Here is a 72,089-nt window from a genome sequence, read left to right as displayed (position 1 = left end):
AAAAATAATTACTGGTGTAAAAACATTCAAACGGTAAAACCAACGGTCTAATCTATATCAAAACGAAAACGAATAACACGCATGAACTACATACCGAGACAACAAGCACTGTACATCAGATCCCTGACTTAGGACAAGTGCAAACCTTTGCAGCGGGATGAAACGTTTTAATGGTACCAAACCTGCTCCCTTTTCTGAAACAATAGTATAACATCACAACATAGAAAAACACACTATAACATATCAATTGGAAGGCTTAACTCAATCAAAAAAAGAAAATTAGCACACAATGAACGAATAAATTTGATCTGTGATGCCTGAATGCAAATACATAGTTAGTAAAAATTAAAAGGGATAAATAATTAAGGTAAAAAGTAAAGTAGGTTCAAACAAAGATTAAGTATGACTAGAACACAATCGTGATATCGTGGGTCCGTGACTGAATTCAAGTGTGTTACTACAAATGTACTATGCGTAAGCCTTATTTTAGTATTGGTATTGCCATTTGATAGAGTCATGCCAATTATAAGATGCACAGTTTTCTCTGCTTTCAAAATCTTTCTGATTGAACCCATCGACCAGGAACTTATCAATTATTGGTTTTATCAATTTTTTGGAAAACAAAAGGGCCTCGAATGGAGTATTTTTTAATCAACAGCATTGTCCTATAATAGTTATAAATAAAGTTGAATTCTTTGATTCGCTGTTTTACGTCATGCCGGCTAACAAATTGAAAACTGTACCTATACGCCTTATCTTATGTCCAGTTTTTAAGTATTCGTATTTTCATTTAAAAAGTCATACAAATTAAAATACTACAATAGGGAACAAAGTGATTGAATTTGGTAGTGTCCACCCTGTGTTTATGACCCGTGTATATAGCAAAATCCTAAATACACCGTTTGGTGGTGCGCCTGTCAGATGCAGAACCTTCAGATAAGGTAATAGGTAACAGGTGAATATATTTTTGGTATCGGTATCGGATTCGACCCGGAACTTGTTAATCATTATAAATTATATGGAAAACAAAAGGGTCTGGAGTGGTGTAATTTTTAATCAACATCATTGTCCTATTGTAGCTATATATAAAGTTGAATTCTTTGATTTTTCGGTTTTTTTCCCATGACGACTGAAAAATTGGACCTCGTTATTTTAGTATTAAAGATTTTTTTGTGAAATGTTAAACCATTATTGGAAAATCATCAATTTTGAGAAAGAAAGAAAAACCTGTTCTGCCTGTACCAGGAATATGACACTTGTTATCCAATCGCTTGGTGTGTTTTTGCCATTTGATGAAGGACTTTCCTTTTTTTCATTTTCCTCGGAGTTCAGTATTTTTGTGATTTCACTTTTTTGACAAGGTGTAAATAACATTTGATCTGATAAAATGCTATATTTGCGCTTCTATAAGATTCATTCTAAAACAATCATTTCTAAAATTATACGGAAAGATGACAAAGCACTTGCAGATAAATGCATCAGTAAACTGATTTTTTTCCATTCTAACAAACGTCTCTAGATACTTAGTAAAAGATTATTTACTGTTATACCTTATCAATAAATAAAAGTAAGAGTATCATCCGGCTTCAGATTTTTTTTTAAATTTTTTTTTACAGGATTATGTTTGATTTAGTTACTTTAAGCGTTCAATTTTGGGGAAGAACTAAATATGCTTACTTTTGCTTAATCCTGTTGCCCCTTGGTGGAGCATAGGCCACTTACGATATTTCTCCACCTTGTTTTGTTCTTTGCTAGCCTCTCCAGATCGTGCCACTTGTACCCTTCTTTCTCCATCTCGGCTGCAACATTCCTTCTCTAGGTGTATCTTGGTCTGCCCCTGCTACGCTTTCCTTGTGGGTTCCACTGTAAGGCTTGCCTTGTAATGTTAGTTTTTGGCTTCCTCATTGACCCCATCATGTTAAATGCAGTTCTGGCTTTGCCAATTCTGATCTTTACATCTTTATCTGAGCCGCCAATATTATCCACTACGCTTCCAAGGTATGTAAAGGATTCCACTTCTTCTAATGCTTGGGTGTTAACCATCAGACTGGCTTGAGACTTTGTGTTTGACTTTAACACTTTGGTCTTGTTATGATTGATGGAAAGGCCCGTTTCTGCTGCTCTCTTTTCAACCTTCTCTGCTCTAGAACTAAATATACGGGTCAAGTCATGATCGTTGCATTTGAATATTAGTACCTGGATACATTTTCCACTATCATGTTGTTGTCAATAAAATTGTCCAAAATTGAATAATAAAATATGATAAGATTTTAAAAAAAAACACGTTTGTTGAATTTCTTAATTTCATATGTTTATTACAAAGTTTGTATATTCATAGAGCAAAATAAAATCGACTTTAATGCAATATAAAATAGGCCGAGATACGTTCAGATAGGTTTTCTATTTTTTTATTATTTGTCTGTTTGTCTTTTTCTTTTTTAGTCATGTTTTTTTTCGATCTATGAGTTCTGGTATCTTTTGCCTTTCCTTTGGTTCTGTTGAATAAAATCATTTCAGTTAAAATATGTAGTGTTTTTTTTCGTACAATTACGAAAAAGACATGTACTTGTTTTTCTAAAAGAAGGCCAGTTTACTTGATGCTTCAAGCTACGTATTTTCTAACTTTCATAAAAAATGTTGTAAAAAGACTAATATCAGTTTTGTTCTGACCTGATTATTTTTTCCAGTATTCCAAGATTTTCTTTGAAATTAAGATCAAAATCAGGTTTACTTTTTACCGTATTTGTGTAGCATTTACTTTGTTTGCACCGGTCCTAAGGCAGGAGCTTGTTGTTCAGTGGTTGTCGTTTGTTCGAGATGTTCATAAGTGTCACTAGCACTACAAAAGTATAAAAGTCTGAAAAGACCAGTTTTTGTCTTGATTTGCATGAACTTTTACTCGACATTCTCCAAAAGTTTGACTTGTGTCTTAATTTTTCTTGACAAATTCTCATTTATATCAAATTTGTATGAAAATTACTTGACATATTCTTGACATTCGGAATATGGTCTTAAAATTTCTTGACAAATTCTTGACATTTAAATACTGTCTTGAAATTTCTCAACATGTTCTCGACATTCTTATTTTTTCTCAGTATGGCTTGACATATTCTGAACATTTTGAATTGTGTCTTAAATTTACTTGACATATCTGAGTTTAAATCTAATGTTTAAAATAATTTAAATTTGGATGTGTTGATATAAAACAATTTAAAATTGAGTTTTTTAATAATTACAAATTTTGATTCCTAGATCGTATAAATTAAATGATTAAAACCAATCATGCTGTAGACATATGTTATTCTACATTCATAATATTAAATGTTTATATGGTAAAAAATTATTGTACCAAAATGTGGTTTATATATTAATAGCAAATTATGATGATATACAAATCATTCATTTAACAGAAGAAAAATTGTGTAATGTCATCTGTTGGAATATATATTAAGTATTACACATGGACAGGATGTTCCACATCAAATTAAGGTATTCCACACCCCCAGAGTACACGAAACTCTCAAATAGAAATTACTGCTTTACCTGTAATAAGCCATACAACTTATCAATTGACCGACCATGCCACTACAATTTAAAAAGTTTGTTCATAGACGAAAATGAAAATCCTCATTTTGATGAAAAAAATTAATTGAAAATTGAATATTTCCCAAAGATTAAAAGAAAAGTATTATCTACCCCAGGAATAATAAAATAAAATGTATTATCTACCCCAGGAATAATAAAAAAATGTATTTATAATGGGTCCATTTTCTATAGAAATCATTGGTCTTATGAAATGGATCCCAAACAGACATGCATAATATAGATCTTAACATTTTTTTTCTTTTCCGGAAGGTCCGTTATCAAAATTATTTATTTTTGTTAAAAATTTATAAAATTTAACACTCAAATTGGAAAAAAAATGTTTTTTTTGGTTGTCCTAAAACATGAACAAGGTTTTTGAATCAAGATGTGAACTCATTGTGCGACCTTCACGAAAGCCCATCCCTCTTATTTCAGCCACACAAACCCAAAAGAGACGCATGGTCACATTTTAAAACTACCTTATAGACACCTGTTTTAGTAAAGCAAATTTTACTGGCAATTTTGCGAATGGCAAAAATCTAAATGCTGTTTGTCAGCAACTTCAACTTATATTCCAAGTGAAAACAATCAATTAAACGTTTAATCAAAATCAAACTACATGGGAGATTATTCAGGGTATTCCAACTAAGTTGCACCAACAGGGTATCTTACTACACAAAATTAATCCTTGATTCTTCAAAGTTTAGTTTAGCCGTAATAAATATATAACAGCAAAAGAATGTCACAAACAGTGCAGAATAAGTCTGTTCACATTTTTAGGCGAAATTTATACTGTTGAGATAGTGTCAAGACATATTTAAGACTGTCAAGAATGTGTCGAGACATATTCAGACATTATTTAGAATGTCAAGAATATGTCAAGACATTTTCAGACATTATTAAGAATGTCAAGAATGTGTCAAGACAGATCGAGACATTATTAAGAATGTCAAGAATATGTCAAGACAGATCGAGACAAATTTAAGACAGTCAAGAATTGGTCGAGACTAATCCAGACTCTTATCAGATGATACAGGAAGTGTCGAGAAATTTTAGGACAATATTCATACTGTCAAGACACTTGTCAAGAAAAATCAAGAACCTTATGTGACAAATTCATACAATGTCAAGATTTTTTAAAAATTATTTAGACAAATCAAGAATGTCGAGTAAAAATTCATGCAAATTCAGACAAAAACTGGTCTCTTTTCAGACTTTTTGACTTTTGTAGTGTAGTGTCTCGTTTTATACATATTAAACTTTTGGTTTTCCTGTTTAAATTGTTTTACTATACTTTATTTGTGGCCCTTTTTAACTAGCTATTTGGTGTTATCATGGGCTCTTTGTTGAAGGTCGTACTTTGACCTATAATTGGTTACTTTTTATACACTGTGACTTGGATATAGATTTGAAGAGCATTAATTACCCAAAATTTGAAAACAAGTTGTGCAAAATACGGCTAAGGTAATATATGCCTGGGACAAGAAAATCATTACTAGTATTTCGAAAACCTTTGCAAACAGTAAAAGGATAAAAATTACCATATCATTGATATTCATGTCAACACCGAACTGCTAACTACTAAAACGATAGCCATCGTTTTGTGACTTCTATAATTATTCGTATATTCAAATATAACCCGCAGAACAAGATACTATTTTCTATAGTTAATAAATCTATAAAAATGAATGAAAGTTTTTTTTATTACATAAACTATGGACAACTTATAAACGTTCGAAAAATATCTACTTTTGAAAAATCATTACGAACATTTTTTATGTCGCCTTCATATCAAGTTATGTTTTAAATTAATACTAGGGACCGCCTAAATGACTGTGAGCCCACTTTACTCTTTTTAAAAATATGTAATGAAGTATGGATTACACGTATGCTAGGCATAAATTATGTTGATACTGAAACTAGTTGGGCTTATTTCCTAAATATAGTAACGCAGTTATATTTTGTGCAATGTAAATTTCCTCATGGATCACTTTTTTAACAATTAGAGGTTCATTATGGGATGAAAAAAAAGTTTGTGAAAAATTACCATATCATTGATTACCATGTAAACACCGACGTGCTATCTACTGGGCTGGAATTAATTTTACAATTTAAATAGCTATAAATGTATTAATTTAAGGACCAGTATAAAACAATAAAAGGTCAATGTCAGAAATTTATAAACTTTTTTTGTATTCGCCACAACACTGAAAACGGGCTCCTCTAAGTATGTAAATACTCAAAAAGATTACAAAATTCAACTACCTCACAAGAGAGTAAATGTTGATAAAATCAAAACCCTGACCCCATCCACACCTTCAATATATATACAAACAGACATCAAAATAAAATCTTCCTAAGATTTACATTGTAGTAGGAGGTAACTATATACCCACAATGGGACGGAATGACGGACAGACGGACGGACCGAAGCATAAACTAACAGACGGACAGGGATAAAGCCATATGTTCCCTAACTTTCAAATGCGGGGGCATAACAATGTGGTATACTTTTATATTCGGGGACAATTCACGATAGCATTCAAGGATTACCAATGATTTTCTACATCTCTTTTACAAATTTTACTCCTTTCAACTTTGACTATAATCATTTTGATATAATCGATTATTGAAATCTATCATCACAAATGAATTAAGATACTGTATTTCATTCACATATTGAATTGACTGCAATAACTAATAACGAACAACGAACTTGTCGCTTACTTCATATACACGATTATACACCTTTTATCACACCTTTATATTGTTTCGGGATGCGAAACTTTTTTTTTAAAGTGGCATAATAGCAATTTCTATGTTCTCATTTCAACAACTTAATATTGTATCCACAACAGGAAAAGTCGTTGATTTATGTGACGAAATCTGTGTTTTGTTTGGATAAATCATTCCTTTCCTTGTCTCTTTTATTGATAAAAACTAAATTTAAGTTGTCGATGAGTCGTTGCATTTTAAAGCCAAAATTTGTGTTTTATTGTCTTTATAGGGAAGTGTGGGCATTTTTACAAAAAAGAATATGTAGATAGATATAGAAATATGTCTCTTCTTTTCCTTTTTTTTTTAAATTATAGTTTATATCGGATTCTTTTCAAAGAACACATGCGGCTTTTCGTATAATTTATGTTTACATGCCATAAGTATCACATGTAATGGGCCTCGATCGAACATGATTTAAATTTGATTATCTCCCGTTTGCCAGGTTAAATTTTCAATAAACGTACTATGCATTCACAAACCGAATAAATAACATGTGTAGCACTTGTTGATATCTCTAAAAGGAAATTATTAAAATGTATATTAGTATATTTCTAATAGATTATTTAAATAAATTACACTAATTTTTAATAATAATTTTGCACATTATTTAATTATCAATACGCTTAGTAATTTATAGGAAATACATTCTCCACTTACATGATTCTTTCCATAAATCAATGTTAGTATTTGAAAATTAAAAGAACTTGCGACAGGGTTAGGATATATTTGCTAAGATCATCATCAGACAGATGAGAGGCGATGCCTGAGATATGTCCTAGGATAGTCGTAAGAGGATAATAAGACATGTCCTAAGATGGTCATAAGGGGGTCTTTAGACATGTCATAAGATACATCTTATGATAGGTATAAGGATAGCTTCGTGAAACCGGCCCCAGGTATCCTTCACACTTTGTGGTTCATTCAAAATTATATTAGTTTATAAATTTCATTTTTGGACTTTAACATTGCTTGTGATTATAGGTTATATTATTGTGGGCGGGGGAGTAGGGTTGATAGTAATTCAAGTAGACACTTCCTCAGAGTTCAGTATTTTTGTGATTTTACTTTTTTATTTTATGTTTTTAGTTGAACGCCTAGCACAACTCAACAGTGCATCTATATCTTATTTCTCCATTTAACTCTAACAAATGCCTGACGAAATGTGTTTTTTTCGACAACGATGACAGGTTTTCCTTAAACAGACTCTGTTTTCTCGATCGATATATCCGACATCTTAATATCATAATTTAGAGTTTCATTCCAATTTGCATTAAATAACTCCCTTAGAGACAGGTACATAAATCCAAATCTCATGGATTTTTTAAAATATGAATATCAAAAAATATATAAGTAACTATTTATACTTTCTTATTTACAGCAAGTTGAAAATTATGTAGATAAAAGTACAAATGTAAAGGCAGTTCGTAAATATACAACAAAAAGAAACATTTGACTGTTGATTGCCTTTTTTCAAAACGTGTCCTACAAATGTTTTTTTTAAGGTTCATGTGGACCCTTTGGCTTAAATGGCTGCATTTTCACATCTCACCACATGCATTGTATGTTTTAGAAAATTTAAAACCTAACCATGTTAACTGGATTTTTTCGTGCACTTCTTTTCGTTCTTTCAGAAGATGATCAAATAAACAAACAGTTGAATTTCACTTGATATGGTCCACTTAGGTACACAGTTTAAATCACCAATTATTGTCAGGTATCCATGATTGTCCATCTATTGTCCAGGTAAATCGAGACAGTTCACCTCAATTATTACCTGTGGGAAAGTTCTCAAACCTCTTACTCAAATCAACTTTTTTTTGCATTTTCTGGAGGAATAAAAAAGTACACTGTTAAATTGTGTAAAGTTTTTTTCTAAAACATAAAATATATTTGAATTTTATTTTTCTAGGGCAGCAATGCTATGCCTTAACTCTTCTCTAGATGCACGGGTTTGTCTGTTCTCAGAAAAAGATTTGGTTCAAGGGATTTCGAATTCGTTAATCCTGTATTAATCATGCAAGTGTCTCTGTCTCTGTGATATCTAAAATTGTCATAAAATAAGATTACTAGTCACAAAGTCAAGATTATCCACGCTGTACAACAGATTCAACTTTTCATACAAAAAGACGAAGTCTGAGAACCCCTGTAAAGTTTATATCAATAAACGGAAATTTACGTATCAATAACATATCCTTCTGAAAGGTAATTCGAAGGACAAAATTTCAAAATATGTTTGTTTTATATGGAAGTCCACAGCTGTCTTATATGGAACTCTGGTATTACTTTATGATGTTTTATTATTACTTAATGATGTTTTGTCTTTACCTAATATGGTTTTGACATTCCGTAATGATTTTTAATATAACTCAATATGGAATAGTCATTACTTAATGATATTTCGATATTACACGATATGGTTTCGTATTGACTTGATGTAGTTTTGGCATTACTCAATATGGTTTCACCATTATTTGATATGGTTGTGTCATTAGTCAATGTGGTTTTACCATTACTTGATGTGTATGTGACTTAACGTAATGAAGTTGTTTCATTACATGATGTGGTTTTGTTATTTCGTAATGATGGTTTGTCTATTCTTTATATGGTTTTAACATTTTGTAATGATGTTTAAAAATTTGACGATTCTACACTACTTGATGTGTTTATTTCATTATTTGATGTGGTCTTGTCATTCTTTGATGTGGACCTGTCATTCTTTGATGTTGTTATACCATTACTTGATGAAGTACAACCACGTGACCAATTCGAGAAAACCTGTTCTATTTTTAAAAAGATTTCCATGTTGTATGTGCCTTGAATGCGTGTTGCCATCCATCTAATTAGCGTTCAAATTTAAGTTCGGGTTACTGTTCGAGTTAAACTTTGAGTTAGTTTTCGAATTCAAGTCATGCTTAGAATTAAAGTTCTAGTTAGCATTGAGTTTTGAGTTTAAGTCACATTTAATGGCAGAGTTTGAGTTAGATTCGAATTGAAGTCTCATTTAGATTAATTAAGATTTCGAATTGAAATTCGAGCAATTTTGTATGTCTTTTTGAGTTCGTAATTAAATTTTCTATCGCGGAACAAGGGCTTTTGCTCGGTCTTCCGAAAAGAGGGCTCCGGGATATATGCGTACTAGATAAACAATGTTGCAGTATACAAAACGCAACATAGGAGTTGAAATAAAGTTAGATGTGGTGTGATTGCCAATGAGACAGCTATCCACCAGAGTTTAAATGCAGTGGATATAAGAAATCATATATAGGCAACCGTACAGCCTTCAAAACTCTGTATAGTCAGCTACAAAAGGCCACCATGCACTATGTGAAAAAAAAATCAAACGAAAAAAACAACGGTCTATCTTACAAAAAAACAAATATGACACATATGTATACAACAACAACAGTTGAACTTCATGCTCCTGACTTGGGACAGGTACATAAAGAAAGTGCACGTGGCGGAGTTTAACATGTATGTGAGCGATAAATCCTAACCTAACATCGGACTGCAACAGTAATGTAACAGCATAACACGAGAAAAAAATGTAAACTAGACAAAGTGATGCCCCCGCAATCCACTCATTTAAACGCTTATGCCCCAAATGGACAAAGTTCAATTTTTCTCCCAAAAGAGGAAAAATATTAAAAAGAAAAAACCCTGACCACATGCACACTTTTAATACATGTACAAACAGCTAGCAGAGTGATAAATTCCTAGCATTCAAACTAGGGATCTTTTATAGCTTACTATGGGGTATGGGTTTTGCGCATTGTTTAAAAACCATACAGTTTTGTTTTGAGTTAAATAAAACCGAATTAATCTGTTTTGACATGATAAATTTGTTACCTACATGAAGTGTTTTAAAACTTGTGTAGGAGTTTTTCCTCAATATCAAGAAAAAGCATCTACAGAAAAACCTTTTTTTTTTAATTTTTGACCGATGAATGTACAGCCGATCAACATTATACTTTTACACTGAAAGCAGCAATATCAGGCGAGACACAGCGTTCCGTGGAATATTTTACAAATTTATTATAACACTGCTTCTATTTGAGAACTTCGGATCAAATAACAGGACCAAGTGGTTTCGGGATATCCAAATTATGTCCGAAATACTGTAAAAATTTTAGGATCTTATTTTTTTATTATTGTCTGCCGATCCCCTTTTTCATACCAAATAACTCTGAACAACCACTCGAACTATAACTTGAACTTTATCTTTGACTTTACCCATCCAAAGCACATTAAACAAGGGACATATAAAAATCTGTAAAAAAAAAAAAAAAAATCACAAAGTGCATGGTGGCCTTTTGTAGCTGACTATACAGAGTGTTGAAAGCTGTACGGTTGCCTATATATGATTTCTTATATCCACTGCATTTAAACTCTGGTGGATAGCTGTCTCATTGGCAATCACACCACATCTAACTTTATTTCAACTCCTATGTTGCTTTTTGTATACTGCAACATTGTTTTTTTTCGAGCGCATATTCCGGAGCACTCTTTTCGGAAGCCCGAGCAAAAGCTCTTGTTCCGCGATAGAAAATTTAATTACGAACTCAATAAGACAAATAAAATAGCTCGAATTTTAACTCGAAATCTTAATTAATCTTAATGAGACTTAAATTCGAATCTAGTAACTCAAACTCTACCTCAAGAAGTGACTCAAATTTAAAGTTAACTAGAACTCTGCCTTTAAATGTGACTCAAACTCGAAGTCAAACTCGAAATTCAATGCTAACTAGAACTTTAATTCTAAGCATGACTTGAATTCGAAAAATAATTCAAAGTTTAACTCGAACAGTAACCCGAACTTAAATTTGAACACTAATTAGATGGGTGGCAACACGCATTCAAGGCACATACAACATGTAAATCTATCTAAAAATAGAACAGGTTTTCCCGAATTGGTCACGTGGTTTTACCTCATCAAGTAATGGGATAACCACATCAAAGAATGACAGGACCACATCAAAGAATGACAAGACCACATCAAACAAGAAATAATTGTAACAGGATGCTGTTACGAAGTCTCCCAGAATTCGTATGGTTGCCTGACATTGATCAAGGTCCAGTACAAATTGGTTTAGTCTAGTAAAGTGATATATATATATATATATATATCAGTCTAAAGATTTGCTGGTTGGTCGTTTTTACAGACTTTTATATATATATATATATATATATATGCACAAGTGACGCCTAAGATTCTTCATGGTTAGACTCAAAAACAAACTAAGCACGTTTGTCAATCAAACTAAACATGTTTGTACAAAGCATGTTTGTACAAAGCATGTTTGTACAAAGCATGTTTGTACAAAGCATGTTTGCCAACGAATAAAATAAAATTTTAAAATGGGGATCTCGACCGTTTACGAGTTTACAAACAGAAGGGGTGGGGTGAACCCCAGGGACTCCCCAAATAGTTCATTATATTTGTTTTATTGTCCCATACAAGAATAGATATGGTTTAGGGGTGGGGATCTCGACCGTTTACGAGTTTGCAAACAGAAGGGGGTGGGGGTGACCCCCAGGGACTCCCCCAAATAGTTCATTAGATTTGTTTCATTGTCCCATACAAGAATATATATGGTTTAGGGGTGGGGATCTCGACCGTTTACAAGTTTGCAAACAGAAGGGGTGGGGGTGACCCCAATGGACTCCCCAAATAGTTCATTAGATTTGTTTTATTGTCCCATACAAGAATATATATGGTTTAGGGGTGCGGATCTCGACCGTTTACAAGTTTGCAAACAGAAGGGGATGTTGGGGACCCCCAGGGACTCCCCCAAATAGTTCATTAGATTTGTTTCATTGTCCCATATAAGAATATATATGGTTTAGGGGTGGGGATCTCGACCGTTTACAAGTTTGCAAACAGAAGGGGGTGTGGGGGATCCACAGTGACTCCCCCAAATAGTTCATTGGATTTGTTTTATTGTCCCATACGAGAATATATATGGTTTAGGGGTGGGGATCTCGACCGTTTACAAGTTTGCAAACAGAAGGGGGTGGGTAGACCCCAGGGACTTCCCTTTAATTTCAATAGATTTGTTTTATTGTCCCATTCAAGAATATATATGGTTTAGGGGTGGGGATCTGGACTGTTAACAAGATAATAGCACATTCTGAATTTGAACGGGTGGGGGTGACCCCAGGGACTTCCCTTTAATTTCATTTGATTTGTTTTATCGTCCCATTCAAGAATATATATGGTTTAGGGGTGGGGATCTGGACCGTTTACAAGATAATAGCATATTCTCAAATTGAAGGGTGGAGATGAACCCCCCCCCCCCCCAGGGACTTATCCTATATTTCATGTCATTTGTTTTATTGTCCTTTGATCATTTCTGAAGACTGCATGTGTCTATCACTTACAGTTTTCAAGTTATATTCATTTGAAAATTTTAGAAAATAAAATCCCATAGGGTTCTATAGTAAATCCTTCCCTTCTTTCTGCCCCCCAAAATACCCCTTAATAGACCCCAATGCACAAACGAAAGATTGATGGCTCACCTAGACATATAAGTCTAACATTCTATGAAACCCTAAGTTAATCTGACCAGCGGTTTTGTAGAAACGCTGCGGACAAGTTCATTTTTAAAGTGGCGGAAAAAGAAAAAGAAAAAGAAAAAGAAGAACTAAATTTGTAATTGCTAGCAATAACTGATGGCACCCTTCCCCAATTGCCAGGACAACGGCAGTCATTTTTGAAATTCCAAAGTCATAGAGCACATCAGCACATGCCATTTACCATTTTTGTAAGGTTTAAGAAAGATTGGAGCATTTTGAAAATTTTGAAAATTTTCACATTTTACCCGTTTCCATGGCAACGGCAGCCATCTTGACCATTCCAAAGTCAGAGGGACAACTTCACATGGTGGTCAACATTATACCATAGTTCCATCAATTTTGGTCCATTCTATTCCAAGAACTGCTCCGGACAAAAATAGTGGAAGAAAAATAATAATAAAACTAGATTTGTAATTGCTAGCAATAACGGATGGCACCCTCGTCCCCCCATTGCCAGGCGAGCGGCAGCCATTTTGAAAATTCAAAAGTCAAAGAGTGTTTCTACACATGCAAGTCATCATTTTTGCAAAATTTCATTAGGTTTGAAGCATTTTGAAATTTTGGACAATTTTGCTGTTTCCATGGTTACGGCGGCCATTTTGGAAATTCCAACTTCAAAATGCAACTCCGCACATGTCAGTCACTATTCCTGTAAAGTTTCATCCAGTTTGCAGGACTTAATTTTTTTTGGAAATTTTGAACATTTGTGCTGCAACCATGGTTACAGTAGATAATTCCAAAATTCTAAAAGCGTACATCTCATTGCCACATGTCATGTTATATATCAATACAGTTTCATTGACTTTGGTGCACTACTCTCTGAGAAAATGCTGATTTTATGCATTTTTCCATAGGGTCAATGCAAAACTTGGCCCCAGTTTCCATGACAACGGCGGCCATTTTGAACTATCCATATATTGTCTTGACATCTTGGCATACTGGAGAACATTTTCATAAAGTTTCATCCAGTTGGATCTTATAACGAAAGAGTTAGAATTTTTGATATTTTAGCTGTTTCCATGGTAACGGCAGCCATTTTGAAAATTCCAAAGTCAAACTGGAAATCAGCACATGCCAGTTAACATTCCTGTGGAGTTTCTTCCAGTTTGGACCACTTTGATTTTTTTCGCATTTGTGCTGTTTCCATGGAAACGGCGGCCATCTTTTACCATTCCATAGCAAGGTGCACAACTTCAAATGGGGGTCCTCATTATAGTAGAGTTCCATCAAGATTGGTCCATTGGATTCCAAGAACTCGCGCGGACAAAATGTGTGGAAGAAAAATAAGAAAAAAAAGAAACGTAGAATAACAATATGTCACCCCAACTCCGTTGAGGGTGCCATAAAAAAGAAACGTAGAATAACAATAAGTCTCCAAACTTTGACTTAATAATGAAATAAACACATCAAGTAGTGTAAAATCGTCAAATTTTGAAACATCATTACGTAATGTTAAAACCATATAAAGAATAGACAAACCATCATTACGAAATAACAAAACCACATCATGTAATGAAACAACTACATTACGTTAAGTCACATACAAGTAATATTAAAACCACATGGACTAATGACACAACCATATCAAATAATGGTGAAACCACATCGAGTAATGACAAAACCATATTGAGTAATGACAAAACTACATCAAGTCAATACGAAACCATATCGTGTAATATCGAAATATCATTAAGTAATGGCTATTCCATATTGAGTTATATTAAAACATCATTACGTAATGTCCAAACCATATTAAGTAAAGAGAAAACATCATGAAGTAATAATAAAACAACATAAAGTAATATCAGAGTTCCACATAAGACAGCTGTGGCGTTCCATAATTTTAGGTCAAATTTCCTGAATATTTCATCTATACTTTCAAACTACTATTTGCGGGATATTTCATTTTAGAAAGTATGAAGGTTTTTATATAAGCTTTGGATTTCAAATATTTTGGCCACGAGCATCACTGAAGAGACATGTATTGTCGAAATGCGCATCTGGTGCAAGAAAATTGATACCGTTAATTTTATTATATGTATGATTTTTGGATGTAAATATGCAATTCTTCGTGCTCCAGTTGTATACCAAATTTCATAACTTTGTAGATTGTCCATTTTTTTTAAAACATTTTTTAACATTCATAAATTCTTTATTGCACTCTTTGCTGTTTCAGCAAAATACTTAATGCACAACAATCCATCAAGTCACCCTGTTACACACATTTATTACTGAATATCCAGGGAGAATATACAGTAAAACTTATTTTATTCTATACATAGTCATTTTAATACATTTCTATTTTTTATAGTTACTTTATAAATAATCATAATATCGAAGTAAAGATGTTACAGATGCTGTGTCGTGACATTCAAAGAGGAAAAATCCGTTATCGGTTCTTTAAATAAAAAAACATCTTTCGTCCCCCTTTTAACTACCCGTTACCCTTATATTTGTAAACATTTAAATTATACTTATTATACTTATATATATGTATACGTTCTTATAGTTTCACATAAAAAAAACATCATTAAACATATAAAAGTTTATACCATTGTACAAGCTTTGTTGACTTCTATAACATGTACTGTTAGGATAGGATGCATGATGTACATACATGTATACAGGCATTGAATGCGTTTCCCTCGGTTTTAGTTTGTTACCCCGATTTTGTTTTTTGTCCATGGATTTATGAGTTTTGAACAGCGGTATACTACTGTTGCCTTTATTTGCATACATAAATAGTTGTCAAAAGCACCAGGATTATAATTTTATACGCCAGACGCGCGTTTCGTCTACATAAAACTCATCAGTGACGCTCAGATCAAAATAGTTAAAAAGCCAAACAAATACAAAGTTGAAGAGCATAGAGGATCCAAAATTCCAAAAGGTTGTGCCAAATACGGCTAAGGTAATCTACTCCTGGGGTAAGAAAATCCTTACATAAACATAAACACATACACATACATTATAGTAACATATATGTTTACTGATACACTTAAAAACATTGAAAACAAAAACAACATATTAACATATTAGAAAAATTGAGAATGGAAATGGGGAATGTGTCAAAGAGACAACAGCAGAATGTCACCAACAGGTCTTCAATGCAGTGAGAAATTCCCGCACCCGTAGGCGTCCTTCAGCTGGCCCCTAAACAAATATATACTAGTTCAGTGATAATGAACACCATACTAAACTCCAAATTGTATACAAGAAACTTATATTAAAAATAAAACAAGATTAACAAGGTCCAGAGGCTCCTGACTTGAGACGAATAACAATACGCACATTAAAATTCAGTTCAAGAGAAGTCCGAGTCTGATGTCAGGAGATGTAACCAAAGAAAATAAACAAAATGACAATAATACATAAATAACAACAGACTACCAGCAGTTAACTGACATGCCAGCTCCAGACTTCAATTAAACTGAGTGAAAGATTGTTTATAGTACATGCATTCTGTTTTTCAAGTATCTGTTTTTTCCAAAAGTTAATTTCATTTATTTCAAGATTTGCAACACCTTTTTTTAATATTTTGTATATTTCTATATTGGCCGTACAATATAATTCAACTGTACTATTGATTTCATATTTAAAAAATTTCAATATGTCTAACTTTTTTTTGGCCTTTTTATTGGATTTATAATGTGATTTATAGACTGAAAAAAACCATTAAACTCAGCAAGTGATTAAGGGCATACGATACATTTACAGGGGAGGTAAAGACGTTGCTAACGTAAAATGTTATTTTCGCGACGTCAAACTATGACATTTCGGGAAAAGATGCATTTTTCGACTGATTTTTAGCATTCAAACTGAATTAATTTGAAAATGAGTGCATTGACCCCTATTTTTTATAACGACATTTTGTTTCATTTTGCAAGGAGATTATGTGGACCAAATTTTATAAAATTGTAAATAGTGCAATTTTTTTAATTTTGATAAATATACAGCATAAAATTACGTTTTTTTGTCAATTCATTACACTTTGATAAATATGAGATATTTCGGAATAAAAAATGCATAACTAATAAAATACATAAATTACAAATTATTTAACTAAAAACAGTTTGTGTTTATCTTTAAAAACAAAAAAGTTATGGCTTTCTTTTTAAAGGGAAAATACTGCCACAAATCCGAATTTTGAGCAAATGTACAAAATTTCGACCTCATTTAACTAAAAAAGAAGCACATGAAGGTATATTTTTTATTACATATTTGATTTAATCAGGTAAAGAAATAGCCTTAATAAAAATGTTCATCAAACTGTAAATACGGGATCAAAACTGTATCGTATGCCCTTAAGCTCAAAATAAGCATCCTCACGAATCTTGTATCAAATAACTAGAGAGTGTAGTCTTATTACATGTTTGTCAATACCTAGTTTGTTAAATATATGTCTCATTGATTTCAAGAAGGTTGTGTTATATGAGCATGTGATGAAAAAGTAATTGTAGTTATCTTGTTCATTACAATATGAACAAAGGCTGTTTTCAGAATTTTCCATTGAAATAACAGCTCGTTATTTGGTAGGATCAAGTGTAATAATTTCCACCTGAAAACTTTAATCTTATCATCTTTTAGACATTCAAAAGTAAATTTTATAGTGTCTTTGGGTTCACTATTTTTATTTTATATTTTTAATAATTCAATAGGTGTTTCTGTTTTTATTCGACTTTGCACCATCTTATAAATATCTTTATTATTAATGTCCAGTATATCCTCATTGAACAGCGGTATACTACTGTTGCCTTTATTTGCATACATAAACACATACACATACATTATAGTAACATATATGTTTACTGATACACTTAAAAACATTGAAAACAAAAACAACATATTAACATATTAGAAAAATTGAGAATAGAAATGGGGAATGTGTCAAAGAGACAACAACCCGACATTATAACAGACAACAGCAGAATGTCACCAACAGGTCTTCAATGCAGTGAGAAATTCCCGCACCCGGAGGTTTCCTTCAGCTGGCCCCTAAACAAATATATACTAGTTCAGTGATAATGAACACCATACTAAACTCCAAATTGTACACAAGAAACTTATATTAAAAATAAAACAAGATTAACAAGGTCCAGAGGCTCCTGACTTCAGACGAATAACAATACGCACATTAAAATTCAGTTCAAGAGAAGTCCGAGTCTGATGTCAGGAGATGTAACCAAAGAAAATAAACAAAATGACAATAATACATAAATAACAACAGACTACTAGCAGTTAAGGGACATGCCAGCTCCAGACTTCAATTTAACTGATTGAAAGATTGTTTATAGTACATGCATTCTGTTTTTCAAGTATCTGTTAATTTTATTTATTTCAAGATTTGCAACACCTTTTTTTTAATATTTTGTATATTTGTATATTGGCCGTACAATATAATTCAACTGTACTATTGATTTCATATTTAAAAAATTTCAATATGTCTAATTGTTTTTGGCCTTTTTATTGGAATTATAATGTGATTTATAGACTGAAAAAAAACCATAAAAGTCAGCAAGTGATTAAGGGCATACGATACATTTACAGGGGAGGTAAAGACGTTGCTAACGTAAAATGTTATTTTCGCGACGTCAAACTATGACATTTCGGGAAAAGATGCATTTTTCGAGTGGTTTCAAAGGTAAATTTTTACTTTATATTTTTAATAATCCAATAGGTGTTTTCTTTTAATTCGACTTTGCACCATCTTATAAATATCTTTATTATTAATGTCCAGTATATCCGCATTGTTTCTTAATCTATTTTTTTCTCTGTTAATATTAACTATTATTTTGAATGATCTCTGGTTTTAAGCTTCTCCTCCCAGTGATTTGGTATGGCTTTTTTTACTTTTGTTTTTTAGTTGTTAATTGATTACTTCTTCTGATATTTGCCCTCTGTTATTAATTATGTCATTTTTAAAATAAAATATCACTTTCAATCCATTTGTCAAAAAACAGAGATTGTCCTTAAATTTTATCAAACTTTTGCCCCATATTATTTGCTTTCTGATCTCTAAAAGTTACATATTTGATTATTTTTAGCATCATTCAGATTTATCCATGATTTCATCAGTTCTTGATAGAATAGTTGTGTATTGTTCCATATTTTTTTATCAAGTAAATTGATTTTTTTATGATTCTTATATTTATCTTGAAAATTAGCAAATTTTTGCCAAATTTATTCAGGTATAATTTAGGCAACACAGACCAGTTAGCATTTTCTGATTGTATTATTTTTTAATTCATTTTATATGTATTGACATTATATAAGACTCCAGATTAATAATTTTCAAGCCCCCTTCAGTAAAATCTTTTGTTAATATTGACCTCTGTATTTCATCTTTTGGTCCATTCTAAACAAACCTATAAATTATATTGTTTATGATTTGCAACTTATCGTTAGTAATAATACCGTTAGTAGCAAAATAATTTAAATTTGGAAGCAGAAGAGCTTTTACAATTAAAAATTTTCCAAGCAATGTTAAATTTCTTTTTGACCATCTGTCTACAAGTTTTGTAATTTTATCCAAGATGTTTCTATGTTCAATGATTGACATTCCTTATAATCATACCCAAAATAAATACCTAGACTTTTGACTGGTTTATTTGTCCAATTGATATTTACATTTTTATCTTTACTGCTTTTTAATATCCCTAACCAAATTCCTTCTGTTTTATTCCTATTAAGTTTCATTCCTGATAGACTTCCAAATGGCTCTATTATACTGCGAGCCAGGTTTATATCTTTACGAGACTGAAAAACAATGTTGTGGCATCTGCCAATTGACAGATTTTTAAATTACAAGATTGTCCGTCTAATTTTATAGTTATTCCCACCCATTATTCAAAATACACCCTTTAATATCGTTATATATAGTTTCATCTGATAAATCCAATTTTAAATCCAAACTTTTTGAGAGTTTCTGTCATAAAAATCCATTCTAAAGAATCAAAAGCCTTACTAAAATCTAGAAATAGTACTGCTCCTTCTATATTAAATTTCTCTGAATAATCAATTTTATCTGGAATTTGCTTGATATTATAGCCAATATATCTATTTTTTACATATCCAGTTTGATCTCGACTTATAATAGATGGTAAAACTTTGTTAAGTCTTTGTGCTAACACATAAACTAGTAGTTTTGAATCTATATTAAGTAATGTAATTGGACGGTTATTATTAATGAAAGCGGTCATCTTTTTTATAAATTAAGGAAATTGCACCTTTTTTTGTGAATTGGTAATTCTTTTTTCTCATAATAATTATTAAATACTTTAACTATAATAATTTTTAAATTTTTCCAAAATTGGTGATAAAATTCGACCGTCAGACCATCCAGGCCAGGGTATTTATTTAACTTCATTTTAAAAATTGTTCTGTACATTCTTTCTCGGTCACTTCCCCTTCACATTGATTGCTTTCTGATTCTTCTCGCTATTTTGATATTTCTGTTTCCTTTATATACTTCTTAGCCTCATTATCACAGGGATTAGTTGATTCGTAGAGTTTTTTTTATAGTATTTAACTTCCAAATCTAAAACGTTATTTTGATTTTTGGTAGCTAAACCATTTTCATCATATAATTCAATAACTTCTTTTTTTGTTTGACGACTCCTTTCTAGACCCCAAAAAAGTATGCACTATTTTTTCACCTTCTTCAAACTATTTTACCCTTTATCTTACATTTTGCCCTTTAATCTTGTCTTTATACAAACTATCGAACTTATTTTCAACATTCTCTATTTCCTTTTGTAGTGTTTTTTATATCATTACTATCATTTATTTCATTATTTAAGTTATTGTCCATTTATTTACGTATTACTTTAACGAAAGTAAAATATCTTTTATCTAAATTTGCCATTTTAGCCATGTATATCCTGTGTATATGTGCTTTTATCTGAAATACCCGTTAAATTTATAGATGCCTGTTTGCAGGACTTCAAACAATGTGTAATTAAAAAAAATAATAATAATAATGATCAAATAGGACAAAATGTTGTCCATCATTATAAGATTTATGCCTTCAAATAACAGGTATAATTGATGAATATTCTTTCATATAATCTTAACTTTATTGATCTATTCATATATTCTTTCTTTCTTAAAATTTCATAGTTTAAACTTCTCAAATATCTCCTTGTTAAAATCTTAATTGCCACTGAAAAAATTCTATCCACTTTATATATATTATCTATTATTTAGCCTTATCTTATACCCCCATAACATTTCCAATTCATCACTATGAATTTTTCTTTTTTTAACATCAATTGAATTAAAAACTTTATCTTTTTTAACATCAATTAAATCGAAATCTTTGATACATTTCCCATTTCCATTGTCAATTTTATTATTTATAGAGTTTGTTTTAAGTGCCTTGTGGAGACAGTAGGGTGCCTCCCTGTGCTTTAGGTTTATGCTCTTATAATATACATGATTATGTAGTGTGTGTTCGAGGAAGATATTCTCTATATTCATTACTTTAGGAATACTTAATAAAGTAGTATTTCAATATTCAGCCCACTTCTACTATTGAGTCAGATGTCAGTCGCTACCCTAATATACTCTATCTTTTGTTTTATTTTGTCGGGTAATTTATGACAGATAGCAGTTGACGTCTTTAGCCGAACAGTTTTATCATTATCACGTAATGTAATTTATAGTGTGCTAGTTCATATTCTGGACCCCAGTCTTTGCTCCTTTCTTATAAAATCCACATAACAAAACAAACAAATCTGAAGCTTACAATTGGAAAAATATTCAAAACTAATCTCGTTCAAAGGGTATCTACACGTCTCAATCTTCAAAATTGCTTAACTAAAAATACTACAATCGCTGACATTTTTACAATACATCGTGCTTACCCTTCTATCGTAAGTGTCATGCAAAAAAATTACTTACATGTCCCCGTCTTTCCACCAACAATACGGTAAAGTCCACGTTTAAAGGTCGCACATTTTCTTTAAATTTTGAAACTGATATAACTTGAAAAACAACAGTATTATTTATTTACTCACATGAAATAAACCGGGATGCGGTATTCAGTAAGTAGGTGAAATGGGACGAAATTTATCTAAACGCACGCAAGAACACCTTATTTAAAAGATCAACTAAATTAAAAAGTTTCACCTTTCAACATCTTAAGAAGCATAATCATTTTAATAAATATTTAGCAGTTCATCCTTTAAAAGTAGTAAATAAGCAGTCAGGTGAATCTCATTTAAAGCTTGTATGATCACGGAAAATAATTGAATTAAATTGGATTAAAAAATGACAGACAGTCTACCCTCTCGGTCTTAATGTTAATATCATGTGAATTGGTAATATATCATGAACCGATTCTGTTAACTTTTTAGATATAGTTTCTCAAACTGTTCGTAAAACCCGTTCTTATGGGCGTAGAAAAAATCGCAATCAAAGAAAATTTCGTACCAACCATACAATTATTTCGGACCTAGTTTCTATTTCAAAAAACAACGGCAGACATTTGATATCTATTAACCAAGCTATGTTCTTTACCTGTAAATAAGTTGTATAAAACTTTAGAGGATTGCAACACAATTTCATATTGCAGTCTTAAGTATGAAATCGTTCAAATTATAATGGTATATTGTTATTCTAAACAGTTTCCCAAAATTGATCGCCCTGAAGATCATAAAAAACATTTTATTATAAGAAAGAATGTCAATAAAGGTTTTGATTTTGTAAATATTTCTGGAATTTTTAACGACCATTCTATTAAAGAACAAATTCCTTGATATTTTGATAATACTGAACTCCCTCTTATGATTTATATTTACAATAAATCTACCCGGAAATATGTGTTTAGTTATAGCAAAGTGTGTAAAGATGTAAATATCAGTAAAAATACACCTTCGTCATGTAATTTCAGTAATCCCAAATACATTTATGGACCAAATTTCCCACGTTATAACAGGAGTCTTAACATCGTTTTAATAGAGTCCCCCGTCAATTATTAATTGGAATAAGTTTCGTAATATCATCCACGACTCATTGCGTAATTACTGCATGAAATGGATAAAACGGGAAAAAGCTGACAAAAAATCTTTGGACTCTTTTTTTAATTCAGTAATGAACATAGTTGATATACGTATACAATCTAATTGAAATTAAATCTCTCACTCGCTATTTTTTTTATTCTTGGTCGCTGCGTGATGTATTTTGATTTGGGTTTTAGAACTCCTCCTTTATATACAGATTAGGAATAGTTATAAAGGTTCATACTTTACCCACGCAGCGACCAAGAATAAAAAAAATAGCGAGTGAGAGATTTAATTTCAATTAGATTGTATACGTATACAACATTTTATAGAACATTTTACTCTAACCAACAACCATAAACATCCTATTTCTCGTATCAAATGCAAACTAAAAGAACTAGCCAATGAATTTGTTTTCATCCCGGCTGATAAAGCTGCTAATAATATCATAATTGTTTGACGTAAATTTTACATTGAGGTTATCCAAAAAGAAATAAAGAATTTGCCAACATTTTAACTCACTTCATTTTCAGAAAACGACATCTGCAACAAACATAAACTTTTAACTACTTATTTACAAGCAGAAACAAGTACAATGAAAGTCCCAACTATGTACTGGCCTCCGAAGCTACAAAAAACACTTTACAAATATAGATTTGTTTCGTCTTCCATTGTTCCACTACTTAATTGACTATTCTACTTACTAGTACACTTGGTACAATCAAACACCTGATAATAAGTTGCTCAAATAAGGTCTTTGAATATAATGGAATTAACTACTTTTGGAGTGTCAAAAACTCGTTGGAAGTACTAGATAAATTGCATGCATATATTCGTGATTTTGAATCTGTTCAACGTTCTGATTTTTCTACCCTATATACCTCTTTGCCTCATATTCTTATTAAGAAAAAATCACACACCTAATTAAATGGGCATTTAAAAAGTGAGAATGCGAATACATATGCTAAAACTCTGTTAGGTCATTTTTTAGTAGAAACAAACAAACGAACTATGTCAATTGGACATGCTTTGATACTATATCTGCCCTTGAATTTTTACTAGCAAACATTTTGTTCGTTTTGGAGATTCTGTTTATCGTCAAGTTACCGGAATTCAAATGGGAACTAACTGTGCACCACTTATTGCGGACTTGTTTTTGTATTATTATGAGTTACAATTTGTGAAATCAGCAAAGACACATCGAAACAACATCTGATACAAACATTTAACAATACTTTAAGATATTTGGATGATATATTGGCTCTTTGAAATGACGACTTCAGTATATATACTAAAGAAACTTATCCTGTTGAACGTACTTTAAAGCTAATACTAACAATGACCAATGCCCTTTCCTCGATCTTAATATCTTTATCATTGACGGGAAGCTTAAATCAAATATTTAAGATAAAAGAAATGATTTTTCAGTTCCTGTCGTTAATTGTCAATTTGTAGATGGTGACGTTCCATTTTCACTATCTTATGGTACGATTCGCTTGTGTATGTAACAACGTATTAGATTTTTACGAAAGACATTTATGTATAACTGAAATATTATTACATCAGGGTTTTTGATATCACAAACTAGTCAAAACATGCAGACATCTTATACGTTCAGGTATTTCACATCAAATCTTTTATCAGTGTTCACCTCAAAAGCTAACAAAACCTTTAAACAGACTTATTAAGAAGGGATATAGTAACGATACTTTAGGGTAATTAAAGATTACATATTTTGGCTTTGATTCACTTATAGGGTCTTTGCATCGGAATTAAAGACATGTATTCTAAAACCAGTTGTTGGCATGACACGGGTTGTGTTCATCTCATATATTTTATGATGGTATAATACTAAAGCCTTAACGGGAGGGATTGTGCCTGATATTCATATAATGAAGACATAATCTTTCAACCAGTTTAATTGAGGTCTGGAGCTGGCATATCAGCAATAACAAGTACTCTGTGTTATTTATATACTATTGTCATTTTGTTTATTTTCTATGGTTACCTATTCTGACATCGGACTCGGACTTCTCTAGAACTGAGTTCAACTATGCCTATTGTTTTGCTTTTGTTTTTTCTACATTGGTTAAGGTTATAGGGGAGGGTTCAGGTCTAAAGAATTGAAGAGCCATTGGTGGGCTTCGGTTGTTGTCTGCTCTATTGTCGGGTTGTTGTCTCTTTGACACATTCCCCATTTCCATTTTGAATTTTATCTTTTGTTTTAATATCAATTATATTCGAACCATCGACCATCTTTTTTTAAGATGCATTTATATAATCCATGTAGTTTTCAAAGTAAATTGTTCAAAGTTAGAATTATTTTGTATGTTGCTTGTTTAACATTTAATGGCAAATATTTTATGATTTTCAGAATGAAATTGATAATCAATATTTGATTTTTTTAATTCTTTCATTCTTTCATTAATTTGTTTTGTTTTCATGTGTTTTTCATTGTCTTTATAAAAACATTTATTTCGTGATAGTCAGTATCAATTTGAGTGAAATAAATAACTAGATAACTACGAAATATACTTTGATTGGTTTTTTTATCCCCCCCAAAAAAACGTAAAAAAGCTCTGAAAGTTAAGTCGTCAAATTAGTTGGTCAGTTTATTTTTTGTCTACGATCTTGACAATATCATACAATTTAAACTTTTAATATTATATTTCTGTTCTGCTCTAGATTTGAATCATCAATTGTTCTGTCCATGTGCAACCTTTATGTCGAAGGTGCTTGATTACTTAAAGATGAATTACTATAATCTAGTTGTAATAGAAAATAAGGTTTAAAAACGTCTCAAATTTGTTCTGCTTGTGTCATTTTCGTCAGGGAATTTTGAGGCGTGCAGAAATGTAAAGCAAAATCTTTTATTCTCAAGAAAACGTTAGGTAACAATACAAGCTTGATCGAATTACATATTAGTACGTCCGGTGTGCATTTTACGCTTTATCTTATCTTATTTGTCACCGTAGACGCTTTTGATCAGGATTAATAAAAGTTCACAATTTTCTCATATAAAATAAGAACGCCTTAAATGCATAGTGCAACTCTGCAAATTATAAATTTATAGAATTGTATATCCATAATGATGTCATTACGCACTTCTTGTATACACAACTATTTTTAAAGAGCTTTTGATACATTTCCTTCAAAATATTAAGTAACACTAATTACTTTCTTTAAATTATCAATAGTGCAAGTATTCCGAATAAGATGTAAAACATTTATCCGATTTGCTATGTTAATTTATTAAGTGGAACATGTATTTTATTTACATAAAATTTTCTTCATCTCACTAATTCGGTGAACAAAACGTAAACTTGGACAAACTATGTACTCGCTAAAAATGCGTCAACAGTTTATCATTTGTTAGTAAAAACGCTACATTTGTTTACAAAAAAGTCGAACAATTTGCATGAGTTTTTACTCGACATTCTTTCTTTGTCTGAATTATTTCTAAAAATGTTTAACATAGTATGAATTTGTCTAATAAGTGTCTTGAGAGTATTAACATTGTCTAAATAAATTTCGACACTTTCTGTATCATCAAATAAGAGTCTTGATTAGTCTCGACCAATTCGTGATTGTCTTAAAGGAGTAGGTCCGGTAAGGACCGATTTTGGCCTCAAATTCCAGGTTTATCTGACGAAAGATTTTGACCATTTTTTAAAAACACTTAAGTGTCTATTTCATTTGATTCAATAAATTTATGTGAAAATTTTTAACTTATTTAGTCCTTAAAAACGATTCGATTCAAGCTCAAATATGAAAAATCTACCACATATGCCCAAAAATGTAACTTTTCAGATGTTTTTTGTCAAAAATGAAAGTGGCCGCATCCGTGTTCATCCTCAACCTTTATATATGTTATGTATTATCATCATATACAACTTACATTTCAATATTTAGGATGAACACGAATGTGGCCACTTTCGTTTTACACGGAAACCGTCTAAAATTTAACTAAAATGCTAGAATTGTGAAGATTTCAGTAATTTAGCATGACTTAATGGTGCTAGTACCCGATATATGTGCATTGTATTGTCAAAAACAGCCCATATTTATGTAACAGAAACATTTTACTGTCCAATCAATAACTAACAGTTTACATTTAAACAATTTTCTAAAACTGCTATATTTTGGGGCCAAAAAGGGGTCTTACTGAACCTACTCCTTTGTCTAGATAGATAAGTCTTGACACATTCTTAATAATGTATTAATAAGTCTTGGCATATTCTTGACATTCTTAATAATGTCTGAATATGCCTTGACACGTTTTTGATAGTCTTTAAGCTGTCTGAATATATCTCGACATATTCTTGACGGTCTTAAAGATGTCCTCGCACTATCATAACAGTATCAATTTCACCTGAATTGTGTATAGACAAATTTTGCACTGTTGAAACACTTCTTTTGCTGTTATATACTCATTTTTATTATTGCTAAACTAATCATAGAAGAATCAAGGGTTTGTATAGTAAGATACCCTTTGGGTGCCCCGGAGTGGGAGTATTCCGAATTACCCCCCCCCCCCCTAATAATTTTATTTTGATTTATTATTTATGAAACGTTTAATTAAATTGTTTTCACTTAGAGTATAAGTCGAATTTACTGACAAACAGCATTTCAGTTTTTGCCGGTCGAAAAACTGAAAGTCAAATTTGCTTTACTAAAATGGGTGAACTGGGACAGTTTTAAAATGTGACCGTGTGTCTCTTTTGAACCCCATCATTCCTGTTGCGGGGGTGGGGGTAATAAGGGGGAGACTTAGATTTTGTTTTTTGTTGTTTGGGACATTTGTTTCCCATCCTGATTGAAAAACTTCTGTGTGAGATCCATTTCATAAGACCAATAATTTCTATAGAAATCAATGAAGGGACCCTTTATAAATACAGTTTTCATTATTCCCGGAGTAGATAATTCTTTTCTTTTAATCTTTGGGTAATTATCCGATCATTTTTTATGTTAAATTATCTCACTCCATTATTTTGATGAAGAACATTGATTTTAGTTTTAAAAACTTTTAATTAATAAAAGATTTTCATTTTGATCTAACGTCAAACATTTGAAATTGTAGTGGCATAGTCATTCAACATTAGAGAACCGTGGTGTAGTGGTTAGTGCAACGGACTGCTATCACAAAGGTTCCTGGTTCGATTTCTGTTCCAGTATGAAAATGTCAGGGATCCGTCGGAAGGGGACGATAAATGGCTGACCCGTGTTAAGAAAGAGTCACATCTTTTGCACGTTAAAGACAACCTTGTAGATTTCAAAAACGAGCAGGCTAATGCCGATACACTCGCGCCTGTAAAGTTGAAAGGGATTGATATAAGTTGCAAAACTTGTTTTCCAATCCACTATAAATAAATATGTTTAAACTAAACTAAACTGATAAGTTGCATGGCTGATTACATATAAAGCAGTTATTTTCCATACGACAGTCGCGTGTACCCTAGTGTGTGTATAACTTGTTTGAAATACCTTAATTTTCTGAGGAACAGTCTGTCCACATGTTATAACTAATATATATTGCAACAGATGACATTACACAAATTTTCTTCTTTAAATAATAGATTTGTATATAAAGACCATACAAATCCATGAAAGAATTAGAATACAATAATACTTTGCTTTTTATAAAAACCAAATTTTGGTACAATAATTGTTCATTTACCATTATAACATTTAATATTTTGCATGTAGAATGAAATGTGTAACACAGTATGATTTGTTTTAATAATTTAACAATTATTTATATGATTTAGGAATCAAAATTTGTTTATATCAACATACCCACATTTGTATTCATATATCTAAATTCATTAATTATTTTATATTTGCATACCTAACTTTGTTTTTTGTTGTAATAAGTGTAACTTGAAACAGCAGTATATTATATAATGATGAAATAAAGATTAAAGTTATATTATGTAAATTGGTCATGATTTGTAAAAACAAAAAAATAATTGTCAAGTAAAATGAGGACACAATTCAAAATGTTCAGAATATATATATGTCAAGTCATACTGAGAAAAAATAAGAATGTCAATAATTTGTCTAGAAATTTTAAGACCATATTCAGAATGTCGAGAATTTCTCAACTTAATTTCATACAAGTTTAATAGAAATCAGAATTTGTCAAGAAAAATCAAGACACAAGTCATACTTTTGGAGAATTTCGAGAAAGTGTTCAAATTAAGACAAAAAACTAGTCTTTTCAAACTTTTGGGATTTTGTAGTGCTTCAACCTTGAATTTTAGAAAAATTATAGGAAAACATTTGAACATTCTGCGAAAAGACAAACAGTGTAGTGAAATCTTAGCCCTTGTGCCTATCATATCGTATAAACGGCGCAATCAAAATATAAACGAATAACTTGCTAAATCAAGGCAATAGTTGAGACTTTTGAAAAGGGAGCCATGATTTAATAATATAAGCAAAAATCGCGAAACACTGTTAGTAATAATTTTAAACATAGGCAACACACTTTCATACATATACAATAGAAAAAAAGGTATAAATAGTCTTGAGGCTTGTTACTATGTTGGTTGAAGGTACCGCATTTAATTATAACCGCGTAAAAGGTATGTTTACCAAAAACATGGGCGTGCATTATTGATAGTTCAAACAGGGTAAGAAAACACTGATTAAACGATGCATTTGTTTCTACTTTTGTAGCGTTTAGCAAACAATAACAAGCGCCACACAAAGTTTACAAAATTTAGGTTGGAAGGAAATGCATTTTATATATCCAACAGTGTATGATGACAACAAATTAAGACTAGCTGTTGCATTTCATCAATTGTCAAAATTATATAGCACATTTGTATTGTTTTATTTGATGCATAAATATTAGTATATACCATACAAATAAGTGCATCTCTGCGAATATTTTCCGTTTAATTTGTTATTTATTTTATGATGGTAGAAACTCATTTATGAAAAAAAGAAAACAGAATCCCTTTAAAATAAAACTTATCAAGTTGAAATGTAGGCATGTGTTGAAACGGATTTCTGAATATAAAAAGTGTACTTGAATTAACAAACCAAACAATTAAACGTTGTGGAAGTTTTAAACTTTTAGGTTCGTTTCAAGAGTTTCTTCAAATACAGCTTATTGTTTCACTTTTTACAGAGTGTATGTTGTTTATACAGGGAAAGATCAACCTACTGGAAGAACGGATTTGCGTTTTTAATTTTCAGATAAAATGTCTTAACGAAATTGAATACTAATACTAATGAATGTATAGTACCGTCATTCCACAAATGGTTGCTTTATTCAGAAATTACAATCATAGAAAAAAAATCAGCGTGATTAAAATATCTGTTATTTTAGTGAAGTGGCTACCTTATGTTTCCATAGATTTTTACAAATATGGATCATGCACATAACCTGTTTAAAGTAAAAATTATTATGAAACGTATTTATCATATGCGAAATTTGTTTTACTCTTATCATACAAGTATTAATCACTCTGTTCGTTTATATTTTAACTTCTTTCTCATTCTATTAAAATCGAGACCTTTGATAGCTCATTATAATCAATTTGGTTTGCTCATTTGTGAACCTCATATTGTATTAATCATGTTGAGTAGAAAAATGGTGACAACTAACATTATGATCTAGCTAAAGAGGACTGGATAAATAATTATAAAGAAAAACAATAAACTTACCTCAAAAAGGGTTATATCCAGCACGAGGTTTTTTCCATGTTACTCTTCGACAACGACAGGTATTACCTGTGTTACATCAATAATTTAAATGTCCACAGGAAGACATCGTATGTATTATGTCCTGCGATTAAATGATTTGTTAGAGGGGGTCTTTGTCGTGAATATCAGGGATATTTGTAAACATCAGTAAACATTTCAATTACATCCCTTTTCAGTGTCTTTTTGTTGCAACAAACTATATGTACCAATTCACTTTTTCTTTGAGTTTTGGTTAGATATATTTCTGGTTTGTTTATCAAACTGATGAGATAAGCTTTTTTCAACGGATTTTTATAGTTTGTTTTTATTTTTGACTGTTACAAGACTGTCCCTGCAGGTTAGGGGAGGGTTAGCGCCTTCAAACTAGTTTTTATCCCGCCACACTATGTATGTGCCTGTCAAAAGTCAGGAGCCTGTTAAAAAGTGGTTGACGTTTGTTACTGTGTTAAGTATTTGTGTTTCGTTCATTATTTCGTTCATAAAAGAGGGGCGAAAGATACCAAAGGGACAGTCAAACTCATAAATCTAAAATAAACTGACAACGCCATGGCTAAAAATGAAAAAGACAAACAGACAAACAATAGTGCACATGACACAACATAGAAAAACTAAAGAATAAAAAACAAGAACCCCACCAAAACCTAGGGGTGATCTCAGGTGCTCCGGAAGGGTAAGCAGATACTGCTCCACATGTGGCACCCGTCGTGTTGCTTATGTGATAACAAATCCGGTAAATAGTCTAATTCGGTAGGTCACATTCATGAAAGGGAAGGGGATTGTAGTTACAACGTATTAAAGGAACATATCCGATATCATTTGTGAAATGGTTATTCCATAACGGTCAACTAACTCGTGATGGCGTCCGTAAAATTTGAGAAGGGATGATTTCAACTTCAACATTTGGATTAGGCCGTTTGATTTCTTGTTTGATTTATTTCATACTTTTAATAACCTTTGGATTTAATCATTTGTGTTGTATATTAATGATTTTTTACATCTTGACTTTATTGTCATAAGTATTGTAAAGTTAACCAATTGTGCATGTTAACGAAACGTAAATTCGAACAACTTTTGTGAAAGTTGGAAGTTTGGTCAGCTATAATATCCAGAAACTCAGAAATTTGACATTTAGTTTTATGTCGTTCCCATGGTTGATATAGTCAAGCGTTCAGTTTTAATAGGTATATGGAATCCCCCTGTTTAATTTACCTTTGAGTTATGTATTTGCGTTAACAAAATGATGGTTATACAATCGTATACTATACACTATTTCTCTTTACACCATGCATTATACTCTTTTAAAACCATACACGTTTTATCGGGAAGTTTACGCCATACAATGGATATTTGTAAAATACTATTTGTTTCTGCAGGATTACTCCTACTTCCAAAACGAATATCCATATTTGTGGAAACATTTAGCAGTTTCAGACCAAAGTATTATATGGTATAAAACGAGTATATCAAACAAAAATGTGTAACACCCCTTCAAGATATATAGCCAACGGTTTTTACCATCACGGAAACTTGAAATAGCAACAGGACAGGAAACGTCGTTATGTTTCATGTGTTTCTTAAAACAAGTTGTGAAAGGAAAGCGTTGCTACATTTTTTTTATAAATTGTGGGATGAAAAGTGACAAATTGGAATAACAGATTTAAAAAGTACATTTTAGAAAAACATAATGATGTTGTTTTTTTGTTGTTTTTTTTTTAACCAAGACAAGGTGGATAAATTGTTTGTTTATGTTTCTCTATTCAAAATAGAGCATATATCGACCGAATATCATTTGAAAAATCTTTGGAGATGAAACAATCAATGGACGCTTCACAGCTACAAAGACTTTTTCAATTAAATCGTTGAGTGACGAAACATTTTGTTTTATTCAAAACGAATGTTGCAGCTATGTTAAACGTCAGATTGTGAAGAGCAATAAGACATATCCATCATGTGAAACGTGATATGTTTTCTAGTCTAGAGGACCTCAGATCAAATCCGATTAATATGACAGTCGCATAAATTCCATTACATTCACAACGATGTGTGAACAAAACAAACAGACATTAAAGATAAAAATGTAAAAACTTGTCTTCAGCAGTCAACATTGCGTTATCATCCTAATCACTATAAAACAAACAAATGTATAAACAAACATTTACCGTGACAAAAAATTACAATGATGCGATGTATAAATACAGAGCCACTTTATATGTAACAAAGAACAACAAAAAGGCAGATAATCAAAGCGCATTTAATATAAAACTTTACCATAGCACAATAAGAACTTTTCAAGGTGGTATATAGAAAATAGTGAGACGATATACAACACAAAACAAGCAATAATTCAATAACAATAATGCAAACACAGATAAGGAAATATATTTCTGAGGTAAAACAGCCTTGGTATTTCAAAAATAAAAGTTTGGTAAACAGTTGATTTATAATTATGACCATATCAATGATAATTCATGTCATCACAGAAGTGCTGACAACACAACTGAAACAGAAACGGATGAAAACCACGTCGATGTTTTTTTAAATGAAGACAAAGATAAAAAAAAAAATCTTTCCCATGTTGAAAGTAACCTTAAAATGTATTATAGAATTGATTATCAAACTAGTTTGAACAGCAGAGCTAATTGAGAATATTTTTCTTTCATAAAATGAATATATACGTTTATATACCAATATTGAGTTATTTACTTTTAGAACGATAGGTCATTTTTTTGAATGCTGTACCTCTATTTTATGTATAGATTCTGCGTACTGATGTTGTTTATCATCTTAACAACGTGTTTTATAGTTCTTTCATTTGTCTTTTTTCTATTATTAATATTACTTTTACTGTTGAATGGTTTTATGTGATGTCCGTTTGACGTGGCTCGGTACTTATAAATCTCGTCAATGTGTTTGTATTGTTTTTCATTTTTTAGTGGTGTGTCTTGTATATGCGACTTTTTGTATTTCTTTGGTTTTTTTAACGTGACTCTGTACTTTAAAAGAACCCGTCGGTATTATATTGTTATATTTTATGTCATTATGATATATTTCTATTATGAATTACAAAATACGTTGAACCACTAACGTCAAAATCATTCAATCACGTAGTGGAATTAACTATTTGTGGATTTTTATAAATTCTATATATAACTTTTGGCACATTGAACGACAAATCTATGTGACGTATAAAATTTTCAGACGTCAGACACACAAATCAATGAACATGTTTGTAGATAGATGTTTTTGTGTTCTGTTAAATTGTTCCTTTTAAAATTGTTATACGATGATGACTGCTGTACCAATATTTTGACTATTTTATTTATTGTGTCTGTTTAGTTATAACGCATCAATGTAAATATAACGGAATTCGATGAGACTGTCATCAAAGTCAGAGGGTTAGCGCTATAAAATCAGGTTTAATTCACCATTTTCTACATTTGAAAATGCCTATACCAAGTCAGGAATATGACAGTTCTTGTCCATTCGTTTTTGATGCGTTTTGTTATTTGATTTTGCCATGTGATTATGGACTTTCCGAATTGATTCTTCTCTAAGTTGATTTTACTTTTTACGTTTTTTGTTTATTTTTTTATTCAATGATAAATGTCAATATCATACAAGTGAAAGGTTTAGCTAGCTACAAAACAAAGTTAAGTGTTAAGTTACCAGTCTACATAAGAAAATGCCTGTACCAAGTCAGAAATATTATAGTTGCTATCTATTTGTTTGATACGTTTTTTGCTTTTGCTTTTTGATTACGGACTTTCCTTTCTGAATTTTCCTCGGAGTTCGGTATTTTTGGTATTTTGCTTTTTTCAATGCATAGAATAATGACCTGTACAAAGTCATTATTTCCTCGTTAAAATATATATTATAATATCCTTAAACATTTAATTTAATTATCGTTATTGCGTGTTTTTGAAATATATATTTTTTTTAATTTTCCATCTTTGATGGGTTAAAGAAAGAAACAATCCTTTCTTCCGTTTATATACGGAAATTTCAAAAATCGTCATTGACGGGCTTTTTAACTTTCGAAACAAATAACGTGAAGTTTTGTAAACTTTTCGCTACAATAAGGGGACATTATGAGAGATGAATTTTATAATGCAAAAGTATTCATAACACTTTTAAAACAATCCAGCTGTTCGTTTTCTCGTTTGAATTGCTTTACATTGTCCTTTTGGGACCTTTTATAGCCGACTATGCGGTATGGTCTTTGCTCATTGTTGAAGGACGTACGGTGACCTATAGCTAATTTATGTCTTATTATGTTGGTCTCTTGTGGAGAGTTGTCTCGTTTGCAATCATACCACATCATCTTTTTTATATTTACAGATACAACACATACGTTTGCAGAATCTTGAAAATCTTACTGATTCACACTTTATTGGAAATCATACTTCGACTTTCATGTAGGAATATTCGTTTACGTGTTACAGGCACATGCATAATTCCTCTCTTCGTTCCCGTTTTTAATTAATTACATCTTTATCTATCTTTAACTCTCTAAAATGTAAATGATTATTTTATATGCAGTTCGCATTATCGAAAAGATATACCATAGCTCTAACAATCCTAATCTTTCAACGACTCTCCGTAGACAAAAAGAAGACTTCTGGATTAGACAATTGGGAACTGCAACACCGTATGGCTGCAATGACAAAATTGATGGTATAGGTATTCTATCTAGTCCTTCGTGTAACTCGGTGAATGTGATGAATATTTTCAACTCGACTCCTCGACGTAGACGCAGTCATGGTCATCGTCATTATACATCACCTTCTCTGCATAATGTCTCTATTAATGACTTGCTGTCATTCATACAAAAGCCGTTAGGTATTCATCACATTCGCACGAAACTTTATTCATTACCCCTTACAAAACTTCATTCTCTGTTCAATTTATGTTTGGAATCCACTGTTACAAATCCTCATTCAAACCAATACAAACTTCAAGCTATAATTTCGGATATTGCAAGTCACAGACTTTTCAAGCCAGTTCGTATTGGAAAAGATGAAAAAGAGAAAAGATCTTTTCTAAATCTTTCATTTGCCAACAAAGGTCTCGATGGCGTCAACCTAGGCAATATCCTTCATCATAAATTAGTTCAATCGAAAATACCTCCTTATTTCAAAGACCAGTCTGTACCAATAATTTCTTATACCTATACCAAACCTATTGCAACTAAAATTTTCAATTACAAACGCGTTTTGCAGAATCTCGATATTGACGACTTCAAGTCTAAACCTCCTGACTGCACTTGTGCTAGTTCCCAATTCATATATAATCCTGCTGGCCACGTTATTACCGGTGACCTTAACATTGTTAATAACACTTCTCTACGAAATGTGTTATCGAAAGGTCCGAAATATCGTGAGCCTAAATCCATCAATTGGAAATACAACTTTAAAATTTTGATGGACTCAGTCGAGGATTATGCCAGGCAATGGGCTAAACGTGAAAAGGAAGACGTAGACACTCTATCCGAATGGATTAAGGCAGTGAGGTCGTTAATACAAATCAGAATCAAGAAACTGAATGGGTCCATCAATGCCCATGCTACGTCAATCTTTAAAGACCCAAATGTTGCTAAACACTTATCCGACCTCCATGATAAATATGTTGTTGTCCCCGCAGACAAAGCCCCAAATAACATCGTTTTTGTCTGTAAAAGTCACTACATTAATTGCTTGATAAACGAATTAGGTATAGACAATTCACTTGGAAACTCAACATATACCCTCACGACACTTACCAAAGAGGAAATCCTGGATAATCATAGGTCTGTTTTTTGTTCCTTTGGTATTTCAACCAAAGATGAAGAACTGGATCTTCCATCACTGTATTGGATACCTAAACTACATAAGTGTCCTTACAAACAACGGTATATTGCTGGGTCTTCCAAGTGCTCCACGAAACCTCTTTCTAAATTATTAACATCTATTTTATCAGCAATCAAAGACGGGCTTCAAAGTTATTGTGAAAATGCCTATTCTAGAGGTGGCGTGAATCAGATGTGGATACTTAAAAATTCCTAAAATCTTTTAGAGTACATACAATCTAACTCTCTTTCATCTTGTAACAGTATTAAAACATTTGACTTTTCTACTCTTTATACAAGTATTCCACATTCCAAACTAAAAGACAAATTGAAAGAGTTGGTATTACTTTGCTTCATCAAAAAGAATGGCCAACGTAGATACAAGTATCTTGTCTTAGGGAGGGATAAATCATACTTTGTAAAGAATCACTCTGATTCAAACAAAAAATTCTCTGAAACCGATATTATCAAGATGCTTGATTTCTTGATTGACAACATATTTGTAACGTTCGGAGGACGTGTTTTTCAACAGACTGTCGGCATCCCAATGGGAACAAACTGTGCCCCTCTACTTGCCGACTTGTTTCTTTATTATTATGAGGCTGACTTCATGCAGGAACTTCTTAGGAAGAAAGATAAGAAGTTAGCAATATCCTTTAACTCTACTTTCCGCTATATAGATGACGTTCTTTCACTAAACAATTCAAAATTTGGTGACTATGTGGAACGCATCTATCCCATCGAATTGGAGATAAAGGATACTACAGATACAGTTAAGTCGGCTTCATATCTTGACTTACATCTAGAAATTGACAATGAGGGTCGGTTGAAAACAAAACTTTACGACAAAAGAGATGATTTCAGCTTTCCAATTTCTAAGTAGCAACATTCCAGCAGCACCTGCATACGGGGTATATATCTCCCAATTGATACGATACTCCCGTGCTTGCGTTTCCTATCATGATTTTCTTGATAGATGGTTACTGCTCACAAGGAAGCTATTAAACCAAGAGTTCCAAATGTTGAAGTTGAAATCATCCCTTCGTAAATTTTACGGAAGCCATCACGAGTTGGTTGACCGTTATGGAATAACCGTTTCACAAATGATATCGGATATGTTCCTTACGTCGTAACTACAATCCCCTTCTCTTTCATGAATGTGACCTACCGAATTAGACTATTTACCGGATTTGTAATCACATAAGCAACACGACGGGTGCCACATGTGGAGCAGGATCTGCTTACCCTTCCGGAGCACCTGAGATCACCCCTAGGTTTTGGTGGGGTTCTTGTTTTTTATTCTTTAGTTTTTCTATGTTGTGTCATGTGCACTATTGTTTGTCTGTTTGTCTTTTTCATTTTTAGCCATGGCGTTGTCAGTTTATTTTAGATTTATGAGTTTGACTGTCCCTTTGGTATCTTTCGTCCCTCTTTTATATATAACAGCCACGTAATTTATAATCGGGAGGGGTTGACATTTTATCCAGATTCTCTGTTGGAAAAAAAATATATATTCTCATTCAAATGAAAATTATTCTAAATAGATCAATTCGTCAGCAATTGTTAAAACAATATGTGTTGTTTTTTTCGCGATGAAAATGTCATGAAGATATAGAACACACTTTGGTACAGTTAAGTTCGTACAAATTGACTTGAATTTTTCATACAGTCACCATTATCGAGCGGTTACTTGCTGTATGTCAATGTATGTCGTGCAAAATCCATTTTATTGGACCTGAATAAAGATTTCTACTACTACTACTAAATTAAATTTAATGGCGACTACCCTTGTGGGTATTGCGCCAGATTACCTTATATAAAAACATTTCAAGTAAATGTTTTAAATTTTCATTATTTAGGTGTTAGCCTATATTATATATTCATATTATAGAAATTTTGTGAGTTTATTTTTTTTTTCCCTTAAATTTAATTAATCTTGTTATTTAAATCTGAGCTATAGTGTGTATTTTAATTATCTTGATTATCTATTGGTTAATTTATATTACGAAGAAAAATATATGTGAGCTTATTATTCCGTTATTTGTAACTTAGCCTTCTTTGTTTATAAATATTAAATGATTTGGTAGGTAGGTGTGTTTGTTTTTTAAACATGAAAACTGTAAGTATCATATACTTTTGGATAGACATATCTGACTTTTACAAATATGGAAATCGTAGAAGGGGTCTGACATATTCCCGTACATGGTATACACATTAATACAATTATACCCACTACAAAAGTCTAAAAGTCTGAAAAGACCAGTTTTTGTCTTAATTTGCATGAACTTTTACTTGACATTCTCCAAAAGTATGACTTGTGTCTTAATTTTTCTTGACAAATTCTCATTTATATCAAATTTGTATGAAATTTACTTGACATATTCTCGACATTCTGAATATGGTCTTCAAATTTCTTGACATATTCTTGACATTTGACTACTGTCTTGAAATTTCTAGACATGTTCCCGACATTCTTATTTTTTCTCAGTATGGCTTGACATATTCTGAACATTTTGAATTGTGTCTTTAAATTTACTTGACAGTTCTGAGTTTTACAAATCATGACCAATATTCATGATATAACTTCAATCTTTATTTCTCTTTATATAAAATACAGTTGTTTCAAGTTACACTTCAAAAATAAAAGTTGGGCATGTGAAATAATTGAAAATTTGGGTATATAAATATCTTTACAAATGCATATATGGCTATGAAATCTAATGTATAAAATAATTCAAATATGGGTGTGTTGATATAAAACAATTTAAAAATGGGTTTTTAAATAATTACAAATATTGATTCCTAAATCTTATAAATTAAATGATTAAAACCAATCATACTGTAGACATATTTCAATCTACATTCATACTATTCAATGTTTATATGGTAAATAATTATTGTACCAAAATGTGGCTTATATAAATAGCAATTTATGATGATATACAAATCATTCATTTAACAGAAGAAACAATTGTGTAATGTCATCTGTTGGAATATATATTAAGTATTGCACATGGACAGGATGTTCCTCATAAAAATAAGGTATTCCACACCCAAGAGTACACGCAACTGTCAAATAGAAATTACTGCTTTACCTGTAATTAGCCATACAACTTATGAGTTGACCGACCATGCCACTACAATTGTAAAAGTTTGTTGATAGATGAACATGAAAATCATCATTTTGATGAAGAAAAAAAATGAATTAAAATTGATTTTCTTCATCAAAATTATGAAGTTAATAATTTTAACATAAAAAAACAATGAATATTTCCCAAATATTAAAAGAAAAGTATTATCTTCTCCAGGCATAATAAAACAAAATGTATTTAAAATTGGTCCATTTTCTATAGAATTATGAAATGGATCTCAAAAAGACATGCATAATATAGATCTAAACATATTTTCTTTTACGGAAGGAGTTATCACAAATATTTATATTTGTTAAAAAATTATAAAATATTTAACACTCAAATTGGAATAAAGAATGTGTTTTGGTTGTCCTAAAAAATGAATAAGGTATTTGAATCAAGATTAGAACAAATTCTTTCACCTTCACAAAAGCCCCCCCCCCCCCCCTCTTTTTTTAGCCATACACACACACAAGGGTCCAAAAGAGACGCATGGTCACATTTTAAAACTGCCTACACGACACCTATGTTACATGTTTTACTAAAGAAAGCAAATTTGACTGGCAGTTTTGCGAACGGCAAAAATCTAAATGTTGTATGTCAGTAACTTCAACTTATATTCAAAGTAAAAACAATTAATTCAACGTTTAATAAAACAAATCAAAATTAAACTACATGGGGGATTATTCAGGGTATTCGAATTTAGTTGCACCAAAAGGGTATCTTATTATACCAAATTAATCCTTGATTCTGCAAAGTTTAGTTTAGCCATAATAAGTATATAACAGCAATAGAATGTCATAATCAGTGCAGAATAAGTCTGTTCACATTCTAAGGCGAAATCTATACTGTTGAGATAGCGTCAAGACATATTTAAGACTCTCAAGAATGTGTCGAGACATATTCAGACATTATTTAGAATGTCAAGAATATGTCAAGACACATTCAGACATTATTCATAATGTCAAGAATATGTCAAGACAGATCGAGACATTATTAAGAATGTCAAGAATATGTCAAGACAGATCGAGACAAATTTAAGACAGTCAAGAATTGGTCGAGACTAATCCAGACTCTTATCAGATGATACCGGATGTGTCGAGAAATTTTAAGACAATGTTCATACTGTCATGACACTTGTCAAGAAAAATCAAGAACCTTATTAGAAAAATTAATACTATGTCAAGAATTTTTAAAAATTATTCAGACAAATTAAGAATGTCGAGTAAAAATTTATGCAAATTCAGACAAAAACTGGTCTTTTCAGACTTTTTGACTTTTTTAGTGACCGCGGCTCGTACGTCCTTGGTAAATTGTGATTCTCTGTATATTGAATTTGACTTAAAGATAGCACCCTCACTTATAAAAGTTTCTTAAACTTACGTTCTCTGAGAAGAAAAAATATATATAAATTACTGTGTATGCATAATGAGAATCTATAATGTATTGTTGTAACATATTTGTGTGTAATAAATTGTAAGTGTTCATGTTTGCAGTTATGTACAGTATAGATGTATACCAGAGAGTGCTATCTTAGTAGTACTTGATTTAGTGTACGTACTACTTTAAAAATAAAAACTTTCGTAGAAGTTTTAGTGCCGTATATTGTCAAATTCAACGGGGTTATGTTTCTTATATTTAGAAATCATAACTGATAAATGATACCCTCCAGCTCTTTTACAACTATTAAAAAGCCGATATTTAGAAATGAAAAAACTAAGAAGGTTATGCCTGCCTCATATTATATATCTACCGATTTCTAAACTTTATATCTAGATTAATAAGTGAGTTGTATTTCACATTAAAAAAAAGGCGTAGGCTATATTTAAACTTAAACGCATCAAAAAAGAATATTCCACTGTAGTGTGGCCGGTAAAATAGGATGAAAATTCTAAAAATCTTTGCAGATTTTTTATATTTTTTTTTAACGTTATATAGATAATAGATATAGGAAGATGTGGTGTGAGTGCCAATGAGACAACTCTCCATCCAAATAACAATTTATAAAAGTAAACCATTATAGGTCAATGTACGGCCTTCAATGCACGGAGTCTTGGCTCACATAGTAGATGTGGTTACAAACAAAATAAAACTGTTTGCAGATGATACTTGTCTATATTGTGTTGTACATGATGAGAGATCAGCAGCTGAATCCCTGAGGCAATATCTAGAATCATTAGATCAATGGGCAGGAGAATGGGGTGTAACCTAGCTTCAATGCAGACAAAACCAAATCTATGTACTTTACGAGAAAAAGTAATATTGATGTCACATCATTATGCATGAATGATGCACCTCTAGAAAATGTCTCAGAACATAAACATCTTGGTATAACCTTATCATCTAATGCCAAATGGTCTAGTCACATACAGGATATTTATTCAAAAGCTTGTAAACGTCTTAATATTATGAGATATTTAAAACATAAGATTGAAAGACTTTATATTGCATTTATAAGGCCTATTTTAGAATATGGGAACATAATTTGGGATAACTGCACACAAGAAGAATCAGATCTAATTGAGTCTGTACAACAAGCTGCTGCCAGAATTGTAACTGGGCTTCGAAAGGGAACTCCTAGATGGAAATTATATAAGGAATTAGGTTGGGATTCCCTCCAGAATAGACGTCAGAAAAACAAATTATTGTTTCTTCATAAAACTATTTCTGGAGATATTCCTAATTATATTGCTGCTGATATCTTGTCGTATACAAACACTAATGACCAGTATGGACTGAGGAAAAAAAGGGAATTTAAAACTCCTCAGTGTCGAACCACAGCCTATAAGAACAGTTTTATTCCACATACTCTCGAAAAGTGGAATTCACTTGATGGGGAAGTTAAACATATTTTAAGCTTTACAGGATTTAAAAGAAAACTGGATGAGGACATAAGTCCTTGTCCTGTTTTCTTTTCCACTGGTTCACGTAAAGTTAATATAATCCACTGCCAATTAAGAAATGAGGCTAGTGATCTAAAACAACATCTTTTCTGTGATCATTTGTCAGACAGCTCTATATGTGCCTGTGGAGATCCAGTAGAAGATAATTTTCATTTCTTTTATGTTTGTCCAACTTACATTTATCAGAGATATGAGCTCTTTCGAAAAATAAGTAACTTTAATAATGTCAATCTTGATGTCCTACTACAGGGTTGCTCAGACTTTAATATTGATGAAAACACAGAGATATTTACATATGTACAACAATATATTCATGAAACTGGAAGATTTTTTATAATATTTCATGTGATACTATACTGTTTAGAAATCAGCTTATAACCACAGTGTACCACTCTTTAGTCTTAATTAAAGACAAACCTAACTTTTAACACAAAAAAACAACCAATTGTGTTTAGCATCTTTTTGCAAATAAATTTATATATATTTTATTTTATTTTTTTGTATTAGTAATTATATTTTCAAAAATCAAGAAATTAATAGTCATGTAATAAGATGGTACACTAAATTACTTATGTATTGCAAAAAAAGGGTCAATCAATTCTTGTTATTCATATAAATAGAACAACTTTGTTGCAGTGAGTTTGTGAACTCGAGTAAAAAATCATTTAATGATCTTCTTGATTCCTAACCAACACCTATTAATGTGGTATAAAATTCGACACCACCTTCAGTAGGTCTTGCTTTGACTTTGTTAACATAGTTATTTATATACGTATACACAATAAAATACTTCAAGAAGTGGGGGAATTGCCTCCCCTGACTCACTGCAACAACGTATGATCTATTAACTTGTCAGAAAATTATATACTATCATGCATGTTATTCAATCCATCTTGTATGGGAAAGGACTTGTATAGGCACTGCCTTTTGTCCAATCCCTTTGTTTAAATGTACATTTGATATTTGAACAATAAAATATTTTGAATTGAATTGGCTCACACCGAACAAAAAGCTAATTTTTAATGCTTATTTTAAGGGTTTTCTTGACGTGGAATACCCCGAGGAAAAACCTTAAACTATGCGTTATCTATAACATAAAAGTTTTTTTTTTTTTTTCATTTACATTTTGACGATCGTATCTTTGTTTAAACATTGTATCATCTTGTTGATTTTTAACCTTTAATCCCTATGTGAAGATCATACATAATAATGACTATTTAAAATTTACAAACTGGGTGTAAGTGTCTATAAAATACTGTAGTAAGATATTAGGTTACATGCAACTGATATTTAACGTATTTTGTTCAAATGATGAGGTCTTTTCAACAGGACAATTTAATATCATTTTTATGGATAGACGTGATGTGAATATCAGTAATCTGCTGCTACCTCTAATTAGTTTGAAATGACGTTATCAGTAATGTTTTGAACTTTTAAATTACTTTTAGCTATGTAATGCTACGCTGATAAACGAGATCAGTCACAACATGTTTTAAGACCGTTAGACCATTAAGAACATGAATATAAGAAGATATGAGTATGTAACTCACAAATATAATGTTTGGCATCAACAGATATTATAATTTTGAATAAAATGCCTTTTTAATCAGCGCGTGCTACTCGACACGTGACCAAACTTATTGCAAATTCCCAATCATCGATTTGTTAATGACAGTTGCGGAATAAACGTAATGGTTTAGTGTGGAATAATTTCACCAGAATGGAAGAATAATTGAGAATTTCACTTAGGGTTACGGCGCCTTTGTTTTATAATCGTAGAAGGGGTCTGACATATTCCCGTACATGGTATATCCATTAATACAATTATACCGCGGCTCGTACGTCCTTGGTAAATTGTGATTCTCTGTATATTGAATTTGACTTAAAGATAGCACCCTCACTTATAAAAGTTTCTTAAACTTACGTTCTCTGAGAAGAAAAACAATATATATATATTACTGTGCATGTATAATTAGAATCTATAATGTATTGTTGTAACATATTTGTGTGAGATTAATAAATATTTCATAAGAAATATAAACTTTAAAGTAAAAACAATGAGCCCAAAAACAATGAGCCCAAAATGTTTATGTGAGTTTTCACACCTGAGATATCAAATACAAATTACCTTATAATCAGTTGGTAATTAGTATCCAATTAAAGAAGGAATTTGATGAAGTTCAGGATTTCAGATTAACTTTTAACTCACCTAGTAATAACTATTCAATTGTTCAGTCATTTATGCTCTAGCTGACTTTCAACCAGTTCAGATCGCACAAATTATATTTCTACTATATTTTGCTTTAATCATGTCTTTTTAAAGACAATTTTCAATATATATTCATTATTGAAATATAGATATATTGACAGTTGTCAAACATATATTTATAAATACAAAAGTAAATAGATTGATATTAGTACTACTATATATTGCTTTATTTAAAGGCATGTCTTTTTAAAGACAGTTGTATAGCCACTATATTAGCACAACTTACTAGTAGACAAAATATCAAAATGGACAGTGGGTCTATTGTCTATATGCATACAGATGTATTACATCAAACAGAAATAGTAGATATTTTAACTAAACCTGAAACATCTCGTACATCGAAGCTGAAAACACCAGCCAAGTTAAATACTCCATCAAAACAGAAGGCTATGTCAACACCAAAATATACTAAGATATTGAGGTTTTGCTGACAATGGTGATAGTCAAGATCATCAGATACTTGTAACTGATAGTCTACCTCCAGTAAAGAAAGTAAAACTAAAGCCTATACCGATTGCATGGATTCCTGGTCTCAATTCAGACCATAAGCAAACTATATAAAATAATGAATGGTTATGCTCAGAGATTATCAATGTCTGTTGCACAATTATTTCAAGACAATTTCCGAACATATCTGGATTTCAGCCTACAGGACTTTCACCTGTCTTTGACGATGCTACCAAGTCTTGGTCAGAAAAAATTGTTAGCTTTTCACAAAAGGGATGTCCAACTGTACAAATACACCATACTGGCAAATCCCACTGGGTAACTTCATTGCAATCAGTGGACGACCAGTGTATAGATCTATGTTCTGGATAGCTTCAGTAAGACTTTTACTCTTACACCATCCCTTGACATTCAGCTTGCTGCTATTTATGGTCACGGCAAAAAGCAAATTTCAATTAAACTCCCAGAAGTCCAACGACAGCCAAATGGTTATGATTGTGGGATTTACTCTATAGCAAATTTGCTTGAATTTTGCTTTAATGGAGGTACTTTCAACTTCAAAAACAAAACGGCTTATTAAAAATATTATAACAAAAGAAGAGATATTAATACTTGTGTCGATCAGTTCAATATATTAAAGCATATATCGGTTGAATGTAAAATCCGTCCGGTCATTTTTTTTTTATTTTTATTTTTTTTTATTTAAATACATGTATATAGTTTAATTTTTCGTATGATATATTTATTCATCTCCAATGTTCATAAATTTCAGGGACAGATATGGTAAAAAAAAAAGATATTAACACTTGTGTCAATCAATTTAATATTATAAAGGCATATATATATCGGCGAATGTTAGTTCCGTCCGGTCACTTTTTTTGTCGCTCAGTTCAATAGAATCCATGACAAGTCGCCCCACTGGCAAGTCGCCCCACTCCTAGTCGCCCCACTTTTTTACCAACTCGCCCCACTTTTTAAAAAATCGCCCCACTTGTGAAATGTGTTAAATCCCGTTAATATTACTCCTGAAAACTCGCCCCACTGAATGGAAAACGATAAAATCTAGATTAACATATTATTAACCAGGATGAATGTAGTAAAGCCAACTCGCCCCACTCATGGAAAAAGATGTTATCCCGTTGTATATAACTTAAATTCCGTCAACATTACTCCTGCCAACTCGCCCCACTTATAGAAAACGATAATATCTAGATTAATATATTATTAACCAGGATGAATGTATTAATGCCAACTCGCCCCACTTATGGAAAAAGATGTTATTCCGTGAATATTACTCCTGCCAACTCGCCCCATTTGAAAGAAAACGATAATATCTAGATTTATATTATATTATTAACCAGGATGAATGTAGTAATGCCAACTCGCCCCACTTATGGAAAAAGATGTTATACCGTTGTATATAAGTTAAATTCCGTAAATATTACTCCTGCCAACTCGTCCCACTTATGGAAAAAGATGTTATCCCGTTGTATATAACTTAAATTCTGTAAACATTACTCCTGCCAACTCGCCCCACTTATAGAAAACGATAATATCTATTCTAAATTTAGAGACAAAAGTAACCAATCTGGTAATTGCTATGATAACAAATTGCTGTTAATTGAAATCCGTTAAGTATTATGATATATTGCATTATGATACAATTAACAGGTTTCTTTTCAATTGTTATGCAAATAACTAATCTTAAAAAAATACAGTTATTCTTCAATAATACGAAAATTATTTTTAAGTGGGCGAGTTTTTATATTTTAATTCTATATCTAAATATTACCGTTTTCCATTAAGTGGGGCGAGTTGGCAGGAGTAATATTAAACATGATGTAACCAATTTCACATGTGGGGCGATTTTCTAAAAAGTTGGGCGAGTTGGTGATCCAGGTTGGGGCGGTTTTTTTTTTTTAAAGTGGTGCGAGTTGGTGAAAAAGTGGGGCGACTAGGTGTGGGGCGACTTGCCAGTGGGGCGACTTGTCCTACTTCCGTTCAATATAATCAGTGCGTACATCGTCGAATGTGAATACCGTCCGGTCAACTTTTTTTGCAGATTTTTTTTTTTTACTATAAAGTTTATATTTTCGTGTAATATATTCTTCAATCTCACAGATTCCTGAGTTTCATAGACAAATATTGTAAAACAAAAGATATATGAACACTTGTGTCCACCAGTTGAAAATATATAAAGCGTATATCGGTGAGGGTGAATACCGTCCGGTCAACTTTAAAAAAAACAAAAAAAAACACGATTTTTTGCTATCAAGTTTATATGTTCGTATAATATATTTATAAATCTCACAGGTTCCTGAATTTCATGGACAAATATTGTAAAACAAAAAAGATATTAACACTTGTCGTTGACCAGTTGAATATATATATATAGCGTATATCGGCGAGTGTGAATACCGTCCGGTCAACTTTTTTGGCTCAAAAATAATTATTTTCCCTTTTTTTTTTAATTTTCATAAAATATAGTTTAATAAAGGTCTATAAATATTTAAAAAATCTACCAAATAACAAAAAAACTATGACTATGTATATCTCGTCCGGTCAACCGTCCTGTCACTATCCGGGCAATCGTCCTGTCATTAGTGCAACCCCTACTTGTCGCTTCTTGTCACTTGTCTATAAATAGTGAGACCGCATGTTTCACATGTTCGTATCCGGGATAGTTTATTTTATACAAACAACACATTGTTTCCGGTTGTATTCTTCCAAACAAAATTGAAATTATACATTTAATATGGTAACTTTTATTCGATCTTTCAATGAATTATAACATACCTTATAGAGTGGGGTGCTCATTTTCGCCGGGGACACAATTTCGCCGTTTAAGGATTTTGAGGTGTAAAAACTTCAAAGGATGGCTGAAATGGAAGAAATGTACCCGTAAATTATATTTTTATAACAAATATAATATTTTTTTAAACTGAGACAAAATTGCGGCTCCTACCGAAAATGACCGAAAAACGGACAACGATTTTCGGACACTTTCCTGAATAAAAAACACGATTTCAAAGAAGTATTTCTAAATAAATATTTGACTGAATGCCCTAAATTTGAATTCTTTATACCTTTGAAATGTCTGCTATTCATCTATAATGCAATTGATTTGATAAAAATTGTTAAAAGCTGCGGTTATTTGGTTTTAAATAGATGTGTAAAAACGGCGAATATGTGTCCCCCATTGACAAAACATCCGGAAGTTTCAAACACCCTTTAATCTAACTTTTCAGATGATTTTCTTAAAACAAACCGGTTTTCAAGCTTAAGTATAATTTGCATTTGAAGTTATCTTCATATAGAAATATCAGTATACTTCAAAAACATTTAGACCTGAACATAAACTGTAGAAAACATGGAAAGATGTGGCGAAAATTAGCACCCCACTCGAGTCTGTTTCTCGGCCGTTATTGAAATTCTTGACAATATATTTGTATATTCCGAAGGCATACTGAATGTTTTACGGAGGGGACCAACCTATGTAAAGAAGGACAAGGGATATTCTGGCTTACTTTATCTGGAAGTGGGTGTGCCTATAAAAATCCCAAAATTTCTCTACTGACTGTGAGATGACTTAACTTGTTTAAAATTGGTATAGACGAATACTGTTACATGTAACAGGTTGGGAACAAACCCCCTGTATGGTGATTATACCTCTATAGAGGGATAATCCTTCTTCAGAGGGATAAAATTATACCTCTGTAGAGGGGTATTTTTGTTTGCACTGGATTTAAAGCAAATTAGGGCAGAATGGCATTTTCTAGTTATATTGGCTATAATCTCTAGCATTATATGCATCAACATATATATACACTTTACTAAAAATTGGGATAACCAGTTTTCTGCTAAAGTGACAAAACTTGCAATCTATTGTAAACCTATCTGAAGAATCCATGATATCTCGGCCTATAACAAAATCGGACTATAACAAACTCGGCCTCCCAAAATCGGACTATAACAAACTCGGACTATACCAAACTCGGACTACTATAAGAATATAACTATAAGTATAATGTTGATTGTTGCTGTCATTTGAAATTAATTTTCAATTCTTAATTTAAAATGAATTTTTATCTACAATTAATTATATAATTTATTTTTGAACATTTTTGAAGGGGATAAAAAAAAATATGTTAACAAGATATAAATATATATATAAAAAGAAAAGTACAAAAAAACTTATATTTGAAGTTGATATATTGAAAATTTACATCGGTATCTGGAGCACCTGTTGTGTCTGCCTCAGTTGGTTGGTCTAGAGCACCTGTTGTGTCTGCCTCAGTTGGTTGGTCTAGAGCACCTGTTGTGTCTGCCTCAGTTGGCTGGTCTACAGCACCTGTTGTGTCTGCCTCAGTTGGTTGGTCAGGGTCACGGCTGATAGTGAATGTTCTGTTGAGGTTGTTGGTAGAGTTTGCTGCTGAGATGACAGACAGGTTGAGGGTACCGTAGTCTGGTATTGGTTGGTCGGAGACGTCTGTTATAACTGTAGAATTGACTGGACCACTGAAAAAGGATAATAAGTTATTAAAGTTTTATATTTTTAGCAGATATAAGTTCATTAATGCATTAAAACGAAGACCAACATTACTTATACAGTGACATATAGTTGAACACCCGGCATCATTGATCTCTGATTGGATGGATATTTGGTCATTGGCAATCGTACAACATTTTGATAGAGATTTCTATATACTAATTAAATTTTATGTTTGAAAAAAAAAGGGTATCCACTCTTGTTGAATATGGGGTCATTGGCAATCATATAACATCTTCATGTTTCGAAATTTTATATATACATATATAATTGTAACACCAAGTTTGTTATAAAACAAATGTATCAACTTTAAAATTTCAACATAAACACACTATTACAATAAGATTTATCATACATAAAGAGTGCCTACCTGGTTGTTTCTTCTTCTTTATCATTGCACTTGGTACAGATGAAATTTAAGGTCTCTTCACTTTTCATCATCGAACGATACTCCTTCATTGTAATACCTGAAAAGTTATAACATGATTTTAATAACAGAAGTCACTTATACAACTAAAAATTATATATAATGTCAACCAAATCCTCTTTTTAAAAAATTTTAAAAAATCCATACATAAAAATTTTTTTTTTAAAAATCCATATATTTATTAAACCCTTATAATAAAATTGAGAAAGCATCTTATAAGCATCTATTATTTTTATAATACTTCAAGTATAGTCATTGTAATATATAATACACACATGTACAAATACGATAAGTTTTGCATTATAAAAAATAATTAAAATTCTGTTTATAGGAAGCTAATACAACATTTTTACAAAGAAGAAGTATCTTACTGAATACAACTTTAATTTCCTTAAAGTAAAAGAACAATCAAGCAAGACTTTTTTATCCATAGAAAGTAAAATGTTTATGAGTAACAATTATGAACAAGTCAGAATAATATATACATGTAGAAGCACTTACCAGTATTACAAACTCTGTGCTGCCATAAACTACACGAATCACACTGTAAGGCATGTTGCTTTGTTGTAACCTTTCTAGAACACTCGACGCAGTGGTCGGTACCCATTTTGAAAATGATGAGGGATTTTTTTTTCATGTTATTTTGTAGAAGTATTTGGTAAGATCAAAGAAATCTCTGTTGTTTTTTCAATTTTACTCCAAATCTATTTTTAGATACATGTATAATAAATGTTGGCCTCGGCTTGCCTTTCTAAAAACATTGTATCCGTTTGATGTGACCATTTGAATATAATTACTTTTCAATTGCTGAAGCCATTAAAAAAGAACTACAGATAAGTGAAATTGTGAAGAAGCCATTCACTGTCAATCAAATTTCTCTTTGTTTATATACTAATCATAAACACCAAGGATTAAACACAATAAAAACACGAACACACGCCAATCATTAAAATATCTTTTGTCAATACACACAATAAATCACAATGATATTTCAAATAAAAGTTAATTATCCTCATTTAAACATATCAAATTCAACTCATATAACAAATATTTAATACATTTCTATATATGGTCTTTTTTTCAAAAATATTCATTATAATCTCATAAATTCGTATATAATTTTAATATGTAAAGTGTTTTTTTTTATTAAAGTAAAAAAAAAACAATCTACTAATCGTAGTCTGAGTTTGTTCAATCAGTGGGATTTCCAGTGGCACTAGAACAATAGAAAAGTCACTCTTCTTATGAAAGAGATAGAAAAGGTCTAAGAACAGGAGAGACAATTTACGCATAAAACCCGATATGCATAGGGATGAATATCTCTTAAAACACAAAACCATTATATAACTTTTATACAACCACTATAAATAAAGTATATGTTAAAGCTAAATGTGTTAATATATGATTTTTTAATTGCCAAACATGCTGTTAATTGAACAACCTATTGTTCAACATAGGGGTGTGTAAAAAACTGCCAGATTTGACTGCATATTTTTCTTTTTTTTTGAAAAAAATATATATCAAACCTTAATAATGTAGCTTTCTGGGTATCCAATTTTTAACGTGTTCCGAAATGTAGTTTCGTCACAAGAATTTTTCAAAGTTGTGTCATTTTGTCTATATGAATGTCGGTAAATTCGTATGATCGAGCACACCGACAAGTATATCGTTGGGACAACTCGATATAATGTAATCAATATACGTGAAAGATTACCTAATGTGAAAGTTTATCAAAATCATCATAACATAATTGATCAACACATTATGTTTGAACAACATGAGTCCTACAAAATAAGATTTAAAGGTGCATATCATTTACATTCAACGTTTTTATTGGATTTTTTTTAACTACAATGTAACCTCGAGGTTCAACGTTGATAGTAAAAAAAAATCCCAGAAATTCTTTGAAGGATATTGTAAATGATATGAACCTTCGAATTCTTATAACATCGGAATAGAAAATATGTGATCCGAATTAACCATGCACGTGTGCTACAGAAGATTATGAACTTTTATGATGTACAGGGGGTAAGGGTTTTTCTTAAACAATATTATGATCCCAAATTTGATGAATTTTGTTGGCAATACTTTTATATACACACTACATATAGCAAAGTATATATTAAATCTCAATGTATTATAATTAGGAAAAATGTTTGACTCGGTAAAAAAAATCTTCCCCCTCCCCCCTGTATTGCATGTAATGGTTTAAACCTAAAGGATTCGCACTAACTGCCTAAAAGGGGTCCGCTCCAGTCTTGAATCAGTGATTTTGTTTATCATAAACAAAATATTGTCTCACACTGAAAGGGTCAGCCGGGCAACATGCACAGCCCGGATTGTCAAAACAACTAAGATTTACAAAAACGATTACAAACAAAAACCATCAGTTGGACAATCTTACTGGAATCTGATTATCTCTACTGATAAATAATGCAACACTAATGACACATTTAAGTTTTGGAATGATTTTATTCACAAAGAATGTTTCTCATTGGTATACATTTCTATGCTCTTGTCTTTTCAGAGTTTATATTGGAAATTAAAAATTGCTGCATGAAAGACACTAGCTCCACATTCCTATGCATATGATTTTATATGTACGAGAATCATTCCATAAAATATCCGTTTGATATCCTTTCAATGCATGACACTGTCTAGTGGTTTTTCTGCCACAATTACAAGGAAAACCTGGCTAAACTTGTGCTAAATCAAACACTTGAATCTTACATCGCTATTGATGTTAAGCAATTATTTAAAGGGCCATCCGGAACTGTTGGGTTTTATGACAGTCTTCCTTCCATACACACCATCGATGCTGCAAAATAATTTGAACATTCAATTAGATGATTATAATATTATTTGGCAATCCAAAGAGAACCTGAAAACATCAGACCACAATAAACAGAGACCCCAAAAAAAGCCAATTTTACTTTACAATGAAATTGAAAAAGTAGTTAGTTACATGTCAAATCATCTTTTGGCTGTCGACAAAAAATAAATAAAATCTAAATTTCGTAGCATTTTACCACCCCCCCCCCCCCCCCCCCCTTTTTAACTGAATTTGTTCAAGGTATGGTGGTTTTACCCCTTTTCAGATTTCAGTATGTCATGTTGTATATCTTTTATAAATTAGATGAATTTCTAGCAAGTTTCTACGATATTCTTTATCATTTGACAAAATACTATGCATCTGAATTAAATTGTTTACTATTTGAAAAAGCGCGCCTTCTTTTCTTTTTCTATTTCATGTTAAGGCGGCTCGCGGGTCTAAATGATTTTTTTTATTTAATATAGGATTTCTCTATATCTTTCTATAAATGAACTTTATCTTATACTTAATAGAAAAATGAAATAAAAAAATGGGGTTACCGTTCATTTACGCTCACAATCTGCTTTCGAAAGAAGCATACATTTTTAGCTCACCTGGCCCGAAGGGCCAAGTGAGCTTTTCTCATCACTTGGCGTCCGGCGTCCGGCGTCCGGCGTCCGTCGTCGTCGTCGTCGTCCGTCGTTAACTTTTACAAAAATCTTCTCCTCTGAAACTACTGGACCAAATTAAATCAAACTTGGCCACAATCATTATTGGGGTATCTAGTTTAAAAATTGTGTCCGGTGACCCGCCCAACCAACCAAGATGGCCGCCATGGCTAAAAATAGAACATAGGGGTAAAATGCAGTTTTTGGCTTATAACTCAAAAACCAAAGCATTTAGAGCAAATCCGACATGGGGTAAAATTGTTTATCAGGTCAAGATCTATCTGTCCTGAAATTTTCAGATGAATCGGACAACCCGTTGATAGGTTGCTGCCCCTGAATTGGTAATTTTGAGAAAATTTTGCTGTTTTTGGTTATTATCTTGAATATTATTATAGATAGAGATAAACTGTGAACAGCAAAAATGTTCAACAAAGTAAGATCTACAAATAAGTCAGCATGACCAAAATGGTCTGTTGACCCCTTTAGAAGTTATTGCCCTTTATAGTCAATTTTTAACCATTTTTCGTAAATCTTAATTATCTTTTACAAAAATCTTCTCCTCTGAAACTACTGGACCAAATTAAACCAAACTTGGCCACAATCATCATTGGGGTATCTAGTTTAAAAATTGTGTTTGGTGATCCGGCCAACCAACCAAGATGGCCGCCATGGCTGAAAATAGAACATAGGGGTAAAACGCAGTTTTGGCTTATCATTCAAAAATCGAAGCATTTAGAGCAAATCTGACATGTAGTAAAATTGTTTATCAGGTCAAGATCTATCTGCCCTGAAATTTTCAGATGAATCGGACAACCCGTTGATAGGTTGCTGCCCCTGAATTGGTAATTTTGAGAAAATTTTGCTGTTTTTGGTTATTATCTTGAATATTATTATAGATAGAGATAAACTGTGATACAGCAAAAATGTTCAACAAAGTAAGATCTACAAATAAGTCAACATGACCAAAATGGTCTGTTGACCCCTTTAGAAGTTATTGCCCTTTATAGTCAATTTTTAACCATTTTTCGTAAATCTTAATTATCTTTTACAAAAATCTTCTCCTCTGAAACTACTGGACCAAATTAACCAAACTTGGCCACAATCATCATTGGGGTATCTAGTTTAAAAATTGTGTTTGGTGATCCGGCCAACCAACCAAGATGGCCGCCATGGCTGAAAATAGAACATAGGGGTAAAACGCAGTTTTTGGCTTATCATTCAAAAATCGAAGCATTTAGAGCAAATCTGACATGTAGTAAAATTGTTTATCAGGTCAAGATCTATCTGCCCTGAAATTTTGAGATGAATTGGACTACTCGTTGATAGGTTGCTGCCCCTGATTGGTAATTTTAAGGAAATTTTGCTGTTTTTGGTTATTATCTTGAATATTATTATAGATAGAGATAAACTGTAAACAGCAAAAATGTTCAGCTAATTAAGATCTACAAATAAGTCAACATGACCAAAATGGTCTGTTGACCCCTTTAGGAGTTATTGCCCTTTGTAGTCAATTTTTAACCATTTTTCGTAAATCTTAATTATCTTTTACAAAAATCTTCTCCTCTGAAACTACTGTACCAAATTAAACCAAACTTGGCCACAATCATCATTGGGGTATCTAGTTTAAAATTGTGTCCGGTGACCCGGCCAACCAATCAAGATGGCCGCCATGGCTAAAAATAGAACATAGGGGTAAAATGCAGTTTTTGGCTTATCACTCAAAAACTAAAACATTTAGAGCAAATCTGACATGTGGTAAAAATTGCTTATCAGGTCAAGATCTATCTGCAACAACAAAAGAAAGAGAGTTTTTAACGACCTCAGCTGGCTATACAACCCTTGCACAATCAACTGAATTTTGCAGAAATCATTAATAGGATAGATTGCCCTTATATGATAATTTTTTATTACCTTTTTGTTTTTTTTGGCAAAGTGGGGGGGGGGGGGGGGGGGGGGGGTTGCGCAACAACAAAACTACTTCACAACTTTCTCATTACTTTGCATTTCTTGTTAGATAAATTTTACAAAAATTCTCCCCTGAAACAACTGTTGAATTTAAACAAACTTGGTTTAAATCACCACAAGGATATCCAGGGACCACTGTGTATGATGACCCTGCCTGCCCACATGGCTGAAATAAAACATAGGTTTCAAATGCACTTTTTAGTATCTAAACGCAGTACAACAGTTGCGTTTATCATGCAACAATTGTAAATAAAAATATCAGGTGAGCGACACAGGGTCCTTGGACCCTCTAGTTGTTAATGTCCTTTTTAGCTCACCTGGCCCGAAGGGCCAAGTGAGCTTTTCCCATCACTTTGCGTCCGGCGTCCGTCGTCCTGCGTCCGTCGTCGTCCGTCGTCGTCCTGCGTCCGTCGTCGTTAACTTTTACAAAAATCTTCTCCTCTGAAACTACTGGGCCAAATCAAACCAAACTTGGCCACAATGCATCATTGGGGTATCTAGTTTAAAAAATGTGTGGCGTGACCCGGTCAACCAACCAAGATGGCTGCCACGGCTAAAAATAGAACATAGGGGTAAAATGCAGATTTTGGCTTATAACTCAAAAACCAAAGCATTTAGAGCAAATCTGACATGGGGTAAAAATGTTTATCAGGTCAAGATCTATCTGCCCTGAAATTTTCAGATGAATCGGTCAATCGGTTGTTGGGTTGCTGCCCCTGAATTGGTAATTTGAGGAAATTTTGCTGTTTTTGGTTATTATCTTGAATATTATTATAGATAGAGATAACTGTAAACAGCAATTATGTTCAGCAAAGTAAGATCTACAAATAAGTCAACATGACCAAAATGGTCAGTTGACCCGTTTAGGAGTTATTGCCCTTTATAGTCAATTTTTAACCATTTTTCGTTAATTAAAGTAATCTTTTACAAAAATCTTCTCCTCTGAAACTACTGGGCCAAATTAATCCAAACTTGGCCACAATCATCTTTGGGGTATCTAGTTTAAAAAATGTGTGGCGTGACCTGGTCAACCAACCAAGATGGCCGCCACTGCTAAAAATAGAACAAAGGGGTAAAATGCAGTTTTTGGCTTATAACTCAAAAACCAAAGCATTTTGAGGAAATCTGACATGGATAAAAATGTTTATCAGGTCAAGATCTATCTGCCCTGAAATTTTCAGATGAATCGGTCAATCGGTTGTTGGGTTGCTGCCCCTGAATTGGTAATTTTGAGGAAATTTTGCTGTTTTTGGTTATTATCTTGAATATTATTATAGATAGAGATAAACTGTACACAGCAATAATGTTCAGCAAAGTAAGATCTACAAATAAGTCAACTTGACCAAAATGGTCAGTTGACCCGTTTAGGAGTTATTGCCCTTTATAGTCAATTTTTAACCATTTTTCGTAAATTAAAGTAATCTTTTACAAAAATCTTCTCCTCTGAAACTACTGGGCCAAATTAATCCAAACTTGGCCACAATCATCTTTGGGGTATCTAGTTTAAAAAATGTGTGGCGTGATCTGGTCAACCAACCAAGATGGCCGCCACCGCTAAAAATAGAACATAGGGGTAAAATGCAGTTTTTGGCTTATAACTCAAAAACCAAAGCATTTTGAGGAAATCTGACATGGATAAAAATGTTTATCAGGTCAAGATCTATCTGCCCTGAAATTTTCAGATGAATCGGTTAATCGGTTGTTGGGTTGCTGCCCCTGAATTGGTAATTTTGAGGAAATTTTGCTGTTTTTGGTTATTATCTTGAATATTATTATAGATAGAGATAAATTGTAAACAGCAACAATGTTCAGCAAAGTAAGATCTACAAATAAGTCAGCATGACCAAAATGGTCAGTTGACCCCTTAAGGAGTTATTGCCCTTTATAGTCAATCTTTAACCATTTTTCATAAATCTAAGTAATCTTTTACAAAATCTCCACTGAAACTACTAGACCACAATCATCTTTGGGGTATCTAGTTTGAAAAATGTGTCCGATGACCTGGCCATTCAACCAAGATGGCCGCCATGGCTAAAAATAGAACATAGGGGTAAAATGCAGTTTTTGGCTTATAACTATGAAACCAAAGCATCTAGAGCAAATCTGACAAGAAGTTAAATTGTTAATCAAGTCAATATCTATCTGCCCTGAATTTTTCAGATGAATTGGACAACTGGTTGTTGGGTTGCTGCCCTCCAATTGGTAATTTTTAAAGAAATTTTGCCGTTTTTGGTTATCTTGAATACTATTATAGATAGCGATAAACTGTAAACAGCAATAATGTTCAGCAAAGTAAGATCTACAAATAAGTCAACATGACCTAAATGGTCAATTGACCCCTTAAGGAGTTATTGCCCTTTATAGTCAATTTTTAACAATTTTCATTAATTTGGTAAATTTATGTAAATTTTTACCAAATATAGTTCTCTGTTACTAATGGGCAAAGTTCATTATAGATATAATTGTAAGAAGCAAAATAGTTCAGTAAAGTAAGAACTTCAAACACATCACCATCACCAAAATACAATTTTGTCATGAATCCATTTGTGTCCTTTGTTTAATATGCACATAGACCAAGGTGAGCGACACAGGCTCTTTAGAGCCTCTAGTTTTCTGTTGAACTAATAGGGGAAATAGCGGTAATATCGAAATAAAAATGAACTAAATTACAGAAACCGCTAAAATTTTATAATTATTCAGTTTATGAACAGCTTATTCGAAAACAACAATAAAAAATATAGGTCACCGATGAGTTAAAAAAGATATTTCAATTTTAATGCCAAAAAATGGCTTTTTTGCACCAAAGGGAGATAATTTGGAGCTTTTTAAGTGATATCTACATTTTAAAAGTCCGCTGGGGCCAACATGAATTGATTTTTTGGAATGATTTTTGTACCACATGATAAAGTAACAACTACTTAATGTAATAAATAAAATTTGTAATGAAAATTTAATGTTAAATTTTTTTCTGAAAATCTTATACCCGCGAGCCTCCTTAAGTACATCAATTGATGCATCAACTGTTCCAGGTTACTGCCATAATAAGTAGAGAATGCCATTCTGCCCTATTTTGATTTAAATCCAGTCTAAACAAAAATACCCCTCTATTGTCTATAGAGGGATAGTTTTACCCCTCTATTGAAGGACTATCCCTCTATACAGGTATAATCACCATATAGAGGGTTTGTTCCCAACCTGTGTAATGCAGTACAAGCTAGTGTTTATTTGTAAAATAGATATGTTTCAATGACATTATTGTCCAATTTCTGTATTGTACCTTTGATATTCGTTCACTTAGATACACATTATTAACTGAAAAACTCATAAATCAATACATTTTCTTAAAAATCAACACTAGCTTGTACTGCATTATATGTTACAGTATTCATTCATACCAATTTTAAACAAATTAAGTCATCCCGCAAGCCTCTAGATTTTTTGGAAAATTCAGTATTCATCCCCAACACCGGTTTGGCCACAACATAAAAATTTGAAGTTTATTTACAATTTTCACAGTGTGTATATGTTAAGTATGTTTAAATGAACATATGTTCCCATAGTTTTTGACTTTATTCATTAAAGGTTGAAAAATACAGACAAAGTTTAGATGTTTATGAAGTGTCCTATATTTTGACTTTAGTGGAACCTTAATTTTTTTTTTCTGTGATGCCTTCCTTTGTAGTGCAGTGTAAGGCTATTTTATTTTCTTCTGAGAAGCCTTCCTTCCTTTTCACGGAAAAAAATAGCCTTTCAAGATGTTATGATTATTAGGACTAGTAGATACCGTGTTTATTTTTTTAATTTTATTTTGTACACATTTGTACCCACTACATGTACTATTTGTCTACTAAGAACATGTATTTTTAAATGTTAAAATTTAGAAATAATTGATAAATTGTGTTAGGAACTACATTTATCCTGTATATATTGACACAACAATCCTTGAAAAGTTTTTTGTCCTTTTAATCATACATGTACAAATTATGTATATATTCTAAGAATAATATATTCTCTTCATCTCTACATATCGTCATCTGTTAAAATGTAGGTACAAAATGTAGCTATGTACATCAGGGGTTCAAATTAGCGATGGTCTGAGGTACGCAACCTTCCACTTTTGCGATCAGACTTTCGATTTGGTTACAAGTTACGCCCGACGGACCTTCCATTGGAAAGAAAATAGAAATGCCGACCTTTTTATAAAACCCAAATCTCCAAACGATCTCAAAATTTAATTTCATCTTTATTATTCATGACAGCAATGTTCATTTTCTTCAACCGCTAGCTTTATACCGAAAATCGACAACAAGTAATGTGTTAATCCGAGTAAAATTGTATCTGACTGACAAAAACAACATTGAAAACAATATATATATATTAAGGGAAAACGGTAGTATTTAATTTTCCCAGCATTAGGTTGGCCTTTTGTGTACCCAAGGCAGGTGAAGGAAGTCAAATTAGGAGCGCTGTGATTGGATGTAAGGGTACAATATATTTTTTATTTATCTATGAATAACTGCAGTGTGTATATTTACAATATAAATTTTAAAACCTATTGAAATATTTTCTAGAGAATTATTCGAAAAGACTTGCAAAATTTCATAAATTTGGTGCAAAATGACGGTGGGCATGGATAACATAAACAAGCTCCGTTGGAAGTTGGTCATGATACTATTTGGCTTTAATTTTTAAAACAGAGTAATAAAGTACTAACACAACATATAACTGTTTTATCCAGGTTTTTATCTTAAAAAGTGGTAAATTTAGAAAATGTTAACATTGTCGCCAATGGCAGAATAAATAGTACCGTTTTTCCTGAATGCATGCCATAAACCGGAAATGAAGACAAATGTGTAACAAAAAATATGTTCCGGCGTGACATTTGTTCTGCTGGAACAGATTTCATAGGAAATATGTTCTGCCGGAACTTATATCACAGAAAATATGTTCCAGCACTGTAAAATTTGTTCTAGAACTAATTTTTTGACCAAATATGAAATAAGTTCCGGAACAAATATCATAGCTCCATGAGTTTTGTTCCTGTTAATATTAAAAGTTTTAAATAAGTTCCTGTGATATTAGTTTAAGACCAATATGTACATATTTCAAAGAAATCAATGAATAAATTCTTCTCAAACCTATTTTCACTGAAATATAGTACCTTTGCAACTTATTGCACAGCGAAACATTTTCTTGTTACACTTAAATTATAAAGCAAGCTAAATGCTGTACTGAGTGTGCTGGCATGGGATACATATGCAATTGTAGGCATGACTGTAAAGTTCTACAGGATAAAGTGATGGTAATTTATCATAATTTGTATCTATGTTTTATGTGGTATTCCTCCTTGGTTCCTGTTAACTGTCATGGCCCTGTTTCTAGTCATACATGTACTTGTAATGGAACAGTTTCAAAAGAGTGTGTCTTTTGTTTTTTCATGTCTTTTGGAATCATTAATCAGTTATTTTGTCCTTTTCACATTAGTTCATATGTTCATGTTCATCTTTGACTTTAATTTTTTCTGAAAGATTTTTCTTATCCTACTCTTTTCTGGCTCAAGTGGGACTGTCATTTTGATATATTTTACGTTTATAATTAAACATTTGCTATAATCCACAAGATTCTTATTGGATGATTTACATTTTTCATTTATTATTATCAATACACTTATATACTTATATATATATAATTATTTTTATAATGCACTTGAATGATAACTTTAAACTCAGGCGCGGATCCAGAGGGGGGGGGGGGGTTCTGGGGGTTGGAACCCCCCCTTTTTTTTGGACGACCAATGTATTTGAATGGGGACATGTAGTTGGAAAACCCCCCTCTTTGTCCTGGGTTAGGAACCCCCCCCTTTTTAAAATGGCTGGATCCGCCCCTGAAACTAATTGATGACAAATTTTCAGTATATAAAATAACCTGTTTAACCAGTGGAACATATTTCACAGTCTAGGAACTTATTCTACCAGGTGAGGAACAAATTTCACAAACCAAGAACTTATTTCACCAGGTAAGGAACAAATCTCATAAACCTGGAACCTATTTCACTAGGTAAGGAACAAATTTCACCAACCCGGTACTTATTTCACCAGGTAAAGTGTGGAACTTATTTCTTGGAGATGGAACAAATTATATTGAAATTATCTATGAAAAAAGTTCTCCCAGAACATATTTCCTGTGATATTAGTTCCACTGGAACTTTTTTCACAGGAACAAATTTTGGCTCACAAATGCAATACCAGATCAGATTCCGGAGCGAATAAGGGTAATTCCGAGTTTGCCGATCAAATACAATGAACAAATAATAATTCCAGGCAGTTCACAAAACACTTCTATGATGATGAAATATAAATTCTAGAATTAAAAACAAATAGATATACTGAAAATAACGAAAAAGCAGAAAATATTTTAATTAGAAACTCAAAATTACTTCTGTTCACAAATTTTGAATTACATGTCAAAATCCAATAAAATATGACAGTAATTTTCTTTAATGTTGATATTTACTTGTAGATTTTTTTTTATAGTGTAAACATTTTACTACAATTTCAAGAGGTAATTTCTTCTCAGTTTTCAGAAGGGCCAATAAAAATCTGGAAGTTTCTTACTTTTATTTTACAGAGAAACTAATATATTATAATATATCAACTAAATCATTGTAAATATGATCTGGGACTATTATATTATTAGTATAATAGTCCCAGATATGAACAGTCAGGGGACTTACTGAAATAAGTGATTTTTAAATCACTTATTTGAGAAGTAAATTCGAGGTTTTGTCACAAATTGGGATTTTGTAGATTTTTCAAAATTTTAAACACATAGGTTTAAGTAACATCTTTTAATTAGTAAAATTAAAAAAATATGAACTTTTTGCTTCTTTTAAGTAGCAAGTTTTATGCCTTTGATGCTATCATATACCTTAAAATTCTATTTTAGTTGAAAAAATGCTATAATAATGGCTTTACATAATGAACTGATACTTTCTTAAAAGATTTTTCACAGCAGTGGGAGTATTTTTCCTGTGAAGTTCAAGGTTTCATCTTTCAGATTATGTAATAAAATTCTACTGTTCGCGATAAAAAATTCTCTGTTCAGGGGTGTTGAAATAAGTGGGGGTTATTAAAAGAATGATACTTAAAGAAGTGATTTTTTTTAAGGAAATTGAGGTCTGATACATGTACTTAAACAAGTGATTTTTATGTCATTATCCTAGATTCAGTACAAGGTCATCACCTGAAATGACCTGGTCATCCTAGACAACACAGATGTTGGTTCTGATAAGTTTAGAAACATAATTAGTCCCTGGATCATTAGTATTCTATATTTAAAGCTACACTAATATTAAATCACTTCTTCTAGTGATTAATTTGTATTACTTAAATAGGTGATTATTAAAGAAAGACAACTCTAACTTCCAACCTTTATGGAAATAATGTTACTTGAATCAGTGATTTAGAAAATCACTTGTTTAAGTAAGTCCCCTGACTGATGAAACACATAAACTAGGCATAAAAGCCGGCAAAATGCATAGCATAAAATATTTTAAAAAACACGGTATGATCTAGATGGTAAATAAATTTGCACAATATATTAACTAAAAGTCTGCACAAACTCTGCACTTACAGTCATTTAATTTCCATTCCATGACTTTAAAATATTTTTAGCAATTTTCCTAGAATCATCAGGTACATGTAGATCATTCCATAAAATAGCAAGAGTTCTCATAGGTTGATGTCCGAACCCTAGGTATATCTACAATATTAGAATATCTAAAATTATATTTACAATCTTTCAAAACAACTAAATCATCATCATGTAAGCATGGTGATGACAATTAAAAATTTTAAAACACTCAATAGCCATGTTACGCATACGTCTTATTTTCAGTGATGGAACCTTTGATCGTAAAAGTAGTTCATCATGTGAACTAACATAGTCTTCATACAAATCGTAAAGCCCTTTCCTGAATTTTTTCCAATTTGGTGGTGTTATTTTTGTTGCAGAAATGCCATGCCAAAGGACAAAAATTAAAATTAGATAAAAAATAAATGTGTGGAAAATGGTCAATTTATTCAATTTAGTAAGGTAGCAGCCAACGCCCTTTAAAACAAGCAGTTGTTGGGATGCTTTACGACAAATATTTTTAATGTGGTGATTAAAATTAAGTTGATAGTCAATATCAATACCCAAAAGTTTGACAATCTCATCACAGGATATGTTTGCTGACTGTATATTACACAAATGTATAAAAAAAACAGGCTTTTTTGCAAATGTTTTATTTCCAACTGCAATGGCTTGGAATTTATCAGGATTTGCCTGCATACACTTAAAACTAAACCAGTCAATTAAAACAGCACTTTCTCTTTCAAGTGTACATAATAAATTTTCAAAATTGTTGTGAGCATATGACAGAGTATTATCATCAGCATAATTATACAGTGTACCATGTTCAATAAAATAGAATATATGTCATTTATAAAAATATTAAATAATAGGACTTAAGCATAGTTTGAAGTTAAAGTTATATCAGATTTGTTAAAAAAATAAACTTTCCCTATTTATGGTGGGATTTCCAGTATCAGCATTTGATCAGGTCTGTTCACTCCCAATATACTTTTGCACCCTACACGTTTGCACCATCATAACCATAGGTCCATTTGCATCCTTCATGTTTGCACCCAACATTTTACATATATATTCAAGTTCCAGTTGAATTATTAGATACATGTATCTTTATAAACATACATGTATTCCTTAATCACTTTAACGCTTATATTTTCCCGAAATTAAATTGGGTTATTATTTCTTTGAAATGTTTTTTTTTTATATTAATTTGATAATTAATGAGGGTAGTAATGGGGGTAACTTCATGACGTAGAACAGTAAACATTCTTGCCAAATGACATTAACGGTAATTTTTATTGCAATGCATAACGATAAAATGTACACTTTCTTTTAGACAATAAAAAAATCAGCTAAATTTGACAAATTTCACTATTTTTTTTCCAAAAATAAGGATAAGGATAATTATTTGAGACATCTGACGAATCACAGTAAAATTTTAACCAATTTGACACTAACAGTAGCTGAAAATGACCGTTTCAACCCTGACAGTAAAGGACATCACCCTTGACATTAATTGTTAATGTTAAGTATGTACATGTATGATTACTGATCATTGGTATTTTCAGAGCTAAATTTGGTATTATTCTTCATGTTCTTATGTGTTTTAAAAGCATGAATTGAATGTTGTTTTAACTTGCTTTGATGTAAATACAACACATGCTGCATGGTACATGAAGTTTGGTATGAGTAAAACAATGAAAATTTATTCAACACAAAAAAAATTTCAGAATGTCAGTTTATTTTGAAACAGTGCAAATCAATATATTTTATATACATGTATAGCAATACAAAATGTACACTTATCCAAACAGGATTAAGATTTAATCAACACAAAAAACGTTATCAGAATGTCATTTAATTTTGAAACAATGGATAGCAATTCTCTGGCCAAAACCTGATTAACATGATTTAATAAGGATGTATTCAACACTAAAAAAAAAAAAATTTTTTTTTGATACAATGAAAAAAAAATGGAAAGGCAAAACTTGATTACAAAATTATTATACACAAAAACAATAAAAAAGATGTGAAAGTGAAAAAGGGGGGCAAAAGTAAATGGGAGCAAACATATTTTTGTGCAAACCGACCAGGCTTTGGGATTTCCCCCATGAGAAATGTTGAATTTACTCTTGAAATGGTCCATTGCACAAATATAAACATGATAACAAGCATCCAGGTGACACTCAAATGTATTGAATATAATAACAAAAAAGAAATGTGGTATGAATACATATGCAAATGAGACAACTTTCCAACAGAGACCATAGGATGTGAATGAAATAATGGATATACTTATGCATGTAGGTCAACATACATCCCAAATAAGCACAGATTTACTCATTTAAAACAATCTTAGATTTGAGAGGCCAACATGTGCTTAGAATATCTCATGAAGATGTTAAGAAGTTTACTGGTATATATATATATCATGTGTGTTGTAAGTAATAAAGATATTATTTTTACTACTTTTAGTCTGTGACTCTTCATACTGACCTTGGAGACATAAAGATTGAATTGTTCTGTGAGAGCTGTCCAGTCACATGCGAGGTAACTATGAGATAGATTTTTGCTTAGTCATCAGATCATACTTAAACTGTTTTATTTGCTCACCTAGCTAAAGGCCAGGTGAGCTATTCTCATCATTTGTTGTCCTTTGTTGTTAACTTTTATGAAAATTTTCTCTTCTGAAACCACAGGGTAAACTTTAACCAATCTTGGCCAGAATAATTATTCATGTATCTAGTTTTATAAATTTGTTCGATGACCCCTTCTGCCAACCAACATGACCAACATTGCGAAAAATAAAACATAGTGGTAAAATGCAAGTTTTGTGTACTATCTTGAAAACCTCTATGAAAAGAGAAAATTTAACAGGAGCAAAAATGATCAGAATGTTGAGATCTACCTGCTGTCCATTTATAATTATGTCAAAACTTCTGATGACATGTACATTGTATATATATATAATCTCAAAGTTTGTTACCATGACTTTGCTTTATATTCTAGCTATAGTTATGAGTGGAATGAACCTGGGTTTAGTGAAATAATTTACTTCTATAATTGACCTTATTTAAGTCCATTACTACAATACAGATATTATTATTATTTACTAAAGTGACTTGTTTTTTACAGAATTTTTTAGCATTATGTGCAAGTGATTACTACAATGGATGTATATTCCACAGAAACATTAAAGGATTCATGTTACAGACTGGTGATCCAACAGGTAAATAAAATTATTGCTAGTTTACAAAATTTTCCTTTGATCTTACTGACTGATAATTTCCTCTCTCAGCGGAGTCATGACAGTGAGTGATATGAAAAATTACAGCTAGAAACTAAGGGAGCACATGCTATTGTCAATGTAAACATCAACGTCATCATATGCAAAATAGCGATAAACAGATTATCATTGGTCATCTCAACTGGGACTGGCTCAAGAGAGAAAAATCAATCTCCTTGAGATGACTAACGACAATCTATTAATATTAAAGTTTACAAACTACAGACAGGTGATCTGACATCATTAATTTGATATAACATAGATTTGTTGTTTTATGTGACCTCGAAATCCATACCAAATATAAACAGCAGTCCCTTTTCTTAGTAAGTTTCACATAAAAAAATAATGTCATATTGAATATGTTAGATAAGATATAATGATATTGTTTTATTTGAATTTTTAAGGGACAGGTAAAGGTGGCAACAGTATATGGGGCCAGAAATTTGAAGATGAACTCAGAGATAATCTAAAAGTAAGTCATATGACCCATTGTTCAAGAATCTAAAGTAAGTCATGTTTTCCAAGATATTGGTAAAAGAATTAAAGAAAGTCATGTGATCTGTTTTCCTAGATTCTGAATAGGGATTACAATTTAAAAGGCAGAGGTATAAACTATTTGGTTGATAGATGTCTCATTGGCAATCATACCACATCTTTTAATTTTTATATTTACAACTATAAGCTAAAATGGCTTACATCTTTAGCGGATTGGTGAAAACCCATCTAATTTTGTCAAAAGTTCTTTTCACTTGAACTATAAATGGTAAAATTTTTAAGTGTTTGAATCAAGTCTCTGTTGGAGAAAGTCATTTTTTTCTCTGACTAATAATAAAGTCTTTACATTTAATCCATTTGATGTTGGATTTGTCCTGATGGATGTTTTAGTCTTAGATTCATGATTTGAAAAATGCAAAAATATATATTTATTTAAAAGTCATGTACAATAAGCTGCAAAAATTTCCTTAACAGCTTCCAATTTTACTGAGATGTCTGCACATGCCTGATGAAGCTAAATTGTTTAGCGAAATATTGCGTGAATATTTAAGATAATTTTTTAACATTCATAAGCATTACTTTCTTAGACAATTATTATTATTATTTATATTAAATGTTGATTATTCTGGGAAAGCTCTTCTGTAAAGAATGATATTTTTGATATTTCAGCACAATGTGAGAGGAGTAGTTTCCATGGCAAACAATGGTCCAGATTCTAATGGTTCACAGTTTTTTTTCTCATATGCAAAACAGCCACATCTAGATATGAAGTATACAGTATTTGGAAAGTAAGCTTAGATTTGGAAGTTAATTTTTAGGGTCTAAACCTGATAAGTCAATATTAATGAGGCTAGTCCTTTTCATGACAACACAAGTCGATGAGATCAGTCTTGCAAACTTCACAAGTTCATGGGGCCAGTCATCCATGACTACACAAAATCAACAATGCAAGTCTGTGTTGCTTTGTTTTTGCATCGCCTTGACAGAGTCGAGAAGTGAGACATATGTTGTTGCTGGCCACTGTGGTGGAAACAATGTTTGTCATTTGGTCAGTTTTAAATGTCAATGAAATTAGGTATACAGTTTTATAATATGGTGCATCTTACTTCCATGGTGATTAATTGGCCCGGCTGTCAGTTGTGGTCTATAAGTTTTGAAACTTTTACTATTTATAAATAAGAAGATGTATGAATGCCAATGAGACAACTAAAAAGAGATCAAATGACACAGAAAATTCAAAACAATTCAAACAAGAAAACAGAGAAAAGAGAAAAACAAACAACAACCAGTTAATTACCGGCTCTTGACTTGGGACAGTCTGATAAAGAATGTGATGGGGTTAATCTAGTAAGATGGGGCCAAACTCTCCCCCTCTCTTGACTTGGGACAGTCTGATAAAGAATGTGATGGGGTTAAACTAGTAAGATGACGCCAAACCCTCCCCCTATTGGGACAGTGGACTGTAACAGCACAAACCAGTACACACTCTACAAAACAATAAACAAAAACAAATATGATAAACAGCAATAAACAAGAACCCCTCAATTACAGGCTCCTGACTTGGGACAGACACATACATACAGAATGTGACAGGGTTGAACTAGTTTATTGACCCAAACCCTTCCATTAACATGGGACAGTGGTATAATAAACATGTATTAAGTCAGTTTATAGGGAACCACTAGTGGTAGGTCAATGATTCTTGGTATTCAGTTGTATTAGAATTGGCACATCTCATTCCTATTGTGATTGTCTGACCCTGCCCACTCAGTCTTGGTCTATTGACTTTGAACCTTAGTTGATTTGTATTAGTTTGTGATTAGGTTATTGGGGAATAAATAGGGTAGGTAAATAAAATTTGGTATGCAGTCATATAATCACTGTCAAATTTCATTTCCATAGAAATTGTTTGGCATCGTATTGTCAGTTATGGTTCATTGATTTTGGATAATTTGCATAACTTATATGTTTATGAATAAAAATCGCTTTTTTAATATTATAAAAAGGTGAGACATTTAGAAATTTTTGCTTCTTGAATTAGTCAGGATATATATATACAAGATGTAGGTTTTATCACTTTCTATGTACCTTGAATTCTAGATTTTTCTTAATAACAGTGTTGAGAACATTTCATTACAATATTTAAATCTTATCTAAATTTACAGAGTAATTGATGGTTTTGACACGTTGGATGAGTTTGAAAAGCAACCAGTAGATGAAAAGACCTACAAACCTTTAAATGAGAGTAGAATTCAGGACATTACTGTACATGCTAACCCTATAGCAGGATGATCAAGGCTGGACAAGAAGTACCCTTACTAGTGGAAAATACTGATGGGCCCATGGAGATTCTGTGGTAGCTGATTATATGTCAGCAATACTCCTAAAGAACAGTTAACTTACATAAATAGAAGTCATTTTGATTAAGACACAACCATGCATTTATATCAACATATGTTATTATGTATCAGTTGACAATGGTAATTAAAATGTTTAACATGATAAAAATTTCATATCTGTATTGAAATTTTTTATTTAATTAATTGATTTTTATGATGTAATGATTTATTTGACAGATAAATAATTGATGGTAAAACATTCAAGATAAGTTGTTATAAGACAGCCATTTTTTTGTGCATCATATTATGTTATGGCGTTATCAGCATCAAAAAACTTGTGTATAGGTGTATGGATCTACTAGTATACATATTTTTAGGGGCCAGCTGAAGGACACCTACGGGTGCGGGAATTCTAGCTACATTGAAGACCCATTGGTGGCCTTCAGCTGTTTTCTGCTCTATGGTCGGGTTGTTGTCGCTAAGACACATTCCCCATTTCCTTTCTCAATTTTATCTCTTTGAAATTGTACCACATGGACTAATATCATAAAAGGAAGGTTGGGATAGATTTTGGGGGTTATTGTTCTAACTGTTTAGAAATAAGGGCTGAAAACAATTATTTGTTGTTGATTCATGACAATAATTTTTGTATTAGTGTATGGATCTCTATACAAAATTGTACCATTAGATTCCATACCTCAAAAGGAAGGTTGTGATTGATTTTGCAAGTTATTGTCAAAACTTAAGAACATAATCAGGGGCCAAAAAACTAGGATTTTCATGTTCCAGGACAATAACTTGAGTATAGGTCTATGGATCTCTTAGAAATTGTACCACAAGGTCTAATATCAAGGTTGGGATGATTTTGGGGTGTATGGCCCTAACCATTTTAATAGGGAAAGGGTCCAAAAAGAATGCTTTGTTATTACTTTGTATAAATTGCAAATTTTTTATCAATGGGGTTTATTTCAAAGTCTCCAATTCTTGGGGTTCTTTAATATACTGAATCTCACCGTTTATATGGATTTTAGATTTTGGGCTCATTCTCAATTGGTCCTCTTTGAGGTCCAAAGAGTTCAAAATTAATTTTTTCTGATTTTTACAAAAATTGATGAGACATATGGAGCATGTATTATAAATTTTACAGCTTTAACTATATGCAATTCTAGCTCGCAGTTATGTTAGGAACATTTCAGAATGAAATATGTCACAACATTTTCAACTCAAAAATAAATATTAGCACATACCAAATCCAAGGTAAATTCAAGTATTGGGAAGACCATAAAACTTTACAAAATCAATAAACACAACGTATATATGAAAACAACTTCCAAACTCATCACTTGTTACAGGTATAAACACAATGAATATATGAAAACAACTTCCAAACTCATCACTTGTTACAGGTATTTTCCAAAGAAAGTGGTAAGATAAAACAGGATTGATAGCTAGCTTAATCTCCTACTTGATTGACAGTTTATTGTAGTTCCTTTGTATTAAAAAGGGGTCCAAACTTTGTAATCATATGACACAGATAAACAACACAATTGGCATAAACATTCAAACATACTTACAAACAAATCTGACTAAATCATTAACAAAATGTTTTTGTAGTTCATAGTTTGTTTAGTATAGTAAAACCTAATGCACTATACAACGTTCATTTCCAGTTAAAATTACAAACTTATTAAAATGCAAATACAAGGGATTACACCGGAAGCCTATATCTCCGAAGGCTTTTCTCGCTATGCTGAATACCCATTGGTGGCCTTGTACTATTTTCTGTTATTTGGTTGAGTTGTTTACTCTTTGGTGCATTCCACATTTCCATTCTCAACTTTAAAAGGAAAACAACATTTTAAATCCTTAGGACTGAAAATAAGATAAATTGTACACAGTGCATGAATCTAGTATAATTTCTAAAATGAACAAGGATGTCATTGTAATATATGTACCAGACTTTTATTATAATTCTAGTATTTTGCGTTAGTCAAAACCATTGATTGATATGAAAAAGTCTAATATTTCTGAGTTTTTTTTCTCAATTCAATGTTTTCTAAATGATTAAAAATTGATGCTGAGTTTAAACATTTATCTGGATGTAAAAACAAGTTGTAAAAAAACATCAAAGCAGAAAAGTGGAAGGATATCATATAATACTAAGATGTGATATGATTGACAAGTTAGACCAATCTCCACCAGAGACCAAATGACATAGAAGAACAATTATACATGTATAGGTCATCGTATGACCTTCAATAATGAGCAAAATGTATATTATATATATGTCGGTTTGTTTGTCCATACGTCTGTCCTGCTTTAAGTGAAAGTTTTTGATGAAGTTTAAGTCCAATCAACTTGAAACTTCGTACTGTTCCCTTTGATATGTTCTTTCTAATTGTAAGCCCAAATTAAGAGTATTGACCTCCTTTTCACGGTTTACTGAACACAGAAAATGATAGTGTGAGTGAGGCATTCGTGTACTAAGGACACATTCTTGTTTATTCCTGTTTAAAAGAGTTTGGTATATAGAAATTCTCAACCCCATCTATCAAAAGAGTTATGGTACTTGATTGTTAGATTATTAAACAAAAATGTGGTTTCTAGATGATAAATTGAGAACCACTTTATGAAATTGATTGACATTTGGTGGACTGTTATTGGCCTCAAAACAAAGCATTTTTCACAA

General features: G+C 31.8%; 2 protein-coding genes across 2 annotated transcripts; one reads left to right on the top strand and one right to left on the bottom strand.

Annotated features, from left to right (window-relative positions):
- The first annotated feature begins 47,915 nt into the window (after nucleotides 1–47,915).
- Nucleotides 47,916–69,582, top strand: LOC139511185 (peptidyl-prolyl cis-trans isomerase-like 3). Its single transcript, XM_071297764.1, has 6 exons — nucleotides 47,916–47,985; nucleotides 65,756–65,830; nucleotides 66,416–66,509; nucleotides 66,971–67,038; nucleotides 67,731–67,849; nucleotides 69,227–69,582. The coding sequence occupies exons 1-6, from the start codon at nucleotides 47,983–47,985 to the stop codon at nucleotides 69,351–69,353; spliced, it is 486 nt and encodes a 161-aa protein (XP_071153865.1). The 5' UTR covers nucleotides 47,916–47,982; the 3' UTR covers nucleotides 69,354–69,582.
- LOC139513191 (uncharacterized) lies at nucleotides 48,618–50,247 on the bottom strand. Its single transcript, XM_071301471.1, has 3 exons — nucleotides 50,147–50,247; nucleotides 49,454–49,745; nucleotides 48,618–48,719 (listed from the first exon to the last, which is right to left on the bottom strand). The coding sequence occupies exons 1-3, from the start codon at nucleotides 50,233–50,235 to the stop codon at nucleotides 48,618–48,620; spliced, it is 483 nt and encodes a 160-aa protein (XP_071157572.1). The 5' UTR covers nucleotides 50,236–50,247.
- Nucleotides 69,583–72,089: the final 2,507 nt, after the last annotated feature.

The sequence above is a fragment of the Mytilus edulis genome, chromosome 2 (assembly GCF_963676685.1).
Source record: "Mytilus edulis chromosome 2, xbMytEdul2.2, whole genome shotgun sequence".
Taxonomy (NCBI): domain Eukaryota; kingdom Metazoa; phylum Mollusca; class Bivalvia; order Mytilida; family Mytilidae; genus Mytilus; species Mytilus edulis.
The sequence above is the reverse complement of the archived record's forward strand: the minus strand, read 5'-3'. Positions and strand labels throughout refer to the sequence as shown.

Coding starts and splice junctions, on each gene's coding strand:
- LOC139511185 (XM_071297764.1), top strand. Junction 67,039..67,730: donor AACTCAGAGATAATCTAAAA/GTAAGTCATATG, acceptor TTGATATTTCAG/CACAATGTGAGAGGAGTAGT. Junction 67,850..69,226: donor AAGTATACAGTATTTGGAAA/GTAAGCTTAGAT, acceptor CTAAATTTACAG/AGTAATTGATGGTTTTGACA.
- LOC139513191 (XM_071301471.1), bottom strand. CDS start 50,235: ATGAAGGAGTATCGTTCGATGATGAAAAGTGAAGAGACCTTAAATTTC. Junction 49,746..50,146: donor AAAGAAGAAGAAACAACCAG/GTAGGCACTCTT, acceptor ATCCTTTTTCAG/TGGTCCAGTCAATTCTACAG. Junction 48,720..49,453: donor CAGGTGCTCCAGATACCGAT/GTAAATTTTCAA, acceptor TTCTTTACATAG/GTTGGTCCCCTCCGTAAAAC.